The sequence below is a fragment of the Bombina bombina genome, chromosome 1 (genome assembly GCF_027579735.1).
Source record: "Bombina bombina isolate aBomBom1 chromosome 1, aBomBom1.pri, whole genome shotgun sequence".
Lineage (NCBI taxonomy): Eukaryota > Metazoa > Chordata > Amphibia > Anura > Bombinatoridae > Bombina > Bombina bombina.
The window spans coordinates 259,347,000-259,419,088 of record NC_069499.1 but is presented as its reverse complement, the minus strand read 5'-3'; positions in this window follow the sequence as shown (position 1 = coordinate 259,419,088).

Sequence of the window (72,089 nt, the reverse complement as noted above, 5' to 3'; positions counted from 1 at the left end):
TGCAATTATGAAATTGGCGACAGGGAATTACTGGACATAATTTTGGCACTTAAGAAATGGAGGCATCTTCTCGAGTGTACTAGCATGCCAGTGCTAATTCTTACTGACCACAAGAATTTAACTTATCTATCTGAAGCAAAACGTTTGTCCCCCCGACAGGCCAGATGGGTGCTATTTTTGTCTCGGTTTAATTATGTGGTCTCCTACCTGCCTGGTAGTATGAATGTTAGGGCTGATGCCCTCTCTCAACAATTTTCGCCTCTGTCCAAGGAGGAGTCTGTACCTATTCCTGTTATACCTCCTGACCATATTTGACTTCTCCCTTGGGGGAGGAGATCCTGGCTGCAAAAACCAATGCACCTCCTGAGAAACCTAGAAGTAAGTGTTTTGTTCCTGAGACTCTTCAAACTAAACTTTTGCACACTTATCACTATCCTAAAGCCGCAGGTCACCCAGGCAAGAACCAAATTATTTGGTCTGTCACTTGACAATTCTGGTGGCCAGGTCTTCATTCTGATGTTGCTGCGTATGTTGCCCCCTGCTCAGTTTGTGCACAGAATAAGACTCCTCGACGTCTTCCTGTGGGTCTTCTTCAACCTATTGCTAATGGTGAGCGTCCTTGGACACATCTTTCCATGGACTTCATTGTCAAGCTCCCTGTTTCCAATGACAATATTGTTATCCTTATGGTGGTTGACCGTTTTTCTAAAATGTCACATTGCATTCCCTTGATGAAGCTGCCTACCGCTCAGGAGCTTGCTTCAATGTTTGCCTGGGAGGCCTTCCGTTTACATGGGTTACCCAAGGAGATAGTGTCGGACTGGGGTAGCCAGTTTGTGTCCAGATTTTGGCGTTCCTTTTGTTTGTGCTCAAATGGGGATCCAGCTTTCCTTCTCCTCGGCATATCACCCTCAATCCAATGGGGCTGTGGAAAGGTCTAATCAAGCTCTAGAAGAGTTCCTCCATTGCTATGTCTCAGATCACCACAATAATTGGTCTGAACTGTTACCTTGGGCAGAGTTTGCTCGTAATAGTGCTATTAATGCTTCCTCCAAGATATCCCCGTTCATGGCGAATTATGGGTTTCAACCATCCTTGTTGCCCGATTCATTCATGTCTCATGGTATTCCGGCTTTGGGGGAGCATCTCCGGCAACTCCGTTACACGTGGGTGCCGATTCAGGATTGCCTTCATCGTTCTATGCAGCGCCAAAAGTTCCAGTCCAATCGTAGGCTTCTGCCCGCACCTTCCTACCAGGTTGGTGAGAGAATTTGGCTGTCCTTCCACAACTTGAACCTTCGTGTGCCTTCCAATAAATTGGCTCCCCGTTATTTTGGTCCTTTTCGAATACTCTGACGGGTTATTCCTGTGGCCTACTCTCTTGACCTTCCTCCTGCTATGCGCATCTCCAATGTTTTCCATGTCTCTCTCTTGAAACCATTGATTTGTAATCGGTTTACCACTGTGTTGCCTCGTCCCCGTCCTATCTTTGTTGACAACCTTGAGGAGTATGAGGTCAGCAGCATTATTGACTCTTGTATGTCCATGGGCCGTGTACAGTATTTGGTTCACTGGAGAGGCTACAGTCTGGAGAAGCGTTCTTGGGTTCCCTCCTCTGATGTTCATGCTCCCACCATCCACCATGCCTTCCATGCCCGTTTCCCCAATAAGCCTTTTGTCCTCCCGTGGGGGAGGGGTCGTTGAGGGGAGGGTACTGTCAGGGTTTTTTTCCCTGTTGTGTTTGCCATGTGCTGCTGGCAGCCATTTTACTCACCTCTCTTCCTGACTATGGTGAATTGTGGGGGATGCTGCTCAATTCCTGCACTTCCTTTTATGGCATGACTGGTGTGCATCATCCATGTGAGACAGGATGCAGTCTCAGAATTGTGATGTCATCACTTATTATTTAAAGGACCTCTGTTCAGTATGCTTTGCCTTTGCGTTGTCTCTGACCTGTTTGTGAGAGTTCCTGTGTATTACCTGGCTGCCTGACTTCCTTCCTGGTTCCTGATCCCTGCATTGTTCCTGACTCTGCTGTTTTCCTTGTTCCTGATTCCGGCTCGTCTGACTATTGGCTTTGGCTCCTGACTCGGCTCGTCAGACTACCAGCTCTGGTTTTGATTCCTGGCTTGTTATTTGACTTGTGGACTTTTTATTATTTTTTGCTATTAATAAAGGTGTGATTATTTTTGCACTTCTCGTCTTAGTCTGATTCCTGGCACCCTGACATTACACAAAGGCCATGAATCCTGATGCGATTCGAAATTTCAACATTTGATATTGAATGTTCATAATTTATTGAATATACACATTTAAAGTTTGCATGTGTTTATTTGAACTATTATGAAAATTCCAATTTGAAGCAACATTCGGATTTGTAAGAAACATTTGTTTCAAAAGAAAAATTCAAAATTGAAAGCAACATTCGAAAATTGAAATTTCGTTCCTATCAATTCAATTGTGTAAAACGAATATACAAAGGAATATTCCTTCTAATATTCAAATTTTGAGTTAGCCACATTCACCCATCTATAAGTTTAATTAGTAAATTATTCTAAAGATAATAGAAAAATGTGAATTATGATGTGTACACAGTAATTACTAATACAATTTTTATTAAAATATGTACACAAAAGAGTAATAAAAAATGTTTTATTACACCAAAGCTATATTATTAATAGTTAGAATTATTATTCACAAAATTTGAGCAGGCACCTAGAAAACGATTTGAAAACAAAAACATTACAGACTTAAAAAAAAAAAAAAATCTTTGAGAGATATCATTGGATAGTGTAGGTTGCAATTCAGGGGGTGGTATACAGTTAGGGCAGTCTGAGAGGGTCACACACAACCACCTGCATTCACTAAAACTATAACAGCTCTTTAATTTTCTTTAAATGCTCCACTACTGACATTAATCTGGGTAGTCTGTTTACAATGAATGGAATGAAGAGTGAGTTTGTTTCATGGAAAAACATAGGTATTATCCTTAGTGGGAAAATGAAACAGGTCCTTAACAGACTCAATTAATCTAGGTGAGAATGAAATGAATGCACTAACTAATTTAAAGAATAACAAATATATACTAGCAAAATTCATTAGTATAAATTAGTGTAATATGTATCTATAGTGCACTGAGGAGCCACACTAATACACTTCTTTTTCATAGAGCCCAAGGCCATGCTAATAGGAGTATTAGTATGGTTGATCCCAGAGCCTGCACTAAAGGACCTTCTCCTTTAGCCCAGGTGGGGGGAAACACAAATCTGATGTTCTTTAAAGAGTTCAGAGCCTTGCTAATGAGAGAATTAGGCCCTAGACTCTGTGAAGAAAAGTTAGATTAGCACGGTCCCCCAACTGCGCTAAAGGACCTTTTCTGGGATCTGCCTCTCTAATATTTAATTAGCGTGACCCTGGACCCTGGAAGAGGATTATTGCGACTCCTTAGCAAGCTGTAGGTAAGTGTCCTACAGGTGACACTGTGCCACCTGCAGCAAGATAACATTACACATTTGTTTTATTGAAAACTAATGTAAGCGTTAAAACATATTCAGTATTCTATTTGTTTTAAACGAACTGAACAAATAGTGCAGCACACGAATATTCTAAAAAATGAATTTTTCAGAATATTCATTACAAATGGTTCATGCAGGGGTGTATTATGGCCTAGGCCAACAAGGCCGGTGCCTAGGGCATCACATTTGGGAGGGGCAGCACATCTGCCCTATCCTCTCTCCTTACAGCCAGAATACAGTACAGTGAGCGATAAAGTGCAGGCTTTTAAAGAGAAGACAAGGGACGTGCACTGATTAAGTTCAATCTTCACAGGCAGTGCTCCTTTAAACCGTTGCTGCCGGCATTTTTGCAGTGGAAGCATTCTTGGTGAGAAACTTTCCCTGGGATATGCTTACAAGGTAAGGCTGGAGGAGAAGACCTTGTGCCGATATGCTGCCTCCCCTTTTCAGCTGTGGTGGTTCTGTAAGGGCAGTGCTTATTGCAGGTCTTAGTAACTAACAGACTGGATGCGCCTGTGCACTGCTTAGATCAGCTCGTGATGTCTAATCATAAACTCTCAGCGCTAATGTATGTTAGTGTCAGGGTTTTTTCCCTGTTGTGTTTGCCATGTGCTGCTGGCAGCCATTTTACTCACCTCTCTTCCTGACTATGGTGCATTGTGAGGGATGCTGCTCAATTCCTGCACTTCCTTTTATGGCATGACTGGTGTGCATCATCCATGTGAGACAGGATGCAGTCTCAGAATTGTGATGTCATCACTTATTTAAAGGACCTCTGTTCAGTATGCTTTGCCTTTGCGTTGTCTCTGACCTGTTTGTGAGAGTTCCTGTGTATTACCTGGCTGCCTGACATCCTTCTTGGTTCCTGATCCCTGGCTTGTTCCTGACTTTGCTGTTTTCCTTGTTCCTGATTCCGGCTCGTCTGACTATTCGCTTTGGCTCCTGACTCGGCTTGTCTGACTACCAGCTCTGGTTTGGATTCCTGATTTGTTATTTGACTTGTGGACTTTTTATTATTTTTGCTATTAATAAAGGTGTGATTATTTTTGCACTTCTCGTCTCAGTCTGATTCTTGGCACCCTGACAGTTAGCTACTAATAGCTAGCAGTCTCTCGCATTCATGAACCAACGGAGTAAATAGTAAACGGACACTTAAAAAGTTTCATTTCTTGAATGATGGTAATTACTGTATGTTGTTGCATGTAAAGAAAGGGCAGTGATTGTTTCAAAGTGTATTCTTCTTTCCCTCCCTTCCTCTCTCCCTTCTTTCCCTTTTTCCCTCCCTTCCACCCTCAACTCACTCCCTCCCTTATTTCTTTCCCTCCCTCTCTCCCTTCTTTCTCTCAGCTCCCTCCCTTGCTCCTTTCAATCCTTTCTTTACCTCCCTTCTTTCCCTCCCCCTTTCCTCCTCTCCCTCCCCACTTTTTTCTTCTCTCTTTCTTTCCTTCCCTTCCTTCTTTCCTTTCCCTCCCTTTTTTCCCCTCCCCTTCTTTTCTCTCTTTCCTCTCAGGGAGAAAATGGTATGAGATGCATGCAATTCAACACAGCTGTATGCAAGTGTTTTGCTAGTCCATTTTCTTTTGAATTGTTATGAAAAAACAAAAAAAAGTGTCTAGGGCAGCACAAAATCGGAATTAAGGTAGGAAAAATCGGCCAATAGGATTGAGCTCATATTCTATTGGCTGTTCCAATCAGCCAATAGAATGCAAGCTCAATCCTATTGGCTGATTGGATCAGCTAATAGGATTGAACTTCAATACTATTGGCTGATTGCATCAGCCAATAGGATTTTTCCTACCGTAATTCCGATTGGCTGATAGAATTCTATCAGCCAATCTGAATTCAAGGGACGCCATCTTGGATGACGTCATTTAAAGGAATATTCATTCATCGGGTAATCATCGGTCTGGATGGATGCTCTGCGTCGGATGTCTTCAAGATGGAGCCGCTCCTCGCCGGATGGATGAAGATAGAAGATGCCACCTGGATGAAGACTTCTGCCCATCTGGAGGTCCTCTTCTGCCTGGATCGGATGAAGACTTCTGCCCCTCTGGAGGACCACTTGTGCCCGGCTGGGTGAAGACGTCTCAAGGTAGGGTGATCGTCAAGGGGGTAGGGTTAGGTTTTATTAAGGGGGATTGGGTGGGTTTTAGAGTAGGGTTGGGTGTGTGGGTGGTGGGTTGTAATGTTGGGGGGTATTGTATTTTTTTTACAGGTAATAGAGCTTATTACTTTGGGGCAATGCCCCGCAAAAGGCCCTTTAAAGGACTATTTGTAATTTAGTGGGGGGTTTTTTTTTGGGGGGGGGGGCTTTTTTATTTTATTAGGGGGATTAGATTAGGTGTAATTAGTTTAAAAAACTTGTAATTATTTTATTATTTTCTGTAATTTAGTGTTTGATTTTTTTGTACTTTAGTTAATTTTATTTAATTGTGATCCATTTATTTTAATTTAGGTAATTAATTTAATGATAGTGTAGTGTTAGGTGTAATTGTAACTTAAGTTAGGATTTATTTTACAGGTACTTTTGTATTTATTTTAACTTGGTAGTTATTAAATAGTTAATAACTATTGTACCTAGTTAAAACAAATACAAAGTTGCCTGTAAAATAAAAATAAATCCTAAATTAGCTACAATGTAACTATTAGTTATATTGTAGCTATCTTATGGTTTATTTTATAGGTAAGTATTTAGTTTTAAATAGGAATAATTTAGTTAATGATAGGAATATTTATTTAGATTAATTTAAATTATCTTTAAGTTAGGGGGTGTTAGGGTTAGAGTTAGGTTTAGGGGTTAATACATTTAATGTAGGTGGCGGCGGTGTAGGAGGGTCAGATTAGGGGTTAATACATTTAATGCAGGTGGCGATGGTGTAGGGGGTCATATTAGGGGTTAATAAATTTAATTTAGGTGGCGGCGGTGTAGGGGGGTCAGATTAGGGGTTAATAAATTTAATGTAGGTGACGGTGGTGTAGGGGGGTCAGATTAGGGGTTAATAAATTTAATGTAGGTGGCGGTGGTGTAGGGGGGTCAGATTAGGGGTTAATAAATTTAATGTAGGTGGCGGCGGTGTAAGGGGGTCAGATTAGAGGTTAATAAATTTAATATAGGTGGCGGCGGTGTAGGGGGGTCAGATTAGTGGTTAATAAATTTAATGTAGGTGGCGGCGGGGTCCGGGAGCGGTGGTTTAGGGGTTAATACATATAATGTAGGTGGCGTTGGGCTTCTGGAGTGGCGTTTTAGGGGTTAAACACTTTATTAGAGTTGCGGTGGGCTCCGGGAGCGGCAGTTTAGGGGTTAATAGCTTTATTTAGGTGCGGTGGGCTCCGGGAGCGGCGGTATAGGGGGTAAAACAGTATAGTATAGTGTGTGTGCTTAGTGACAGGGTAGCAAGAAAGCTGTGAATAAGCCGATGAGCAGCTAGATCGATGACTGTTAGTTAACAACAGTCTGCTGCTCATCACACCTTACTTTGTGCGCGGCTTTTTGACAGCTTTCTTGATAATTTTGGCGAACGTATTCAGCTCCATGGCAGCAATGTTAGGCGATCTTAGGTGAGCGTATTGTTGCCGTTGAATGCAAGAAAGTCAACGGCTTGATAACTAGAGGCCATATAATCAATTTGATAAATTTTCAATCAATATTTCTTTCTTATTGCTTATCATCATATTTGTTAACAAATAGGCTGCAAATTCATTATATATACAATCTAATGGGAGAGACAAGTAAAAACTGTAAGGAGATATAAGACACATCTACTAGAGAGAAAGAAGATAAGAAACAGTATATCTTTTCACAAAGGTACTTATATAAGATACTCATGTAAGGTACTTATGTAAAGGTATCAAGGTCCCTCCTCATATTGAGGCCATATGGGCTACTGGACTTAAGAATAAACATCCAGTATATTTCATGTTTATTCAGTTTATTTTCCCTATCCCCTCCTCTTTTCCATAGTGGATGTGATCAATACCCTGTATACTGAGTTTTGATGTATCTGAATTATGAAATTCTTTGAAATATCTGGCTACTGGAGTGTTAGATTCTATATCCTCTATTGATCTTAAATATTGTAAAAATCTATCTTTTAGAGAGCGTTTGGTTTTTCCAGTGTACTGTTTCCAACAAATTTGGCACGTCAATAAATACACTACATGTGTAGTAGAGCAATTAATAAAAAAAATGGATATCATGTTCTTGACCTGTAGTGTTTGATTTAAAATTTGAACCTTCCAAAACATGAGAACATGTTTTGCAAATCGGTCGTCTACATTTAAAGAAACCTGTGTTCTTTTTTAGCCAGGTGCTTTTAGACTTAGATGGCATATCTGAAGGGGTTAAAGAATTAGTTAGGGTTTTACCTCTCCTTGTCACAAAATCACAGCCACTACCCAGTAGTATATAATATAGGAAGTGATTCCTTAATAACATTACATACTTTATAATAAATCAATAACCTGTATGTATATATGTGTATGTATTTGTACATATGTATGTGCACACACACATACATACACATATATAATACATGCATACAAATATATACACACACATATATATATATATACCACTTGGAGCCCTGCCCAGTCAAAAACCTTGTCATATACCATATCCATTTTAAACAATGTTAGCACCATTTTTTGTTTTTAAAAAATAAATAGTTGAAATAGCATTGTTCATTAGTAGTGTAATTTTTATTTTTAAATCTATCTATCTATTTATCATCTATCTATCTATTTATCTATCTATCATCTATTTATAATCTATCTATCTACCTTTCAATCTATCTATCTATCTATCTATCTATCTATCTGTCTGTCTGTCTGTCTGTCTGTCTATCTATCTGTCTATCTGTCTATAATCTATCTATAATCTATCTATATCTATCTATCTATCTATCTATCTATCTATCTATCATCTATTATCTATAATCTATCAATATCTATCTATCTGTCTATCTAAATTCAAAATAAAAAACAATATTATTTACACAAATTGTATTGTTGTTCACTATTTTTAAATATATCTATCCTTTATCTATCTATCTATTTATCTATCATCTATCTATCCATCTTTCTTTCTTTCTTTCTTTCTATCATCTATCTATCATCTATCTTTCTATGTATCTTTCTATCTACCTATCTATCTATAATCAATCTATCTGTCTATAATCTATCTATCTATCTATCTAAAGTCGAAATCACAAACAATATTATTTACACAAATTAGAATGTTCTTAATGAACAAAATTCACAATTGTTGACTTGTGATTTTGGAGGATAATGCATTATATTGAGTATGCAAAGTGACTATGAGGTGGTTTCTTATTGTTTATTTTGATCTTCACCACAAAACTCAGAAGAGGGCATATGGGAAATGCCATTTGCTCACCACAGATTTAAGAGGCTGCCTTAATAAACTTGTAAAGCTGTGTGCATTTAGCAGGTGCTGAGCTACAACAAAAATCATGCAGAATCTGCTTGTGGTACCCAGTGCCTGTAGACCACGTGTCTTGATTCTAAATAAGGGGATTTTGTCTGATTGTGTTTGTGAGAGAGCACTGGGCGTGCAGAGGAGGGGGTGGGAATAATACATAATGATTAAGAGAAGGTGAAATCAAGCATTGCACATACAGAATCTGCTCTATGTTATTTGATGTAAATTGTGAGGATATATTAATAGGCATATATCTGTGTAGCAAAATGCAAGGCTTTATCTAAATTATCTGTCTCTCATCTTGTTTTTTTCTACAGAAGTATTAAGGATATGAGTCCTAGTGCAGGTGGTTTGTTGATTCTATATTGTAAACTTCCCATAATGGATTTTATTTTTGTCATGCTGTGTATAAACTGAGGCAATGGTTAAATTATATTTTGATATTCTGTAGCCCTTTAAACAATTTTAAGAATAATGATTCTTTAATCTAAGAGTTTAAATTATGTCCACCTTGTACAAGAGAGCGATGAAGGTATTGCTGGCAGCCTTATGCATTTAGACAAGAAGTGTGTACAGCTCGCTACTTTAATTTTATTCCTTGGTGAATTTCCTGTGTATCATAAATGAAAGCGCAACTTGATTGTGTAAGTCACTGATCACGGGCCATGGCTGGGGGTGGCTGCCAATGAGTGTCACCTCTCAAGCGTGACAATATCAGGGAAAGCACAAAGTCAAACCATGCTCAGTGCATTTTTGGAAATGCTGTTGCAGCCCCTGGTGGTTGTTTAGAAAAAGAGAATTTGTATTTTCCTAGCAGGCTGATGTTGTGCACCAGGCAACATTGCTAAATATATGCAGAACTAATTTCCTTCCAGATGGCAAATATATAGTAATGATATGACAAAGACGTGCTACTAGTCTTTTAAGTCAAGTTTTATACCGCTGTGTCTCAGCAAAACCTACTCTCAAGTTATGTTAATAAGGAATAGAATTCCTTTCCAATTAATTAGAGTCTGGTGCAAGTGGTCGAATGCCATTACAATACACTAACACAAACAGTATTAAATTTAGCTAATGTGACATAAAGCCTTTTTTCTCAGATTGTGGTAAGTGTTCCCCAGGGGGGACTGGTGCATTAGCAAGGTGTACACCAGCACTATGTAAACAGAAATCACTGTTTCTCCATTCTACCCTGAAGCACCAGTCCCAGATTACATTTTCCTGCAGGGCAAGTCAGCTTCTAACTCACTGTAACTGACTCACCTGTACTCAGGTAAATAAATGTTTGACTCTGGTTACAGGCATTTGAGGACTGGTATTGATAAGCACTTATTTAAAGTTTGTCATAGGGGAAATGTCATGTGACAAATATAAGGCCTCAGCGAAATATCACAAGGAAATTTTGACATGATGAAAATGTGTGTCACAAGGAAATGAGTCTGATAAGCTATAATGTATGTTATGAAGTTAGATGCAGAAATTTGGTAACATGACTATCCCTTCATTATATATTTTTTTGAAGTGGCACACTATAACAAAACTATATTTGTATTTAAAAATGTGATGATGAAATAAATTCTATAACTATATCTGATACCTGTCTGTCACATTTGGGATGTGAACGTTTTTTCCCTATAAATATTTAGGTGTTGGAGCTGGGGTACTTAGGGCATGTATTTATGCCTGTAAGGGTACTTGTTACAAAAAGTTGAGAAACTGATATAAAGGAGTAATAATCAAATGCTTTAATGTGCTGGAGTATTTATTTTTGCACTATTATGTGAACATAATTTATGGCCCAGATACAAGAAGATCGCTATTGCTCGTGCAGGGTGCGATATCAATATTGATGGACCATGCTAAAATTATCACGCATACTGATATTACAAGTACATGGTACAACAGAATAAGCAGGGAAGGTGTAGAGAGGCTGAAATTCCTTTAGCGCGTCCTATACTTTCAATGGATATCGCACCCATGCTAAACATCACTCATATCACAAGTTAAAAGTTGTTATGGATTGCACTAGAGAGCAACCTAGAATAGCGCTAGAAGAATTAGCACAACTTGAGACCTGAAGTAAAGTATTAGGGTTAAAATAAAAGTTTCAAAAAACACAAGTAAAACATATTAAAACAAAGTATTACACTGATATAGACATACATAATATAAAACATAACTTTGAAAAGGGTTAAAAAGGGATATGGTATTTGTCAAGGTGTTTGAAAGGGCTCAAAAGTATAATATACAGTACTGTACAAAAGTCTTAGGCCAGCATTAGATTTGTTGTTTTAGCAATGGTATAAAGACCATAAATAATGATTTATCTCTTTATTAGAATACAACCAGAAAAGACAAGATATTTTTAAAACAGAAAGAAATCAGAAAAAAAAAACAGCTTCTATAGGCTAAAGTGGCAAGTATTTAGTGTAACCTCCCCTTACACTTGAGCAATAGCAGGAATCTAGCTCTCGTAAACCTAAATGGAATGGAACCCTAATTAATGTTATTGCTAACACCTGTATTTGTCCTACTATTTCATGTCAAAATGACTGCTGTGAAAACGATATATTACACCAAGGGGTCGATCCGATAAAAATCGTCGCCCGCAAAAGCCGGCGAGGCCAATATTTGCGCGGGTTTGGTATCCTATATACGGCGTAACCTAGAAGTTACGCGCGTATATTTCTGCCGTCGCCCGTAGTTTTTTGGGCTATAGGCAGGTATACCAAACCCGCGCAGTTTGGTATCCAATATGCAGCGTAAGGACTTACGTGGCGAAAATGGAGAAAACTTACTCCATTTTCACCTCGCCACAAAAAGCAGCCGTAAGAAGCCTTACGCTGACTATTGGAGCCCCGTAACTCCCTAAACTTGCTGCTAAAATAAACCTAACACCTAACGCATGCGCAATGTCTATCTCCCTGTCAACCGCGATCTTCCAAAATAAACCTAACACCTAACGCATGCGCAATGTCTATCTACCTGTCAACCGCGATCCCCCCCCCCCCCGAAATCCCTAATAAAGTTATTAACCCCTAAACCGCCGCTCACGGACCCCGCCGCCATCTACATAAACTAACCCCCTACTGTGAGACCCTAAAACCGCCGCCATCTACCTTATCTATCCCCTAATCTGACCCCTTACACCGCCGCCACCTATATAAAAATTATTAACCCCTAACCTAATCCCCCTATACCGCCGCCAGCTATATTAATATTATTAACCCCTAATGTAAGCCACTTACACCACCACCATCTCTATTAAAATGATTAACCCCTTATTTAATCTACCTACCCCGCCGCCAGCTATATTATCTATATTAACCCTAAGTATATTATAGTTAATATAGGTATTACATTATATATATTAACTATATTAACCCTAATTATATTAGGGTTAATATAGTTAATATAGTTACTATAGTATTTATATTAACTATATTAACTCTATCTAACCCTAACACCCCTAACTAAATTTATATTAAATTAATCGAATTCATTTATAAACTAAAATGTTCCTATTTAAATCTAAATACTTACCTATAACATAAACCCTAAGATAGCTACAATATAATTAATAATTACATTGTAGCTATGTTAGGGTTAATATTTATTTTACAGGTAAATTGTTAATTATTTTAACTAGGTATAATAGCTATTAAATAGTTATTAACGATTTAATATCTACCTAGTTAAAATAATTACCCAATTACCTGTAAAATAAATCCTAACCTAAGTTACAAATACACCTACACTATCAATAAATTAAATAAACTACAAACATCTATCTAAAAATACAATTAAATTAACTAAACTAAATTACAATAAAAAAAAAAAGATTACAAGATTTTTAAGCTAATTACACCTATTCTAAGCCCCCTAATAAAATAATAAACCCCCAAAATAAAAAAAATTCCCTGCCCTATTCTAAATTAAACAAATTTCAAAGCTCTTTACCTTACCAGCCCTTAAAAGGGCCTTTTGTGGGGCATGCCCCAAAGAATTCAGCTCTTTTGCATACAAATACAATACCCCCCCCCCCCCCATTACAACCCACCACCCACATACCCCTATTCTAAAACCACCCAAACCCCCCTTAAAAAAGCCTAACACTACCCCCCTGAAGGGGTTTGGGTGGTTTTAGAATAATTTATTGATAGTGTAGGTGTATTTGTAACTTAGGTTAGGATTTATTTTACAGGTAATTGGGTAATTATTTTAACTAGGTAGATATTAAATAGTTAATAACTATTTAATAGCTATTATACCTAGTTAAAATAATTAACAATTTACCTGTAAAATAAATATTAACCCTAACATAGCTACAATGTAATTATTAATTATATTGTAGCTATCTTAGGGTTTATTTTATAGGTAAGTATTTAGATTTAAATAGGAATATTTTAGTTTATAAATGAATTAGATTAATTTAATATAAATTTAGTTAGGGGTGTTAGGGTTAGATAGAGTTAATATAGTTAATATAAATACTATAGTAACTATATTAACTATATTAACCCTAATATAATTAGGGTTAATATAGTTAATATATATAATGTAATACCTATATTAACTATAATATACTTAGGGTTAACATAGATAATATAGCTGGCGGCGGGGTAGGTAGATTAAATTAGGGGTTAATCATTTTAATAGAGATGGCGGCGGTGTAAGGGGCTTACATTGGGGGTTAATAATTTTAATATAGATGGCGGCGGTGTTAGGGGCTCACTTTAGGGGGTTATAGATATAATATAGCTGGCGGCGGGGTACGGGAGCGGCGGTTTAGGGGTTAATAACTTTAATAGGTTGCGGCGGGGTACGGGAGCGGCGGTTTAGGGGTTAATAGCTTTTTTATTGTTAGGATAGTGAGGGGGGATAGCGGATAGAGGGATAGACGTGTCGGGCTATGTTAGGGAGGCGTGTTAGACTTGTCGGGCTATGTTAGGGAGGCGTGTTAGACAGTGCGGGTGTTTTAGACTTTAGTCAGGTTTTATAGGCGCCGGCAGTTTCTAACGTGCCGCAAGTCACTGGCGACGCCAGAAATTTGTACTTACGCAGATTTCTGGACATCGCTGGTTTGTCAGACTTACGGCACGTTAGCATCTGACGGCGACTTATATGGGATAGCTCGAGTTGCGAGCTAAAACTGCGGTCGACGCCGGTTCCCTCGCTTGCGCCGCAAACTGCGATCTATATCGGATAGCGCCCCAAGTTTCTACAAGTTAGGATACAAAGAGCGCCTACTACAAAGGCAGAGACAACTCTAATATAAGATAAAGTGTATATATAAAATATAAATGAGATATAAATTTACCTAAAAATATAAATGAGGTTAAAATTTATCTAAAAATATTTAAGGAACATTAAGAAACTTTAAAAATGATAACATAGATATAGTGGATCCATTAAAAAATGACAATAACACAATATTAAATGAAAGAACATGCATTAAATAGTCACTGTATGGTTAGTCCTCTGATATAAAAATTCCAAAATGATCCTCTGGCCTCTAGTTATCAAGCTCCGGACGTACCTGCCTTCGCCGGCCACAATACGCTCGCCTAAGCTCGCCTCACATCGCCGCCGCGGACCTGAATACGTTCGCCAAAGTTATCAAAAAAGCTGTCAAAAAGCCGCGCACCAAGTACGGGGCGATGAGCAGCGGACTGTGATAGTTATCACTCATCCGATCTTGCTGCTCTTCGGCTTTTTTACAGCTTTATTAATAAGCTGTCACTAAGCACCCACACTAACTATACTGTTCTACCCCCTATACCGGCGCCCCCCGCAACTAAATAAAGTTATTAACCCCTAAACCGCCGCTCCTAGACCCCGCCGCAACTATAATAAATGTATTAACCAATAAACCTCCGCTCCCGGACCCTGACGCCACCTACATAATACCTATTACCCCTATCCTGCCTCCCCTATACCGCCGCCACCTATAATAAAGTTATTAACCCCTATCCTGCGGATCCCGGACCCCGCCGCAACTAAATAAATTGTTTAACCCCTAAACCACCGCTCCCGGACCCCGCAGCCACCTATATTAAACTTATTAACCCCTAATCTGCCCCCCTACACCATCGCCACCTATAATAAATTTATTAACCCCTATCCTGCCCCCCCCTACACCGCAGCAACCTATAATAAAATTATTAATCCCTAAACATAAGTCTAACACTAACCCTAACACCCCCCTAACTTAAATATTAATTAAATAAATCTAAATAAATATTACTCTTATTAAATTAGTTATTCCTATTTAAAACTAAATACTTACCTATAAAATAAACTCTAATATAGCTACAATATTACTAATAATTATATTGTAGCTATTTTAGGATTTATTTTTATTTTACAGGCAAATTTAAATTTATTTTAACTAGATACAATAGCTATTAAATAGTTATTAACTATTTAATAGCTACCTAGATAAAATAAAGTCAAATTTACCTGTAAAATAAAAACTAACCTAAGTTACAATTACACCTAACACTACACTATAATTAAATAAATTATTCCTATTTAAAACTAGATACTTACCTGTAAAATAAACCCTAAGATAGCTACAATGTAATTAATAATTACATTGTAGCTATTTTAGGATTTATATTTATTTTACCGGCAACTTTGTATTTATTTTAACTAGGTACAATATTTATTAAACAGTTATTAACTATTTAATAACCACCTAGCTTAAAGAAATACAAATTACCTGTAAAATAAATCCTACCTAAGTTACAATTAAACCTAACACTACACTATCATTAAATAAATTTAATTAATTAACTACAAGTAGCTACAATTAAATACAATTAAATAAACTAACTAAAGTACAAAAACAAACAAACACTAAATTACAGAAAATAAAAAAGATTACAAGAATTTTAAACTAATTACACCTAATCTAAGTCCCCTAATAAAATAATAATAAAAAAAAATAATAAAAGTCCCTACCCTATACTACATTACAAAGTAACCAGCTCTTTTACCAGCCCTTAAAAGGGCTTTTTGCGGGGCATGCCACGAAGTAATCAGCTCTTTTGCCTGTAAAAAAAAAATACAACCCCCTCCAACATTAAAATCCACCACCCACATACCCCTACTCTAACCCACCCAAACCCCCCTTAAATAAACCTAACACTACCCCCCTGAAGATCTCCCTACCTTGAGTTGTGTTCACCCAGTCGGGCCAAAGTCATCATCCAAGGGGCGCTGAAGATGTCTCCCATCCGATAGAAGTCTTCATCCAAGGGGAGCTGAAAAGGTCTTCCATCCGATAGAAGTCTTCATCCAAGCGGCGTCTTCAATCTTCATCCATCCAGAATGGAGTGGAGCCATCTTCAAAGCAGCCGACGTGGAGCCATCCTCTTCCACCGACGCCTACTCACCGAATGAATAATCCTTTAAGTGACGTCATCCAAGATGGAGTCCCTCGAATTCCGATTGGCTGTTAGGATTCTATCAGCCAATCGGAATTAAGGTACGAAAAATCTGATTGGCTGAAGAGGACATCCGGACCGGCAGACATCTTCATCCAAGCGGCATCATCTATTTTCATCCATCCGACGAGGAGCGGCTCCATCTTCAAGACCTCCGGCACGGAACATCCTCCTTCCCTGATGACTACCCGATGAATGAAGGTTCCTTTAAGTGACGTCATCCAAGATGGCGTCCCTCGAATTCCGATTGGTTGATAGGATTCTATCAGCCAATTGGAATTAAGGTATGAAAATCAGCCAATCAGATTGAGCTCGCATTCTATTGGCTGTTCCGATCAGCCAATAGAATGCAAGCTCAATCTGATTGGCTGATTGGATCAGGCAATCAGATTTTTCCTACCTTAATTCCGATTGGCTGATAGAATCCTATCAGCCAATCGGAATTCGAGGGACGCCATCTTGGATGACGTCACTTAAAGGAATATTCATTCGGCGAGTAGGCGTCGGTGGAAGAGGATGTCGGCTGCATTGAAGATGGCTCCACTCCGCTCTGGATGGATGAAGATTGAAGACGCCGCCTGGATGAAGACTTCTATCGGATGGAAGACCTCTTCAGCGCCCCTTGGATGAAGACTTCTATCGGATGGAAGACATCTTCAGCGCCCCTTGGATGATGACTTCGGCATGGCTGGCTGAACATGACTCAAGGTAGGGAGATCTACGAGGGGTAGTGTTAGGTTTATTTAAGGGGGGTTTGGGTGGGTTAGAGTAGGGGTATGTGGGTGGTGGGTTTTAATGTTGGGGGGGTTGTATTTTTTTTTACAGGCAAAAGAGCTGATTACTTTGGGGCATGCCCCGCAAAAGCCCTTTTAAGGGCTGTTAAAAAAGCTGGTTACTTTGTAATGTAGTATAGAGTCGGGACTTTTATTATTTTTTTTTTATTATTATTTTATTAGGGGACTTAGATTAGGTGTAATTAGTTTAAAATTCTTGTAATCTTTTTTTATTTTCTGTAAGAGAGTGGATTAAAATCTTAATTGTGTCTTGTGTAAGGAAATTTCTAATTTTAGAGATGTTTTTAAAGTGGAAGCAGCAGGCTTTAGCCAAGGACTGAATGTGAGGAGTGATGGAAAGGTCTGAGTCAAGTGTGACCCCAAGACATCAGGCATGCAGGGTAGGGGTAATGATGGAACTATTAACAGTTATAGAAAATTGGGTGGTGCAGATTTTGGAAGAAGGGTGAAAAATAAGGAGTTTAGTTTTGGAGAGATTTAGCTAAAGGTAGTGAGAGGACATCCAAGATGAGATATGATAAAGACAGTTAGTGACACGGGTTAGTAAGGAAGGAGGTAGTTCTGGTGCAGAGAGGTATATTTGGGTGTCATCGGCATACAAATGATATTGAAACCCGTGGGATTTTATTAAGAAACCTACGACTAGATTTAGAGTTTTGCGGCCAAAGGGGTGCGTTAGCTACGCGTCTTTTTTTTCTAGCGCTGCTTCTAAACGACGCTGGTATTTAGAGTTCTCTGAAGGGCTGCGTTAGGCTCCAAAAAGGGAGCGTAAAGGCATATTTTCCGCCACTTCAACTCTCAATACCAGCGTTGCTTACAGTAGCGGCTATCTGGAAAAACGTGCTCATGCATGATTCCCCCATAGGAAACAATGGGGCAGTTTGGGCTGAAAAAAACCTGCAAAAAAGCAGTGTTCAGCTCCTAAAGCATCCCCATTGTTTCCTATGGGGAAACACTCTCTAAGTCTGCACCTAACACCCTAACATGTACCCCGAGTCTAAACACCCCTAACCTTACACTTACACCCCCGCTACTCAGTCCGACACAGATCGATTCTTACGTCACTCCAGATGTTCTGAATGCAAGTTTGGCACAATCTGACTACTTTTGGAAGTTATCAAATGACTACCAGGTACGCTCTGCACTTTTCCGGCCCAGCATACCTGGAGGCGGCGGATCCCATAGGAATCAATGGGAGTCTGACCATAGCGAAAGCTCATGTTCGCTGCTGCCCGACATTCCATTGATTCCTATGGGAGCTGTCTACACCTAACACCCTAACATGTACCCTGAGTCTAAACACCCCTAATCTGCCCCCCTACACCGCCGCCACCTATATTAAACATGGTAACCCCTAAACCACCTTTCCCGGAGCCCACCGCCACTCTAATAAACTTATGAAACCCCTAATCCGCCACTCCTGGTCCCAGCTGCAACTATAATAATTATATTAACCCCTAAACTGCTGCTCCCGAACCCCGCTGCAACTATAATAATTATATTAACCCCTAAACCGCCACTCCCGGACCCCGCCGCCACCTACATAATACCTATTAACCCCTATCCTGCCCCCCTACACTGCCGCCACCTATAATAAATTTATTAACCCCTATCCTGCCCCCCCTACACCGCCGCAACCTATAATAAAATTATTAACCCCTAAACCTAAGTCTAACACTAACCCTAACACCCCCCTAACTTAAAAATTAATTAAATACATCTAAATAAATATTACTCTTTTTAAATTAGTTATTCCTATTTAAAACTAAATACTTACCTATAAAATAAACCCTAATATAGCTACAATATTACTAATAATTATATTGTAGCTATTTTAGGATTTATTTTTATTTTACAGGCAAATTTAAATTTATTTTAACTAGGTACAATAGCTATTAAATAGTTATTAACTATTTAATAGCTACTAGATAAAATAAAGTCAAATTTACCTGTAAAATAAAAACTAACCTAAGTTACAATTACACCTAACACTACACTATCATTAAATAAATTATTCCTATTTAAAACTAAATACTTACCTGTAAAATAAACCCTAAGATAGCTACAATGTAATTAATAATTACATTGTAGCTATTTTAGGATTTATATTTATTTTATTTATTATTTTAGGAATCAATGGGAGTCTGACCATAGCGAAAGCTCATGTTTGCTGCTGCCCGACATTCCATTGATTCCTATGGGAGCTGTCTACACCTAACACCCTAACATGTACCCCGAGTCTAAACACCCCTAACCTTACACTTATTAACCCCTAATCTGCCACCCCCACTATCGCTGACACCTGCATTACACAATTAACCCCTAATCATCCGCTCCGGATACCACCGCAACCTACATTATCCCTATGAATCCCTAATCTGCTGCCCCTAACATCGCCGACACCTATATTATATTTATTAACCCCTAATCTGCCCCCCCAACTTCGCCGCTACCTTACCTACACTTATTAATCCTTAATCTGCCGACCGGACCTCGCCGCTGCTCTAATAAAGTTAAATATCATTTTAATCTAACGAAATAAATTAAATCTTATAAACTAAAGTATTCCTATTTAAAGCTAAATACTTACCTGTAAAATAAACCCTAAAATAGCTACAATATAACGAATAATTATATTGTAGCTATTTTAGGATTTATATTTATTTTACAGGCAACTTTGTATTTATTTTAACTAGGTACAATAGCTATTAAATAGTTATTAACTGATATTTGTTATATTGTAGCTATATTAGGGTTTATTTTACAGGTAAGTATTTAGCTTTAAATAGGAATACTTTAGTTAATAAGATTTAATTTATTTCGTTAGATTAAAATTATATTTAACTTAGGGGGTGTTAGGGTTAGACTTAGCTTTAAGGGTTAATACATTTATTAGAGTAGCGGCGAGGTCCGGTTGGCAGATTAGGGGTTAATAAGTGTAGGTAGGTAGCGGCGACGTTGGGGGGGCAGATTAGGGGTTAATAAATATTATGTAGGTGTCGGCGATGTTAGGGGCAGCAGATTAGGGGTTCATAGGGATAATGTAGGTGGCGGCAGTGTGCGGTCGGCAGATTAGGGGTTAAAAATATTTATTATAGTGGCGGCGATGTGGGGGGACCTCGGTTTAGGGGTACATAGGTAGTTTATGGGTGTTAGTGTACTTTAGAGCACAGTAGTTAAGAGCTTTATAAACCGGCGTTAGCCCATAAAGCTCTTAACTACTGACTTTTTTCTGCGGCTAGAGTCTTGTCGGTAGAGGGTCTACTGCTCACTTCAGCCAATACTCTAAATACCGGCGTTAGGAAGATCCCATTGAAAAGATAGGATACGCGATTGGCGTAAGGGGATCTGCGGTATGGAAAAGTCTCGGCTTGAAAGTGAGCGTTAGACCCTTACCTACACGACTCTAAATACCAGCGGGCAGCCAAAAGCAGCGTTAGGACCCCTTAACGCTGCTTTTGACGGCTACCGCAGAACTCTACAAGGACAGATCCTTGAGGTACCCCAACAGAAAGTGGAAACGGGGCAGAGGAGAAGGCTACACTAAAAGTATGTTAGATAGATAGGAAGAGAACCACAAGAGCGCTGTGGCACAGATGCCGAAGGATTGGAGGGTTTGGAGCAAAAGAGGGTGGTCAACAGTGGTCATTAAAAAAATCTAATGGTGGCATAAGACTTTTGCACAATACTGTAATATATATATATATATATATATATATATATATATATATAATGTAATTATTCAGTGCTAGGAGGATATGGAGGGTCTATTGTTCTTATTTCATATATACATTCACATCCATTTACAGGAATATGTTTATAAGAAAATAACTGGTTAGGTATTTAATAGTCCCACACAAACTTAAACTGTATAGTCTATGGAGCTATAATTATTCATATAGTCCACTGTACTGGTTCCTGTGTGCCACAAAGCCTGGCAGCCGGTCTGTTAAAGCGCAGTCCCCCATAGAGTGAGGTCCCTCCTGAGTGTCTGAAAGGGTATAGAAGTAGACAGGCGCACAGAGGCACTCCTAGTGTAATACGTTTTATATATGTGTACACATAAAGTAGGTGAAAAATCCACACTCACTTGGTTTTACCTCACAATATGAGGTATTTAAACAGCACTTGTGTTAGTAGATATGATTGGTTGCGAAACGCTTTAGGATCTGCCCCCCGCCACACGTCACAACATTCAGCGTATTCACACGGAGCAAAGTAAGGAAACGTCTGCTACACACTGTCAAATGGTGTAGCAGTTAGTTATTATCCTTGGATGCTCCATAGCTATACTTTACCAACACTGTAAGAGTGAATTAGCCAGCAAAGAACAGGATTAAAAACGATCCTGTAACCAAGTCTGACTACGACTCTTTTCTAATGGAATTTTGTGTTTCTGACTAACGTTTTGAAGTCTGTTGTATTGTTATTTGTGTACACATAAGTAAACATTAAATACCTTGGTTTTAATATATACTATTGTTGTTATTATATTTTTTTAAACTGTAATAACGGTTAGAACAGCTGCATTTGCCCCTTTAACACCTTATAATTCAGGGCAAGCTCCATATCATTGAGGGGCCCTCTTCTTCAGGGATCCTAAGGAAACTGGGTTATCCAAGAGGTGCGGGAGGACATCTGACCGAGGAGAAAACAAGGAGTCTATATCTACTAACACAAGTGCTGTTTAAATACCTCATATCGTGAGGTAAAACCAATCGAGTGTGGATTTTTCACCTACTTTATGTGTACACATATATAAAACGTATTACACTAGGAGTGCCTCTGTGCTCCTGTCTACTTCTTTACCCTAATATATATATATATATAATTATACCAGCACCACTATATATAAAGGCAGTACCGTTTGAACGCAGCATTTTAACATAAAAATCCACTGCAAACAGTGCAAGATAGTGGTAATATAATATATATAGAAGAAAAGAGAAAAAGACCACTATTTATCCAGCAACAGGTATTTTACTGCAATTAAATGACTCGAACAAGGTCAATTCAGCAGAACATGATATAATAACCTGATAGTATGATAAACAAAATGTCTAACAAAGTCAGATTCACAGTTTATGGCAGTAAAGACGATATACACACTCCAATTGAAAAATGCTGTTTCCAATCTTATTTCACACTCCGTTCCAATGTATCATTTCAAAACTGGAAACATTCAGCTAGATTATGAGTTTTGCGTTGCGGCTTGTCGCGTCGGTATTACTATACCGCATGCATTTTAGCCTGTAACGCAACGTCAATCCCGCACTCAAAAAAATTACGTTGTTGTGTGGGATTTCCATAGCGCTGGTATTACAGGTTTTTGCGGTGAGGCTAAAATGCTTGCGTTGCAGCCTATACCGACAGGATCCATACCGCCATCTGAGAGCAGTAGTTATGGAATTTTCGAACAAGAATGTTTCACAAAACTCATAACTAAACTGTTACAAAGTAAACTAACACCCTTAAACTACCTATTAACCCCTAAACCGAGGCTCTCCTGCATCGCAAACAATATTTAAAACATATTAACCCCTAATCTGCCACCCACATTGCGGCTATTAAATAAACCTATTAACCCCTAATCTCCTGCCCATCCACATCGCCAACACTATTTAAATATATTAACCCTTAAACCGCCGCTCCCCAACATCGCCGCCACTATAATAAAGTTATTAACCCCTATTCCACCGCTCCCCGAGATCACCGCCACTAAATAAAGTAATTAACCCCTAAACCTCCGGCCTCCCACATCTCCGCCACTAAATAAACCTATTAACTCCTAAACCGCCAGCCCCCCACATTGCAAAACACTAAATTAAACTATTAACCCCTAAACCTAACACCCCCTAACTTTAAATTAAAATTACAATATAACTATTTTTAAATAAATAAAAACTTACCTGTGAAATAAAAAAACTAAGATTAAACTATAAATTAAACTAACATTACTCTTCTAATAATATAAAAAAACTACCAATTAAAATATCTAAATTACAATTTTTAAAAAAACCTAACATTATGGAAAAAATAAAAAAATCTAAATTATAACTAAAAAAAAAAATCCTATGAAAAATTAAAAAATGCTAAGGTTTACCAAAAATAATAAACACTAAAATCACAAAAAATAAAAAACACTACGATTGCAAAAAAATAAACAGAATTATCAAAAATAAAAACAATTACACCTAATCTAATAGCCCTATAAAAATAAAAAAATCCCCCCAAAATAAAAACACCCCCTAGCCTACAATAAACTACCAATAGCCTTTAAAAGGGCCTTTTGTAGGGCATTGCCCTAAATAAATCAGCTCTTTTACCTGTAAAAAAAATAGAAAGTCCTCCCAACAGTAAAACCCACCACCCAACCAACCCCCTAAAATAAAAACCTAACTCTAAAAAAAAACTAAGCTACCCATTGCCCCTAAATAGGCATTTGTATGGGTATTGCCCTTAAAGGACCAGTCAACACAATAGATTTGCATAATCAATAAATGCAAGATAACAAGACAATGCAATAGCACTTAGTCTGAACTTCAAATGAGTAGTAGATTTTTTTTCTAACAATTTTAAAAGTTATGTCTTTTTCCACTCCCCCTGTACCATGTGACAGCCATCAACCATTCACAAATGCATACACATACCATGTGACAGCCATCAGCCATTCACAAATGCATACACACTTATTCTTGCTCATGCTCAGTAGTAGCTGGTGACTCAAAAAGTTTAAATATAATAATAATGTGCACATTTTGGTAATGGAAGTAAATTGGAAAGTTGTTGGCATGCTCTATCTGAATAATGAAAGTTTAATTTTGATTGAGTGTCCCTTTAAAAGGTCATTCAGCTCTTTTGCATTGCCCTTAAAAGGGCATTTAGCTCTTTTTCAAAGCCCAGACCCTAATCTAAAAAAAAACACCCAAGAAAAAAACTATCACTAACCCCAGAAGAGCTACTCACAGTTTCTGAAGTTCAGACATCTAGGCCGCGAGAAGTCTTCATCCAGGCGGAGAAGTCTTCATCCAGGTGGAGGATTTTTCATCCATTATGGGGGCATCTTCTATCTTCATCCCGGCGGCACAGAGCAGAGCTATCTTGGATCCCATCCTGTGCGGAGCATCCTCTTCATATGGTCGCCACCGTACACTGAAGTTGAATGCAAGGTAGCCATTTCAAAAAGGTGTCCCTTGCATTCTTATTGGCTAATTTGATTCTTCAAATTCAAATCAGCCAATAGGATGATAGCTACTAAAATCCTATTGGCTGATTTCAACAACCAATAGGATTTCAGTAGCTCTCATCCTACTGGCTGTTTTGAACAGCCAATAGGAATTAAGAAGCTCTCATCCTATTGACTGATTTGAATTTGAAGAATCAAATCAGCCAATACCTGCAGCCGCCGCACCCATCATCTTTCAGAGATATTTCCTCTGTCTGCTTCAGAGGCCCCTGGCCCCAGGACTCCGCTCTCTTGGGGACTGGTACCCCATGGGGAGGGTAAGATGTGGAACAATTGCCGGAGGTGAGCTCCATAGGGAACCTGTAGTTTCCGAGTCCAACTTAGTAGACCACCCTTTGGCTGGCTGGCCCCATGGAACTGCCGGCTGGCCACAGCAGCTCGGATTCCCAGTCCCCATTTAACTCAGGTCACTTCAGTGGCCCCTAGTCCTTTTTTGGGGGTTTTTATACCTCTCAGGGAGGACTAGAAGTGGGGTGATTTCCAGGGGTGAGCCCTCTTGGGAACCAGGGGTTTTGGACCTCCCCTCAATACCCATTTCCCAGAGGTCTTCCCAGTGTACGCTGGATAGCCCATAACTCCGACCCCCAGTCATGGATCAAGAGGCTTTTAGGACTGAAGCAACTGGGGCCAAGGGCTTTCCAACGACACCCTGAAAGTGCCAAAACTCCCCCGGCTATTAGACATTATGGAGATGCCAGCTTGGCTGGAGGTGCGGGAATGGCAGGAGATTTGGTGTACTGATAAGGCTCTTAGTTGGTGTATAAATGTTGTGTGTTTTCCCAATAAAGTGTACATCTTGTTTCATCTGAATGCTAGTCTGTCTAGTTATTTGGGTGGTAACTGCTATAATCACTCTTCTCTGCTTCATAGCAGCAGGTTCTAGGTGCTGAAAGGATCCTTTGGCAGAGCTACCCAGTCAGGGAAGCCGGAGTCTGTCACATTGGTGGCAGCGGTGGGATGCTTCCATCTACCTGGAACATCCAAACCCCCACCTGAAGACATACTCGAATGGAGCAGTAGGAGAGGCTCCGGAAGAAAGAACTACAGTGCCTGCTGGAGGCCCGAGGGAAAACTGTCGGGAACAAGTCTAAGGCAGTGATCATCAAGGAGCTGATGGAGGGAGGACGATCAGGCTAGTGCACCCACTAGCGAGGCCGGTGGTAGCCAAGAGGAAGAATGGATCAGTGGGGTCTCCTCCCAGGGGATCATGATGTCTGACCTTGAGAGGCATGTCCATTGGTGGCTGGCCCTCTGTTGCTAGGGACGCGACGCTTGCTGCTCATTGCCTAGGGGGGAGTTGGTTCCTGTCTGCGTGCGGCAGTGACATCATCGCCACATGCTCCCTCCCTTCCTGATGCCGGTCTGGATTCCTTCTGTAGGGCAAACCCTGCAGTTATGTAAGTACTTCACTTACATTCACCTGTGCCCAAGTATAGGTGTTAGTTTCTGTTCTCCTGGGTGTTATTGTTGCTATATGCTGACTGTTATATCATTGCTAAACTCTGCCTGTTTACCCCATAACTGCTGGATTAATATACTGCTGATGAACTATGCTTGTCTGACCACTCTGCCTGTTTACCCCTTAACTGCTGGATTGATATACTGCTGCTGAACTCTGCTTGTCTGATCACTCTGCCTATTTACCCCTTAACTGCTGGATTGATATACTGCTGCTGAACTCTGCTTGTCTTACCACTCTGCCTGTTTACACCTTAACTGCTGGATTGATTTACTGCTGCTGAACTCTGCCTGTCTGACTACTTTGCTTGTTTAACCCCTATTGCTCTGGACTGCCTTACTGTTGCCAAACCCTGCCTGCCTGACTATTCTAGTGGTTTACCCCTGGACTGCCTTACTGTTACCAAACCCTACCTGCCTGACCATCCTAGTGGTTTACCTCTGGACTGCCTTGCTGTTGTCGAACCCTGCCTGCCTGACCTTTCTGGTGGTCTATCCCTGATTACCTGCCTGTTACCACTGAGTACTATCCGTGCTGTGGTTTGTGCCGCTTACCTCATCTTGCAAACTTTCTCTGCTCTGGCATATTCCCTATCATTCCGGCTCAACACCAGGATAACAAGACTACTGGCTGAGTTTGGTCTGTTAGTGGAATATCTCACGAGCATAACACTAACCCACCCGAGGAGATTGTTACTCGGGTAGTTGCTGATGCCACCAGGGTCCATCTGATGGAGCTCCAGAAGTCCATGGAGGGAGCATTGCCAGATCCTCTGGACCCATCTCCCCGGCCAAATAAGTTACCTCATGAGGCCTTCAAGGAAAAGGAGGGAGAGGATATTGACCACTATCTTCAGCTGTTTGAAACCCAGTGCAGGTTCCAGGGAGTTGCCACTACAGAGAGGGTTACCATCCTGATCGGGAAGCTATCCGGTAGGGCCCTGGAGGCTTTCTATACTATTCCCTCTGAAGATCAAGTCAACTATGACCAGGTGAAAGAACGTATCCTTGCCCTCTATAGACTCACTGTGGAGGCACACCAACTGACGTTTCGAGAGCTGCAAAGACAAGAGAGTGAACCCTCCGGTTTGCCCAGAACTTGGATTCCTGGGTCATCAGCTGCCGCATAACCACCAGAGACTAAGTTATCTAGCTAATCTTACTGGAACAATTTTACACCTGCACTCCGGCGGAGGTACGGGACTGGGTGAAAGACAACCCACAACAGCGAACCAAACCACCACACTGGCAGATCAGTATGTGGATGCCCGGCGCCAGGCTGCCCCAGGACCCCAGCCAGCAATCCTCTCCACTTCAACCACGGCTCGTCTCCCAGTGGCTCCTCGGCAACCCCAGGCCTGGCTGGCCTCTCTTTATCTGGCCGGGGCCAGCAATCCACGGGGGTACTATGGGTGTAGGCAACCTGGCCACATCCGACGGTACTTTTGGCACAGCCAAGAAACCCCCCAGCACAGCAGCCTAGGAACCCCCCGCCAGCCCAGTGGGTAAACACCCCAGCCAGGACCTATCCAGCCCGGCCAACTATGCTGACTAGGCAGATGAAGAAGTTGGCGTCCTACATGAAGTCAGCCCTGTGACCAAAGATAACCACCAGCACCATTGCTAGGACATCTGGGTCAATGGACAGGCGGCCCAGGGATTAGGGGACACTGGAGCCACAGTCTCCCTGATTCAATCCCATCCGGCCCCCACCTACAGCCGGTTTCTCCCCATTCAAATTAGTGTATGGCCGGAAGATAAGGGGACCCCTACACCTAGTGAGAGTCCATTAGGAGGGGGCTACACAAGAGGAAGGACCAGCCATTGTGGAGTATGTCCTCCAACTCAGGGACCGACTGAAAAACCTCGCTGACAGGGTGCGAGAGAACCTTCAGGTCGCTCAAAGAAAACAGAAACAATGGTATGACTGAAATGCTTGAACTCAGATCTTGACAGTAGGGCAGAAGGTTCTAGCTCTGAAGCCTGTAAAAACAGACAAGCTACAGGCCTCCTGGCAGGAACCCTACCTGGTGGTGGAACAACTGAATGACACCACCTACCTGGTAGCCAAATGTTAAGATGACTGTTCTCTAATGTCCCTGGGTACACCACAGCAGTTATGCACTAAGTGGAGACCCTGGGACAGGCCCCCCTTTGACAGGCAGCCTACAGGGTCCCAGATGCAGTCAGGGACAGTATGCACTGTGAGGTCAGGGGAATGTTGGACCTAGGTTCTGTTGAACCGTCCAATAGTCCCTGGGCCTCCCCGGTGGTGCTGGTACCCAAGAAGTACCGGACTACCCAGTTCTGCATCGACTACCATAACCACAAATGATGCCTACCCTATTCCCCGAGTCGATGACCTATTAGAAAGAATCTCCCACAGCCACTTTCTGACCATCCTCGACCTCTGCAAGGGACCCTGAGTCTGTCCCCAAGCTCACCTTCATCACCCCCTTCGGCCTCTACCAGTTCAAGGTCATGCCGTTTGGGATGAAGATTGCTTCAGCCACCTCTCAAAGGATGGTGGATAACCTTCTGGATGGCCTCCAGGACTATGCCTGCAAATACCTGGAAAACATTGCCATCTATAGCGACAACTCGGAGGACCATTTGGTACACTTAGGTGTCATTCTAGACCGCCTCAGAGCCACCGGGCTGACCTTGAAGCCCGTTAAATGCACCATAGAGCACTCGGAGGTCCAGTACCTGGGCCACCGAGTGGACTGCGGAAAGCAGCGGCCATAGCCAGCTAAGGTTGAGGCAGTGGCAAACTGGCCCGCTCCCAAGACCAGAATCCAAGTCCTGGCTAGGAACTGCAGGGCCCTACCAGAATTTTTTTCCTAATTACAGTGCCCTCGCCAAACCCCTGACTGACCTGACCCATAAATGACTTCCTCGACAGTTCCTGTGTTCCCCAGAATGCGAAACTGCCTTCCAGAGCCTTAAGTCTTAATCTCTGCTCCTGTCCTGGCCGCTCCTAACCCCACCCAATGTTTTTGTGTCCACACAGATGCCTCCATGTTCGGGTTGGGAGCAATGTTAAGCCAGGTGGATGAAGGAGGACAAGACCACCCCGTAGCCTACATCAGTAGGAAGCTGTTCCCCAGAGAGGTAGGCTATGCAGAGGTGGAGAAGGAGTGTCTGGCCCTGGTATGGGCCCTGAAGAAACTGCAGCCCTACCTCTATGGGAGACCTTTCACTGTCCTCACAGATCACAACCCCCTCGTATGGCTTAACACTGTTTCTGGGGACAACGGAAGATTGCTGTGGTGGAGTTTAGCCCTGCAGCACTTTAACTTTGACATTCAGTACAGGCAGGGAAAAAGCAATGGAAAAACTGATAGACTTTCCCGGCAGAAGTGGCATAAGCTCCTCGGACAGCCCCAGACCATTCCGTTTGTGGATCTAGCCAGATCTGCCGAACTGGGAGGTGGGAGCTGTCACGGATACCGGGCTGCAACGGTTAAACCCCAACCCAATACTACCTCACCCCTCTTGTTCTTGGCGGTTTTGGGCTCCTCAGAGCTTGTTCACTCTTCTCCGCTACATAGCGGCAGGTTCCATGTGCTGTAAGGATCCTTTGGCGGAGCTACCCAGTTGGGGAAGCCGGAGTCCGTCACATATTTAAATAGAGTTATATTGTAATTTTAATATAGGGGGTGTTAGGTTTAGGGGTTAAAAGTTTAATTTAGTGTTTTGTGATGTGGGGGTGCTGGCGGTTTAGGGGTATTAACTTTATTTTGTGATGGTGATTTTGGGGAGCGGCGGAATAGGGGTTAATAGCTTTTATTAGTGGTGGCAATGTTGGGGGCAGCAGGTTAGGGGGTAATAACTTTATTATAGTGTCGGTGATGTCGGGAGCGGCGTAATAGAGGTTAATTACTTTTATTAGTGGCAGGGATGTCGGCAGGGCAGATTAGGGGTTAATAACTTTATTATAGTGGCGTTGATGTTGGGGGCAGCAGATTAGGGGTGTATAGACTTGGGGTTTATGTTATGGTGTTAGGTTTAAATGTAACTTTCTTTTCTCCATAGAAATCAATGGGGTTGCGTTACGGCGATCGCCATTAGTTTTTTTTTCTAACACTCTCTCCCCATTGAAAGTGTGCACGAGCACATCAAAGCAGCCCTTGGATTTTGTGCGGTGTGTTTTATTATTGTAAGCCTGAATATGTGTACCATCTAGAGAGATTCAATCAGTCCCTTATTGTGCAAAAGGTAAAATATATTGCCATTAATAATTGTAATCCAAATTCCCATAAACAACTATCCCATAGTTATGCTTGAGTGCATACCACTGCAACATAGAGCTGTGAAGTACCATCGGCGGTGAACAGCTGATATCACCACCGATGGTACATCACAGCTCTATGTTGCAGTTGTTGATTGTCTCCACCGAAGGCGTGTTATATACACTAAGTGCCTTCCATTGAATGCTATACTTACCTGAAAAGCTACCAGAAAAGTAATCGGAGTCCCTTCAAGTCCTATAAACTCACACAATCCCCTTAAACGGGTTGTCTTTCGATACTACCCTGGTGGTCATGTGAGTATGGACTATGGGCTGGAACAATTACAGCACCATGTGACTCACAAAGGTATGCACTCAAGCCTAACTATCGGATAGTTGTTTATGGGAATTTGGATTACAACTGTTGATGGCAATATCATCTTACCTTTTGCACAATAAGGGACTGATTGAATCTCTCTGGATAATACACGTATTCAGGCTTACAATCATAAAACACAATTGCCTAGATTACGAGTCTTGCGTTAGCCTTAAAAAGCAGTGTTGAGAGTTCCCAACGCTGCTTTTTAATGCACGCTGGTATTAGGAGTCTGACAGGTACAGGTGTACCGCTCACTTTTCTTCCGCGACTCGAGCTTACCGCAAATCCCCTTACGTCAATTGCGTATCCTATCTTTCCCATGGGATTTGCCTAATGCTGGTATTACGAGTCTTGGAAAAAGTGAGTAGTAGACCCTCTCCTGTCAAGACTTCTACCGCATTTAAAAGTCAGTAGTTAAGAGTTTTATGGGCTAACGCCGGAACATAAAACTCTTAACTAAAGTGCTAAAAAGTACACTAACACCCATACACTACATATTAACCCCTAAACCAAGGCCCCCCCACATCAGAAAAACTTTAATAAATATATTAACCCCTAATCTGCTGATCGGACATCGCCGCCACTTTAATAAATTTATTAACCCCTAAACCGCCACACTCCCGCCTCGCAAACACTAGTTAAATTTTATTAACCCTAATCTGCCATCCCTAACATCGCCAACACCTACTTACATTTATTAACCCCTAATCTTCCACCCCCAACGTCGCTGCTGTAATGTCCTTATATAGCAAACATTAACTCTTGGCACTTTATTTACTGGATGACATAACAAGGTGCTCCTGTAGATTTGCACACAGTGATATGAATAGATACACATATATAGTCCTTTATAATGAATGGCTGCTGCACTCCTTATATTAGCAGTCCTGTACAGTGTGTATGCAGCACTATAGTAATCCAGGGTAACTTATAACTGTATAACTGTATAACTGCAATATAACTTATAATGTGTAACTGTCAGTTCTTACTCTTCCTGACTGGCTGATGCTGTATCCTCTGCAGTGATCTGTAGCTGACATTACACTTATTATTATTATTATTGACACTTGTCAGATTCTGAGGTTCAGTCCTTGTACTTTATTACTGCATCACAAACTGTCACAAGATGGCTTCTCTGAACTGTTCTGATTCTAAGCACAGCCCACTTGATGACATCATCTTTGTATGGAAGCCTCAATGTGCCATCTAACCAAACCAGGAAGTAAGCACAACACTACATCTCCTTTCCTACTTATTATTTTTTTTTATAAACTTAACTGCATAACAACAACTGTAAGATAAATCAGTCTTCTCCAGCATCCTCTTGTATAGTGGAAGTGAAAGCTGTTTCTTGTTTCTTCCGTTGACAAAAGTTTCTCTGATATGTTGCATGTTGTCTCCGACGAGTGTCTCTGAGATTCACTTCAGGAGACCAACGAACAACAGGTGTTCGTTGCCTGGGAGTACGAGCATGACTATTGTGGTCCTGGATAGAATTTCCTGACTCATCATTACAAGGTTCTTCTATTGAGGCTGGTATTTCTGAGTCATCTTCTGTAGTTGAGTTAGAGCATGTGTTTGGATCATGCCAAACTCCACCCCAGATATCAAAGTCATTGTCTGATTGCATTTGTATGTGATGGTCCTCACCAGCCTGTTCTCTCCTCTCTAGCCGTGGTTGTAGTTGGTTCACATGGCGGCGACACACACCTGATTGAGTGGTTATCACATACATCTTTGGGCCCTCAACCTGGGCAACAACACCTGGTGCCCATTTTTCCTCTGTATGGTACACCATATACCAAACCAAGTCTCTTTCTGTATAGGTCCGTGAAGGTTTTCCCACTCTCATTTTATCTTGCATGATGCGGACTGTTTCTGCTACATCTGGTGTGATTAAATCCAGCTTTGTACGGATCTTCCTGCCAAACAATAGTTGAGCTGGGGCAACTCCTGTGGTGGGGTGTTGAGTAACCCTATATTGTTGCAAAAATTGTAAAATGTTTTTAGTATTAACCTGCTTCTCTGCTTTTAGTGCTTTCAGTGCCCTTTTAAAGGTTTGGACAAATCTCTCTGCTTGCCCTTTGGTGGCTGGGTGATATGGTGCCGTCCGATGATGGTGAATTCCATTCGTATGTAAAAAATTCTGGAAGTCTTGTGACACAAACTGGGGACCATTGTCTGTGACCAGTTTTCTTGGCAACCCAAATACTGAAAACAGTCTTTGTAATGCTGATATGACTTCAGTAGTTGTAGTCCTTGTCATTGGAATTACTTCTGGCCACTTAGAGTGTGCATCAATTATGATTAAGTATGAGATTCCTTCAATAGGACCGGCAAAGTCCAAATGTAGTCTCTCCCAAGGAGTAGTAGGCCAGTCCCATGGTTGTACAGCTCCTTGTGGAAGCTGTCCTTAAGGTTGAACACACCGTTTGCATGCCATAATATAGTTATAGTTCTCAATCTCAATGTCCTTATCAATGGCTGGCCACCAAACATGACCCCTAGCCTTCTGTTTCATTCTGACAATGCCTGGGTGTCCTTCATGAAGGAGTTTTAACGTAGCTTGCCGTAGCCCATTAGGAACCAGAACTCTCTCACCCCATAAAATACATCCATTTCTGAGTGTGAGTTCTTTCGCTCGTAGTATGTATGCTCGCTGCACATCACAGCCAGTTCTTGGCCAGCCATCTCTCAAATACTTTGCCAGAAGTTGTAATTCAGTATCACAAGCTGTCTCCTTTGCAATCTGTTTGGCATGTACTATACCTGTAAAACACACACTTGGAAGGCTTTCTTGCACAACTGGTAAGGAATTCATTAGTGGAAGCCTGGACATGGCATCAGCATTGCCATGGGAATCATGGGCCCGGTATTTGATGGAGTAATGATATGCTCCCAAAGTTAGAGCATACCTTTGCAATCTAGCTGCTGTAGTGGTTGAAATTCCTTTCCTTGGATTAAAGATGGTCAGCAGTGGCTTATGGTCAGTTAAAAAATTAAATTGTCTATCATAAATATAGTTATAGAACTTCTTAACAGCCCATACAATGGCCAATGCTTCCTTGTCTTATTGGGAAGAGTTCTTCTCTGCCGTTGTTAGAGAATGGGAAGCAAAGGCTACCAGTCGGTCTGTCCCATCTGGCATTGTGTGTGACAATACAGCCCTTAAACCATAAGGTGAAGCATCACATGCTATCATGAGTCGTTTCTGAAGATCATAGTGCATTAACATGCAGGAACATAGGAGTAGGTTCTTGGATTCCTGGAAGGCTTTATTGCATTCACTGCTCCACAACCAGGGTCGATTTGTCTCAAGAAGCTGATGTAGTGGGTTTAACGTATGGGCTAGCTGGGGAAGAAAACTATGGTAATACTTAAGGAGACCAAGGTATGATTGTAGTTGTGATGCATTCTGTGGTATAGGAGCTTCTTGCAAGGCCTTGACTTTGTCATCAGCAGTGTGTAGACCATGACAATCTATAACATGGCCACAAAATTCTAATTTGTCACGAATGAAAGCACACTTCTCCAAGTTGACCTTCAACCCGTAGGTCATTAGCCACTGCAGTACCCTCTCTACATTGTGTTGATGTTCCTCCTCTGTCCTGCCCGTGATTAACATGTCATCTAAAAGGCATTGGACATAGGGTAGTCCATTTAACAGTTCTTCCATGGTGTGTTGCCAGGTGGCTGGTGCAGGAGCAATGCCAAAGACCATAAGATTATATTGAAATAAACCACGGTGAGTATTGATGGTGAGTAACCTGCGGGAATCTGGATGTACTTCAAGTTGAAGGTAAGCATTTTTTAAATCAATCTTTGTGAAATGTTGTCCCCCAGCTAAGTTAGCAAAAATCTCTTCTGTTCTGGGTAATGGATACTTATCCACTGCTAACTGTTCATTCAACACCATCCTAAAGTCTCCACATATTCGGATCTGTCCATCTTTCTTTCTTACCGGTACAATAGGAGAAGCCCACTCACTACGATGCACTGGGGTTATAATCTTTAACTCTTCTAACCTCCTAAGTTCAGCATCAACTCCTGCCCTTAAAGCGAATGGCACAGTTCGTGCTTTGAAAAACTTTGGCCTTGCTCCAGGTTTTAACTGTAACCGTACACTTTTGTTCTTAACCTTTCCCAGAACATTTTCAAACACTGGGGCATATTTGGTCTTAATGTTCTGAATCCACTGGGCACGATCAACTCCAATATGATGAACTTCACTGTTTTTGAGGCTCTCAGGCATGCCAAGGGCCCGTATCCAGTCCCTTCCATAAAGAGGTGGGCCACCTGATTTTAGTGTATATAGTGTAAGATTGGCAGTTTTACTGTTTGTACACACAGATACAGATGCACACCGCAGTGGTGTCAAGACTTCTCTGGAGTATGTTTGTAGCTTCAAAGGTAGTGGGCTGCAGCAATACTGGAATTTTCAGCTGTTTCCAATCTTTAACTGTCATAACTGAAACTGCAGCCCAAGTATCTAAGTCCATGGTCAAATCTTTTCCTACAATATTAACATGAATGGTAAAAGGCTCAGACCCTGCTGTCATGGTGTATACAGTCAAACTCTGAACAGTCATTTCCTCTTCTGAATCTGATGTGGCTCCCTTATAAGCCATGGGGTAATTTCCCTTCTTATGTGTTTTGCTTGAGACACTCTGCTGAGATCCTCTGCAAGCCTTCTTTAAGTGTCCTATTTTACCACAGCCATGACAACAAGCATTTTTAAATCTGCATTCAGAAGCTACATGATTCTGTGCTCCACATCTGTAACAGTTAATAGGAGATGCTGCTTTTGCTGAATATTTACTGGCTGGTTTAGTCTATATATATATATATATATATATATATATATATATATATATATATATATATATATATATATATATATATATATATATATATATATATATATATATATATATATATATGTGTGTGTATATATATATATATATATATATATATGTGTATATATATATGTGTATATATATATATATATATATATATATAATATATATTATGTTAGATGGGTAATTTGAATCTCACATATTAAGCATATTGAGGGTAACTTTAAATCTTGTATCAAATGTTTATAATGCAGCATTCCACAAGTTTCTTTTTGTATAAGTTGTAACATATGGTTCCAATATATGATCCTCTCTACAAATGGTTATATGGGCATATTCTGTTATGTGCTATAACAACATTCTTATTTCCTGTGGGCCCCTTATGCAGATGTGAAGTTAACTACGTTTTTTATATATTTCCTATGACCTCATGTATGACGTATACATCACTATAAATTCTTTGTGTGTTCTTCAAATAAAGGGGACTTTTGTGAAAACACTCAGTTGCATGTGTGTGTGATTTCAGTGGTCACCCCAGGGCCCTGAAGAAAACGTGTGCCGCACCCTTATCAGCCAGAGCAGAGCTAAGGAACAAAAGAAGTAACCCTACAAACTGGTGTCAGAAGTGGGATGAAACAGGGAACTCTTGGAAGGTAAGCTGAACAAAGAGTCCTTTTTATTCTGACCTTTTTTCTCTTACCACGAGACCCCTTAAGTTTCATTTTACATAGGAATAGATGGGAATATATATGTGAATCTTTGGTAGATTCTATTGTCTAAAAAGAGGAATAATAGATTTCTTTGGTAGAAATCAGGTTAAATTAATTAATAATAATTAAGTCTTTGGTAGGCTAAATAAAAAGGGAATAATAGATTTCTTTGGTAGAAATCAGGTTATATTAAGTCTGGCTGAAGGGTTAAACTACACATTTTCTTGCTGCTTGCTTTTGAAATATTGCTGTAGGCTAACATTGCTTTAAAGTTATAAGATAAATACTGCATTGTTTATATGAATTCTTATGCTGCTTGCTTTTTAAATATGCTGTATGGCAAAATTCTGTTTATTTGTATAAAGTGTTAAGGAAGTAAAATACTGCTTATTGTTTAAAGTATTAAGAAAGTAGACTGTTGCTTATATGTATTTCTGTTTCTAAACGCTACATTTTTTTCTGGTGAAGGGTGACCTTTGACCTAGAGATAATTAATGCCAGAAACTACTTAAAGGATCAGCATGGTGATATTTTTTTTTCTTTCTCTTGTTGTAAACTTAAGCATTAAGCACAATAACTGGTAACGGAGTACGACCATTCTAGTTAATGTGGTTTTTGCAAAAAGATTCAATAATTAATTGCTCTTAAAGGTAAAGGTATTGTATTTTTTTATTTTTATTAATTTTTATTATTATTATTTTATTTTTTTGTGTTGTATTGAATTTTGTTGTAAAAGTTTTTAAAGATAAGTTAGGAGTTGAGAATGGGCAAATCCCAGTCTAAACAATTTCCATCACCTATGCAAGGAGAAAAATGTAAAGATTATGTGGGAAGGGTGTCGCCCGATGGGTTTATGTATATTATTCCTTGGGTTCAGAATATGGCAGAATGGGCTCTGATCCATTCCCCAGAGAGGGGGATAATGATACATTTCATATGAATATGGTAAAAGGGTTGTGTCTAGGTGATGAAGAGGCATTTCCATCGTATAAAGGTGATCCAAGATGGAATATTGATTATATGAAAAAGGGTGGTGAAAATTGGCTGACTGTTGCTCCATACTGGTGATATATTGATATAGATGGGAATAAAAAGAAGGGTAAAAGTGAGAAGCAAAGACAGAAAGCATATTCACCCCCCTGCCCCATATAATGCCCCTCACCTACCTTTGCCATCATATAACAGACTATATCTTAGCCTTCCATCCCCTAGTGACATAGATCTAGAGACTATTGCTATTGCCTCTGCTCAGGTACCCCAGGAATGGACCTTGCCAGGACCTTCTGTAACTCCCCGATACCAGGTCACTAAACCCCCAATTATGCCCAAACCCCCGATTAATGTTGAACCAATAACACCTTCCTACCCCCCTACAATAACCCCACAATATAAAAGAGGGAATGAAGAAGTAGAGGAGGAGGAGGCAGCTGTACCAGAAGCTAGTATGCCATTTCTTACTGTGGGAGACCAATTAATTATTAAACCTTTGTCCCCGGGTGAATTAACCCTTTAAGCACACAGCTTTCTGTTTGCTCAATTGTTTTATGACGGAAAAATTCCGTCATATGTCCTTAAGAGGTTAAGGGAAATTACCAAGGGAGCCCCAAACCCCCGTCAACATCCATCAGCTTGTATTATGTATTTAAAAAGAATGTTACAAGGACAAAACATGACACAGACAGATATAAGAATTATCATTGATGCACTTCTAGACTATGACCCTGAATCAGGTTGGGAGTGGGGTAATGTAAAGAGTATTAGTAAATTGAGTCATGATCCAACAATTAACTATGCCCTAAACACACGTGAGGTACTTGATGAAATGTGGACAGAATTAAGTATAGAAATGCATAGAATATGGAAGGATAAACAAAGTATGTCAATTGCACTAGCGTGCAAACAGAATACAAAGGAAACAGTAGTAGAATTTGTTAAGCGTTTTTATAAATGCTGGAAGGAAGAGGCTGGAATGGAATCAGGAGATGCAATGGGCTCTCTGAAGTTCCAGACTTGCATTAGTAATATGCAACCTCAGCTTTCTTTGTTGGTGAAACAACTTGTCTCTGATTGGCCAGAGTTGACTCCAGCAGAATTCTTGAAAAGAATTCATGAAAAAGAAGGGGCAGGTTGTTTTGACATCAGGAAATTAGAGGGAAAAAACGCTGCTTTTTATCAAAAGCAGAGTTTACAACATTGTGATCCATTCCAGGCCAGGGAAATGGATAATACAGGGAGTAATAGAATGTATGTGAGAAGTAGAGGGAGAACCCCTACCATTTCTAGTAGACACAGGAGCTACATGCTCTGCCTTATGCTCAGATATGTATGATGGCATTACTGGAAAATCTGAACCTTCTTTAGGGATTAATGGAGTTCTGACTCAGACTCGCATCACACCGCCACTTGAAGTTAGGATACCTTGTACTGGCCAAAAACTTTTGCACCCATTTCGTATTATAACTGGGTGTCCCCTTAACCTTTTGGGTCGTGATCTTATGGGTCCCCTTGGTTTGAAAGTAGCTGTCACTAGACAGGGTGGGTTAGACGTGAGTCTAGGGTCCACTAACCTGTGTTTTTTTAATGACATATTGACAGATGTCCCATCCTCTGTATGGGCATCTTCAAAACTTGACGTTGGTTTAGTTCAGTGTACCCCATATAAAGCCAGATTAAAACCTAATACTACTCCAGTGTTTATTAAACAATATCCATTGTCTAGAGAAAAGAAAGAAGGGATAAAACCCATGATAGAGGAATTCCTTAAACAAGGAATCCTCCGTCCAGTAGTTTCTCCCTATAATACCCCCATAAATCCGATCCCAAAGAAAGACAATGAATATAGGTTAGTACAAGACCTAAGGGCAATTAATGAAATAGTAATCACAATTGCCACAATAGTCCCAGATGTTACAACCTTACTCACAGCAATTCCACATGATGCCTGTATATTTACAGTCATTGATTTAGCTAACACATTTTTTCAGTCCGATTGGACCCTGAGACACAGCTACTTATGTTTTTTTATTATGATGGGCGTCAGCTTACCTGGACACGCCTCCCTCAAGGCTATGTGGCCTCACCTGCGGTCTACTCGCTGGTGCTCTAACGTAACTTGCGGTCATGGACTCCCAGCCAAGGTTCCGTCCTCCTTCAGTACGTCGATGACCTACTGTTGTGTAGTCCTAACCAGGAGGCTAATACAGTAGATACAATAAGTCTGTTAAAACACATTGCTGCTGAAGGTCATAAAATAGCAAAACATAAGCTACAAGTAGGAGTGACAAAAGTGGATTACCTTGGTTTTGTGCTTTCCCAAGGCCACCGGTCCATTAGTCCCAAACGAATCCAAGCGATTCAACAGATCCCAAAGCCAGTTACTAGAAAGGACATGCTCACCTTTCTAGATATGATTAATTATTGCAGACAATGGATTCCTGAGTGCTCCCATCATGATTCCATTCTAAGGCAAGCCACAAAAGGGGATAGCCCTGAACATATACAATGGACCACAGACATGACTAAATCCTACATAGCTCTGAAGACTAGCATTATTAGTGCCCCTGCTTTAGGACTACCTGATTATTGTAAACCATTTCACTTGTATGCGAGGGACAATTGTAAAACCATGGCTGCTGTCTGTGCCCAAGAGCATGGTGGAGGCAATATGCGTCCCGTAGCTTTCTTTTCCAAAGTAGTTCCAATACCGGTACAAGGGATGCCGGCGTGTCTCCGAGCATTGGCGGCTTGCGCCATGGCTGTAGAGATGGTTGAAACAATCACATTAGGCCATCCAATAGTACTACACACTAGTCACCAAGTTTTACATCTTGTAAAAAATGTCACTACCCAACACATGACTTCTCAAAGACTTTCTGGTTATGAATGTATATTACTGAATAATACAAATCTGACTATTAAATATAGTAGTGTATCCTCAGGGCCAACTCAAATACTTAGTGCCTTACTTACAGGATCACCAGACTTTCCAACAGATCATGATTGTATAGAGGTAATACACCACATTACCACACCAAGACCTGACTTGATGGATAAACCTTTTGACCATGCTGATAATGTGTTTGTTGATGGTTCTTGTTCCCGACCGAGTGATGGTATTTATAAGACAGGCTATGCCGTTGTGCAACTACCAGACATTGTTCTAGATGCAGGCCCCATTCCTTATCCTTCTGCACAAGCTGCAGAATTAATAGCACTTACAAAAGCATGTAAATTGTTTGAAAATAAATCTGTTAACATTTACACTGACTCTCGCTATGCTTTTGGGGTTGTGCATGATTTTGGTATGATATGGAAACAACGTGGTTTTGTTTCAGCAGATGGCAAGACCATCTCTCATACAGACCTGATTAATTACCTTTTAGAGGCCATACAACTCCCAAAGGACATAGCGATCATACATTGCCATGCACATACATACAAGTCTGACCCTATTTCCTTGGGTAATGCACTTGCAGATAAAATTGCTAAAGAGGCTGCTTATGTTTCTCATACACCCGGATCCACCATCCGTATGTATGCTGTTTTAGCCCCACCTTCATGTCCTACAGACCATATGCTTCTTGAACTCCAGGGACATGCCACTCCTAGTGACATATCTTTCTGGACTACAAATGGGTTAACTTTAGATGAGAATGGTTTGTTTTCTAAAGAGGGGAAGGTGGGCATACCGGAAAGCAGTGCACCACTCTTTATAGCACAAGCCCATGGTGTTGGACACCTAGGTATAAAACCAACAACTAACTTGTTGAAGCAATCTTTCTACATTAGAGGTATAGGTGATCATTGCAAGGCATATATTAATAGATGTGTATATTGCTTACAGACCAATGCAACCATCCCCAATAAAGCCCAGCATGACCACTTACCCCCACCTACAGCCCCATTCACACATCTACAAATTGATTTTACACATATTCCAAAAACTGGCACTAAACAATTATATCTGCTTGTAATAGTTGACCAATTTTCTAAGTGGCCAGAATCTTTTGTTACCCAGAGGGAAGATGCAAAAACAGTCGCTAAAATTTTAGCCACTGAAATAATTCCCAGATTTGGTTGTCCGCTTCAGATTAATTCTGATAGCGGTCCAGCATTCATTAGTAAAATCACACATGAGTTAGTAGAATGGTTACAGATTAATTGGAACTTTCACATTCCCTACCATCCTCAAAGCTCAGGGATTGTAGAAAGAATGAATCGCAATATCAAGGAAAAACTTTTAAAGGCAACAGCAGGTACATGGGTTAAATGGCAAAACTATTTACCTGCGATTTTAGCAGAAATCAGAATGACCCCAAATAGGACAACCAGGTTGTCTCCATTTGAGGTCCTAATGGGTAGACCATTCCCGACTCCATGGGTAAAAGGCCTACTTATCATTAAAAATGGTGATTTAGATTGTATTAAGGAACAATATGTAAAACAATTGATTGATAAATTGAATGGCATCTATGGTGATGTGTCTTCCCGTTTACCTCTTCCCTCACAGGAACCAACCCATCCTTTCAAGCCTGGAGATCTGGTCTGCATTCGCCAGCTGAATAAAGCAAAGAAAGGAGGTTTCCCATTCAGCAAGCGAGTCACTGTGATAGCTGTAACCAGGACTGCCGTACTGACTGACGACAAGGACATCTGGATACACGCTTCACGAGTGAAACTCTGTCCAAAGAGAGGAGAAGTGGGTGACAAGCTATCGGTCACCCCTCACAAAGGAGAAGTGGGTGATAAGGTATCGATCACTCCTCACAAAGACCAGGATGACGATCTCAATCATGGATCCAAGACATTCCTGCAAGATCTTCCTTTTCCTAATGGGGATATTGATCTTTGTGTATATCCCAATAGTATTAATAACGGCATGTTATTACTCACCTGAAGATGCTGAACACTTTACACCTATTTTGTTTACTATTATTAACATTGTTTAACTGTCTTGTACTTTACAAAAGAAAATATCAGGTATGATACAAGATGCAGAAAAAGTTCAACTGCAAAATTTAATTAGAGGTAGACCCAGATAGTTTATATTGTAGGAACATTACAGGTTATGTGATCACGATGTGATCAAAGAGGGGAATGATGGGTATATATATACAGGGAGTGCAGAATTATTAGGCAAATGAGTATTTTGACCATATCATCCTCTTTATGCATGTTGTCTTACTCCAAGCTGTATAGGCTCGAAAGCCTACTACCAATTAAGCATATTAGGTGATGTGCATCTCTGTAATGAGAAGGGGTGTGGTCTAATGACATCAACACCCTATATCAGGTGTGCATAATTATTAGGCAACTTCCTTTCCTTTGGCAAAATGGGTCAAAAGAAGGACTTGACAGGCTCAGAAAAGTCAAAAATAGTGAGATATCTTGCAGAGGGATGCAGCACTCTTAAAATTGCAAAGCTTCTGAAGCGTGATCATCGAACAATCAAGCGTTTCATTCAAAATAGTCAACAGGGTCGCAAGAAGCGTGTGGAAAAACCAAGGCGCAAAATAACTGCCCATGAACTGAGAAAAGTCAAGCGTGCAGCTGCCAAGATGCCACTTGCCACCAGTTTGGCCATATTTCAGAGCTGCAACATCACTGGAGTGCCCAAAAGCACAAGGTGTGCAATACTCAGAGACATGGCCAAGGTAAGAAAGGCTGAAAGACGTCCACCACTGAACAAGACACACAAGCTGAAACGTCAAGACTGGGCCAAGAAATATCTCAAGACTGATTTTTCTAAGGTTTTATGGACTGATGAAATGAGAGTGAGTCTTGATGGGCCAGATGGATGGGCCCGTGGCTGGATTGGTAAAGGGCAGAGAGCTCCAGTCCGACTCAGACGCCAGCAAGGTGGAGGTGGAGTACTGGTTTGGGCTGGTATCATCAAAGATGAGCTTGTGGGGCCTTTTCGGGTTGAGGATGGAGTCAAGCTCAACTCCCAGTCCTACTGCCACTTTCTGGAAGACACCTTCTTCAAGCAGTGGTACAGGAAGAAGTCTGCATTCTTCAAGAAAAACATGATTTTCATGCAGGACAATGCTCCATCACACGCGTCCAAGTACTCCACAGCGTGGCTGGCAAGAAAGGGTATAAAAGAAGAAAATCTAATGACATGGCCTCCTTGTTCACCTGATCTGAACCCCATTGAGAACCTGTGGTCCATCATCAAATATGAGATTTACAAGGAGGGAAAACAGTACACCTCTCTGAACAGTGTCTGGGAGGCTGTGGTTGCTGCTGCACTCAATGTTGATGGTGAACAGATCAAAACACTGACAGAATCCATGGATGGCAGGCTTTTGAGTGTCCTTGCAATGAAAGGTGGCTATATTGGTCACTGATTTGTTTTTGTTTTGTTTTTGAATGTCAGAAATGTATATTTGTGAATGTTGAGATGTTATATTGGTTTCACTGGTAAAAATAAATAATTGAAATGGGTATATATTTATTTTTTGTTAAGTTGCCTAATAATTATGCACAGTAATAGTCACCTGCACACACAGATATCCCCCTAAAATAGCTATAACTAAAAACAAACTAAAAACTACTTCCAAAACTATTCAGCTTTGATATTAATGAGTTTTTTTGGGTTCATTTAGAACATGGTTGTTGTTCAATAATAAAATTAATCCTCAAAAATACAACTTGCCTAATAATTCTGCACTCCCTGTATATGTGTATGTATGTGTATGTGTATATGTATATATATATATATATATATATATATATATATATATATATATATATATATATATATATATATATATATATATATATGTGTGTGTATATATATATATATATATAATATATATTATGTTAGATGGGTAATTTGAATCTCACATATTAAGCATATTGAGGGTAACTTTAAATCTTGTATCAAATGTTTATAATGCAGCATTCCACAAGTTTCTTTTTGTATAAGTTGTAACATATGGTTCCAATATATGATCCTCTCTACAAATGGTTATATGGGCATATTCTGTTATGTGCTATAACAACATTCTTATTTCCTGTGGGCCCCTTATGCAGATGTGAAGTTAACTGCGCTTTTTATATATTTCCCGTGACCTCATGTATGACGTATACATCACTATAAATTCTTTGTGTGTTCTTCAAATAAAGGGGATTTTTTTGTGAAAACACTCAGTTGCATGTGTGTGTGATTTCAGTGGTCACCCCAGGGCCCTGAAGAAAACGTGTGCCGCACCCTTATCAGCCAGAGCATAGCTAAGGAACAAAAGAAGTAACCATACACTTCCTTAGTATGAGAATGTGTCTGCAGTAAACTAGTGTCTCGTGTGGCCAGTTCCAAAACAGAAGCAATCTCTAGTGCTTAATGGAAGGTCAGGCTCTGCTCTGTCAAAAGTTGCCTTTGAATAGATTCTGTACTGATACCCATAACAAACTGATCTCTAAGGGCAATATTCAGATACTCCCCAAAAGCACAGGTGCTGGCCAATTTCTTTAAACTGATTGCAAATGTAGATACAGTCTCTTGTACCCCTTGGCACCTGCTATAAAACTTGAACCGCTCAGCAATCTCTAATGGCCGTGGTTGGAAATGTTGTGTTAAGATCTGTATTATTTCAGACAAAGACTTGGTGGCTGGCTTTTCTGGGTGTAGTAGATCTTTTAGAATCTCATATGTTTTAGCACCAATAGTTGTCAGACAGACAGCAACAGACTTAGTATCTCCAATGTCATTGGCAAGTAAATACTGGTGTAGCCTTTCAGTCCAGAAAACCCTTCTGTGTCAAGTGTCAAATTCTTTCAATGCTCCAAATACAGCCATTATAGCATGAGTTTGTGGAAGTGTACTCGTCGCCAGATGTAATGTCCTTATATAGCAAACATTAACTCTTTATATGAATGATGCACTTGCAACTTCTAAATGTAAACTGGCACTTTATTTACTGTATGACATAACAAGGTGCTCATGTAGATTTGCACACAGTAATATGAATAGATACACATATATAGTCCTTTATAATGAATGGCTGCTGCACTCCTTATATTAGCAGTCCTGTACAGTGTGTATGCAGCACTATAGTAATCCAGGGTAATTTATAACTGTATAACTGTTAACTGTATAACTGCAATATAACTTATAATGTGTAACTGTCAGTTCTTACTCTTCCTGACTGGCTGATGCTGTATCCTCTGCAGTGATCTGTAGCTGACATTACACTTATTATTATTATTGGCACTTGTCAGATTCTGAGGTTCAGTCCTTGTACTTTATAACACCATCACAAACTGTCACAAGATGGCTTCTCTGAACTGTTATGATTCTAAGCACAGCCCACTTATCTTTGTATGGAAGCCTCAATGTGCCATCTAACCAAACCAGGAAGTAAGCACAACACTACAGCTGCTACTATATTAAACATATTAACCCCTAAACATAAATCTAAACCTAACTTTAACACCCCCTAATTTAAAGATAATTTAAAATAATCTAAATAAAATTACTACAATTAAATAAATTAATCCTATTTAAAACTAAATACTTACCTATAAAATAAACCCTAAGCTAGCTACAATATAACTAATAGTTACATTGTATCTAGCTTAGGATTTATATTTATTTTACAGGGAACTTTGTATTTATTTTAACTAGGTACAATAGTTATTAAATAGTTATTAACTATTTAATAACTACCTAGTTAAAATAAATACAAATATACCTGTAAAATAAATCCTAACCTAAGTTACAATTACACCTAACACTACACTATCATTAAATAAATTACCTAAACTACCTACAATTAATTACATTTAAATTAAATAAACTAAATTATGAAAAAAAACTAAATTACAGGGAAAAAAAAGAATTGCAAGAATTTTAAACTAATTACACCTACTCTAATCCCCCTAATAAAATAGAAAAAGCCCCCCAAAATAATAAAATTCCCTACCCTACACTAAATTACAAATAGCCCTTAAAAGGGCCTTTTGCGGGGCATTGCCCCAAAGTAATCAGCTCTTTCACCTGAAAAAAAAAATACAATACCCCCCCAACATTAAAACCCACCACCCACACACCCAACCCTACTCTAAAACCCACTAATCCCCCCTTAAAAAAACCTAACACTACCCCCCGAAGATCTCCCTACCTTGAGCCGTCTTCACCCAGCTGGGCACAAGTGGACCTCCAGAGGGGCAGAAGTCTTTATCCGAGCAGAAGAGGTCCTCCAAGCAGCAGAAGTGTTCATCCAGGTGGCATCTTCTATCTTCATCCATCTGGAGTGGAGTGGATCCATCTTCAATCCAGCCGACGCGGAGCCATCCTCTTCCATCGACGTCCTAATGAAGAATGAAGGTTCCTTTAAATGACGTCATCCAAGATGGCGTCCCTTGATTTCCGATTGGCTAATAGGATTCTATCATCCATTCAGAATTAAGGTAGGAAAAATCCTATTTGCTGATCCAAGTTCACCCTCAGAAGCTACAGAGGTTAACTCACCCTCGGATAGCTGGGAAATAGTAGCTAAATCTGACAAATATTTACATGACTCTAGGAGAACTATGTTTAACCTTTCTCTTGCGTTTGTTAGAGTGAGGTAAGGCACTTAAGGCGGCAGACACCGTCGATTGTAACTGCGCGGTAAAGTCTGCTGGAAAAAAGCCCCCTCCAGATGGAGGATTAGTTGAGCCGCGGGGAACTGCATGTGAAGGGGTATGTAGAAAGATTCCTGAGAAGTAGATGGCTCAGAAGGGCTAATAGCGCTATGAGTATTAGCAGGCTTCTCTCCCTTCTTAGACTTTAGAACAGTGTTTAGGCAAATGGAACAAAATTGAGCAGGCAGGCAAACCACAGCCTCCTCACAATATAAATAGGATTATTAATCAGTTTAGAAGGAGCAGAACCTTCTAATGTAGTATCAGAGTCCTCCATAGATTTTTATACCCACAGAAGGACAATCAAAAAGAAATTATTTTATTTTAAAAAACGGCACCTTAATGCTCCCAATGGCTGGGGCATTCACCACCTCCTAGACCCAGACAGCTAACAGTGAAAACGCTCTCCTCAGGAATGATGTCTGCAGCAGTATCTTAGGAAATGAAAGAGACCACCCCCGGTCACGTGGTACGTAAGACAGAACTTCCCCTGCTATAAAAAAGGGCGCCAAGCTATTATGAGCTGCACAACACTCCAAAAATGAAAGTGAAACCTGTTTGTTCTAAGGCAAATACACACAGCCTATGAGCCTAAAAAAACTCTCACATTAAGCAGTTATAAATCCCCAAACTGTTCAAATAATCTCCCTGAAGGCAATATTAACCCTTGATCCTATAGAGGTATAAAGGAGCCACACTGTGACCCTCTATAGCATTTTAAAATGTATATATAAAAAATGGTCTTACCCTCCAGGATCCATGCTTGGCAACAGGCACAGCCTCTCAAGTGTGACAGTCTTGCAGCAGCACTTCTGACATGGTCTTGAGTGTGTAGCAGCAAGCAGTGAAACTCACCAACACTGATTGCTCAGGAAGGGTTTGCAGAAAAACTTTTCCTGCATCTCCAGATCTTCATCAATACTGTCACTGAGAGGTTGACATCATTACTTAAAACTCCAGTCCTTTCTTGAAGGGAACATACCCATACATGACTATCCAAATCTTCTGCCACTTCTCTGCCACCTCCTATAGTGACGAAAGGCAAAGAATGACTGTGGGATAGGGGAAGTGGGAGGGATATTTCAGCCTTTTGGCTGGGGTGTCTTTGCCTCCTCTTGGTGGCCAGGTTTTGTATTTCAAAACAATAAGGAATGAAGTTTTGGATTCTCCCTGCCTTATGGAAGGAAATATATATTTAAAAATTAAAGAACATTTTCTTATAAGTAAAAACATAGGTATTTGAATTAATACAGTTGTACTAGCGCACCTTCGGGCTTAGCTCTCAAGCAAAAAAATCAAAGCTCTTTTTAACACATCTAAATATAAAAGGAATGTAACAAAACATGCAAAAAGCAATCAAATTAGCCAATATATAAGTACATAAATGGCAAAATAAAATCTAAGAAGGATAATATAGGTACATTTAAATGTGTGAAGGGTAGCATGATTAACTGTGACAGGGAGAAGGCTGAGGTACTTAACCAGTTCTTTTCTTCAGTATACACAAGAGAGGAACCAATGGGAGATACTTTGAAACAAACTCAAAGATACAAGCCCATACCATTAACTGGGTTATCTCTAGAGGATATCAGGAAAAAATTGGATAATATTAAGATGAATTAATTCCCCTTTATAAGTGAAAATATAGATAAAGGGGAATCAGTTGATGTGATATAACTGGATTTTGCAAAGGCGTTTAAAGATAAAATTAAGGGATAAATAACTGGATAAAAGACAGACAGCAAAGAGTAGTAGTAAATGGATCATACTCAGATTGGACAAAGGTAATCAGTGGAGTCATCCAGGGATCAGTACTGGGCCCTGTTGTTTTTAATATTTTTATTAATGACTTGGAGCAAGGATTAAATAGCAACATCTATATTTTTTTAGATGATACAAAGTTGTGTATGTTTACAAGGGGATGTGCAAAAAGTAGAAGAAAAGGCAGGTAAATGGAAAATGAGATTTAATACTGGAAAAATCAAGGTTCTACATTTTGGAAGTAAAAATAAGCAGGCAACCTATTATTTAAATAGGACGAGACTTAGCCAAACAGAAAAGTAAAGGGATTTGGAAGTAGTAATAGATAACAAGCTAAAGATAGGCGCACAATGTAGGGCAGATGCTTCTACGGCTAATTTGATACTAGCATGTATTAACAGATGCATTGATGCAAGGGAGGAAAGCATAATTCTGTAACTATATAAATCCCTGGTAAGACCTCGCCTTGAGTATGAAGTGCAGTTCTGGGGACCGATCTCAAAAAAAAGACATTGCAGACTTAGAAAAATATAAATATCATTGGAGCAGTAGCTAGGCAGTAGCTAGGTCAAATGGAAGAGCTTTGAACTGGAAGTACTGGTCCAGAAAAGCAAACCTCAGGAACTGGAAATGTTCCCTGTGAATTGGAACATGAAGGTATGCATACTTCAGGTCTATTGTGGTCATAAACTGTCCTTCCTGAACCAGAGGAAGGATTGACTATATTGTCTCCATCTTGAATGAGGGAACACTCAGAAACTTGTTTAGGTCCAGAATTGAACGAAAAGTTCACTCCTTCTTTGGAACCATGAAAAGGTTTGAATAAAACCCCAAACCTCTCTCCGCTGTAGGTACCGGGACAATTACTTCTAGAGAGGAGAGAACCCATATGCAACCTAAGAAGGCAGCCCTCTTTTCTGGTCTTGTCAAAAGACTGGAGAGTAGGAATCTGCCCCTGGGCAGATGAGACTTGAATCCTATCCTGTATCCTTGAGATACAACCTCCAGGACCCAAGGATCCTGTACATCCTGGAACTAAGCGTCTGAAAACAGAGACAGTCTGCCCCTACTCGATCCGATCCTGGATCAGGGGCCACCCCTTCATGACGATTTGTTCTCAGCAGGATATTTTAGCCTTTTGGCTGGGGTGTCTTTGCCTCCTCCTGGTGGCCAGGTGTTGTATTTCAAAACAGTAAGGAATGAAGTTGTGGACTCTCCCTGCCTTATGGAAGGAAATATATATTTAAAAATTAAAGAACATTTTCTTCTAAGTGAAAAACATAGGCTTTTAAATTAATACAGTTGTATTAGCGCAACTTCGGGCTTAGCTCTCAAGCAAAAAAAATTAAAGCTCTTTTTAACACATCTTAATATAAAAGGAATGTAACAAAACACGCAAAAAGCAATCAAATTAGCCAATTTTTAAGTACATAAATGGCAAAAAAAATTAAGAAGGATAATATAGGTACATTTAAATGTGTGAAGGGTAGCATGATTAACTGTGACAGGGAGAAGCCTGAGGAACCAATGGGAGATACTTTGAAACAAACTAGAACATACAAGCCCATACCATTAACGGACTTCAGAAACTGTGAGTAGATCTTCTGGGGTCAGTGTTAGGTGTTTTTTTTTTAATTTTTTGGGTGTGTTTATTTTTTAGATTAGGGATTTGTCTTTTGGAAAAGGGCTGAATGCCCTTTTAAGAGCAGTGAAAAATAGCTGAATGCCCTTTTAAGGGCAATGCCCATACAAATGTCCCTTTAGGGGCAATGGGTATCTTAGGTATTTTTTAGAGTTAGGTTTTTTATTTTGGGGGGGTTTGTTGGGTGGGGGGTTTAACTGTTGGGGGGACTTTGTATTTTTTTACAGGTAAAAGTGCTGTTTAACTTAGGGCAATGCCCTACAAAAGGCCCTTTTAAAGGCTTTTTTTTTTTATAGGGCTATTAAATTAGGTGTAATTGTTTTTATTTTTGATAATATCGTTTATTATTTTTTGTAAGCTTAGAGTTTTTTATTTTTCGTAATTTAGTGTTTATTATTTTTTGTAAATTTAGATTTTTTTTATTTTTTTCGTAGTTTTAGGTTTTTAAAATTTGTAATTTAGATGTTTTTAATTGGTAGTATTTTTTATTTTATTAGAATAGTAATGCTGGGTTAATTTATAGATTAATGTAAGGTTTATTTTTATTTCACAGGTAAATTTTTATTTATTTTAAGAAAGTTATATTGTAACTTTAATTTTAAGTTAGGGGGGTGTTAGGTTTAGGGGTTAATAGTTTAATTTGCTGTTTTGCGATGTGGGGGGCTGGTGGTTTAGGGGTTTATAGTTGTATTTAGTAGCGGCGAAGTGGGAAGCCGGAGGTTTACACTTTTAATCTAGCCGTTAGTTAGTATTCAACAGTGCCAAAATGAATGTACTCCACTTGTAATCTAGCCCTATGTGTTTAAACAACAGTTTTTTTTCGGCTCCTAATCTGTGTTTTTCAAATTCCTATAGACCACAAACCAAGCAACAACACATTTCCATATTGGGAAAGTTCATATTGGATCAACCATATGATAAATATACTGCATCAGTTTCAGTGATCACAACTCCCCAGACTAGAGTTTTACATTATATTTCGGCAGAGAAACTGACAAATTAAATTCAACAAACAAAGGGCTCATTTCTATTGAGCGGCAATTGGGTTTTTCCCAAATTTAAAAAAAAAAAAACTGCTGTTCGTAACCATTATGTTTATTGACAGCTTCTGATGGTACGTTTTTCATTATTACTGGCATTATGTGTCCAAAAGAAAATAATAAGAGGCGAAAGCGCAATTTTTACACCCGGTTTCCATTGAACACACAAAACACTATCAGAAGTTGTTGATAAGGTCTCAAACATTACGGCATGCTCCACTAGGTGTAAAAGAGGAAAAATATGCTTTTTGAGGCCTCTTTTCTATTGAAATATTAAAGTTTTCAAACAATACAAGTTTTTACCTTATAAATATATTGTTATATGCAAGGTTGGAAAAATATCACTATGATTTACTAGTCAGGTACTAAAAGCTACTAGTCCAGAGGGAAAAAAGCTACTAGTCCACTCAAATTTAAAGATAGGAAAAAGTCAAATTTCTAAGTTGTCCGCTGCAATTTCTAAGTTGTCCAGGACCACTGGAAATTTCAGGCCCTGGTTATATGTAATATTGCTTGCTGGCCCAGGTATAGGACTAGTTGGAGTTACGTTCCTATTTAAATATCAATATGTATTTACATAAAAATATATAATCAATCACATATTTCCAAAATTCCACCTAGGACTGTGCCTGGGGCAGCACTAAATATTACATATATCAATAAATTTAAAATTTAATAAAACTCTTTTTTTTTTTTAATTAAGAATATCCGATTTTATTAAATTTTTGTATGGATTCAATGTATCTTTGCTTTTGTTTCTCTCTAGAGATGATCACACATAGAAGCACAGATGTTAAACTTGAATTTTATAGTGTAAGGTTGGGTTAACACAACTTACAGTTACAACTACACTAAAAGACTGACTGCTCCATGAAAACCTGGTACTAAAATGGAGCTGTAAACTACATTTAGCTGTCAGCAGCTTCTGAAGCTCACAGCTCCATTTTTAACGACTCTATGGAAATTAGCCCAACACATTTTAATAAAGTACAAAATTGGCCTTTTTGGCAAACTTGCCAGTATTCCAAGACAATTTGGAATATTTCAATTATGCTGTGCTTGTCTGATGCACTCCGAAATGATCACATTTTAAATGTATATATCAATATATGGTCTTGGGTTATTTAAACTATATTAATTACTATTGTATAGTCCCTTGATAGTGGGCAGGACAGATTTACATATGTGTATGTATTTAATACAGAGATACCTGATACCATGCACAGCTAATGTGATCTGTAGGAAATGCAAGAAAACCAAAATAACAATGTGACATCTATATATGACATTTAGCATTCAAGTTCTTAAAATGTTTGTTTTTCTGTCATATTTATAAGGTGGTTAAAATGGGTTTTCAGGTGGTCCATAAAAAGTAAAAAAATACTGAATACTACTACTGAATTGCCTAAACACAAAGGGCTAGATTACAAGTAGAAGTAGAGAGCTAAATAAATTATATCTGTTGTTTTTTCCATTTCTGAAGAAGGGGTTACTCCCCAAAAACGTTAACATTGAATAAACTCAGAATTTTCACAATGGCGAGTGCTCCCTATGGACATTGATTTTTTATATTTATATTTGGGTGGCACCCTAGACTTACTACCATTTGGGACAGAGAGTGCTGGCTTGTTTATTCTGTGTGTGTGTGTGTATATATATATATATATGTAAATATCTATACCTATTTTGCACTCTATTTTTGCATTTACCTTTCTGTAACACCCACATAGGTACAACTGTGACAATCACATAACAAACTGCCCAGCATATACAAACTAATCTGTAAATAGATTAAGGGCAAGTTTATGTTAGGGGCCTGTTATTTTACACTCATGTAAACAATAATTCCCTGATTGAGTACTTAAAGTTCTTGGTTAAAATGTTTAACTAAACTATTTTTAACTCAACTCATACTTACGTAGTGCACCCTATACTTTAATAAGAAGTGGATAATAGCACACTCAATACGCTGATATTGCAAGTCGCCAGTTAAGCTTGCAATAAGAAATTCCTCTTTCTCTTTTAACGCTTTTGAAAGCAAGGTATTAACTGCTGCATGTAAAAGCAAAGAAATTAACCGAAAATTACACTTTTTGAGCAGAATGTTGGCTTTGCTTTAGCACAGGTCTCATAGAAATCTATTATATGAAGTAAATGATGCTCCTGCGCTACCCATCACGAACAGCGAAAATGTACTATGCTACCTCGCATAATAAATCTTAAACATGGACTTGCAAAATGCAAATGGTACGATTTCCAATTTTAGTTTTTGGAAGTAAGACGGTGCTGTAAAATTACACTAAAGTATGCAGAGAGTATTGGAAGACCAGTTAGTGTTTCTCTGTTCGAGGACGTATTAGTTCAGGGTAAATTTTATTTATAGTGAAGGAAATCTAAAGTTCATCTCCCAGGTCACTTTAGAAGATTTTTAAAAAAATAATAATTTAATTCTCCATCTATGTGCAGATGATTATTCTGTTTCTTTCACATTGTGCCAATCCTCTATAGAAGTTTCGAATTGCCCAGCAAGGAAAAGACATTCACCATTTTATTTTCTATTATTAGTATTATTTTTCATAACTTGAATTCAACCAAACCAAGAAATTACTGTGAAACAGCAGAAAGTTTAATTATGAAGAGATGACGGAAACAGAATGGACCCATGGACAGCTGTATTTATAAGTAACTTGTGCTCATGTTTTTCCATTTCCACAAGGATCTCTGTATGTTGTAGATGAGCAGATTTTACTCTGTAACACTTTATGCTTCAGCGTGTTCATTTTCAGTAAACCACTGCTTTAATTATCCAACAAATACCATAGAAAAGATTCACAATAAAATGGTTTATTTGCTTTTGCAGCCCTGTTTATTTTCCTTTGTGAGAAGAGAGGGATAATTACACAGCTCTATGTCCTTCCCTTTTTGAAAAGGACAATGGGGCCAGAGACAGCAGAGCAGGCGATATAACAGATGTGACGGACAGATGGGTGGACTATAAAATCAAGTATATTATTAGCAGCTTTTCTATCGCTTGAATGTCAGCCAACAGCACAAATACTTGCCAAACCAGACCTGTTAAGCGCCCCCCAGGGAGTCAGGAATATGATTGTATGATGTTGCAGACACCCCCGTGCATGAATCAGCTGGCTGTGTACATCTGTAGCATCCCCTGGGAAGCAAACCAAGTAAACCGGGGGTGTGAGGAATATTGCATACATTATAACCACAATAGGGTGCAAACTAATTGTGATAGTAAATGGCTTCAAATATATGTAAGCCTCATGTAATTTTCAAGGCAATTAGGATGGAAAACATTTATTTATATTACAGTTTTGTTTCCTTTTGAAATTAGTAATACATTTGGACAGAACTTGTTTCAGGTTTGTGCTTTGCTAGTTTCCACCCTACAACATACAAAGAGGATGCACAAGGCGGTAGTTTTTGCTCAAAAAGTTTAAATCTATTTTACATATTCAAAATAACTATCAGGGGCCAGTTATACATTGAAGCTAGTAATCATTTTTAGAGACTGATAGTTATGACTGTGTCAAGAAAAGATTACAACTTGTAGCTGTTCACAAAGGTATAGTGGACTTCTAGCCCTGATTAAATTCAATGTAAACCATCAAACAACCAGTGTAATGACACCAGGGCTTACAAGAGTAGGGGACCCAATCTGTAGTGTCGCTCACTGTCTATAAAAGCAGTTGGGAAGGTACAGGATTTGGGAATGTGTTTATCTGCTTCCTCAATGTTATACATTTTGTTTAAAACCATGAAGAAAAGTATATAAACTAACAAAAGGATTTGACATACTTGTAAATAAAATAGTTTATAGCACTTATATGACACATATGATGGTCGCGTATGTAAACAATTATTTTATACCACTGGTCCATTGAGTTGCTAAACACTACCAAGTTGCTGAATCATAGGTGAAAATGGGGTAGGCTTACACTTTCCTGACCAAGGGCAAGATTATAAGTGGTGCGCTAAGCAGTATCGCTGGATGGCGCTAACATTAGCGCCCGACTTTGATATTACAAGCCCATGGTAAAATGCATTAACCATAGAAGGGTTAGTGTGTCCAACTTTGCTTACTGCCTATATTTTCAAAGGATATTGCAACCGTGCTAACTAGCACTGGTATTACAAGTTGAAAGTTATAGTTTGCACTTGAGCGAATGCCAAAACAGAGCTAGAATATTTAGCGCGACTTCAGACCTGAAGTAAACTGTACAAAACACACCCAGAACACATTAAAATATTATTATTATTATTATAGTAATAAAGTATTATTACTAAGTGATTGGGAGGCAATATTCACTGTTAATAGAAGTAATGAGGCATAACTTATGCTCCAGTTCCATAGGAGGGCAGATGCCAGATCGTTACGGACGGTGTGTGTCACCCGACTCACCATGTGTAATGATCATCTACTGGTGCTGGCATGAGGTGTGGGAGGGAATCCGGGAGGCGGGTGGTAGGCTAGCAGCGGAGGGAGAGGGAGGACCCTACTCACAGAATAAAAAAAATAAAGGGTAAGGGAGGGAAGGGGCGCTATGCTACAGAAATAAGTTGGGGTCGGGGTGTGGTGGGGCCATAACTAATGATTGCAGTAGGGGGAGGTGGGGGACCACTAGACTACAGAAACTGTAAAAAAGATGGCTATACTAGTTAGAGGGGGCACAGTTAGAGAATTGTTTGGGAGGGATCAGGGAGGTAGGAGGGTAAGGGGAATCCTAAACTGCAGAAAAATAAAAATAAAATAAATATTTGATTAAAAAAAAAAAAGCCTTACATTTCATTTTGTCAGACTGTCTGCCAGTACCTATGATTGGGATGACCAGTTGGGGGTGAGGGAAGAAAGAAAGCTGTTTGGGGGGGATTAGGTAGGGATCAGGGGGTGGGAAGTGTCAGGTGTGAGGGTAATCTCTACACTAAAGCTAACATTAACCTTACAAGATTAACCCCTTCATTGCAGGGGATAATAGCAGTGTGGTGTGCAACTGCAATTAACGGCCTTTTAATTACCAAAAACCAATGGCAAAGCCATATATGTCTGCTATTTCTGAACAAAGGGGATCCCAGAGAAGCTTTTAAAATTATTTGTGACATGATTGCACAAACAGTATGTAAATAATTTCAGTGAGAAACCCAAAGTTTGTGAAAAAGTTAAAAAAAAAATTCATTTGATCGCATTTGGTGGTGAAATGGGGGCATGGAATATACCAAAATGGACCAAGATCAATACCTTGGGTTGTCTACTCAAATATATATATATTCATGCAATCCCCCAATTCCAAACTTCCCCCGAATAAAAATAAACAATACTACCTTTAAAAAACAAAAAACGGTAAAACACTACATACCTTAAAGGGATATACTTACTATTATGTGTTTGATCATTTTATTGTTGCACTATTTATTGTATATAACTATGTTTAAACTATTTAAAGGTTGTAAACACATAGTTAAAGTCAGCCCCAGGGCAAATTCACAAAGCTGAGCACATCTGTTGAGCCAATGGCAAGAGGCATATGTGTAAAGTGGTGGCCAGTTGAACTTTGCTGCTCCTGAGCCTACCTAGGAATGCTTTCTATAAAGGATACCAATAGAACAACATACATTTGATAATAGAAGTAAAATTGAAAGTTTTTTTTTATTGAAGCATCAATTAGGGCATACAACAATGTACATTACATTCATGGTTAAGTAAAAGACTAAGTAACAGTCTACAGAACCATAAGATATTAATAAGCATTTTGGGGAAGCAACATCTGTATTTATATATTTAAAATACTAAGAGAACTTCTAAATTTTATAAGAAAAGAAGGAAACCACACCAATCAAGTTAAAGTGAAACAATAATATGACAATACTATGGGGCCGATTTATAAAGGGCCGAATGGCCCATGATGCCTCTGTTTAGGCTCGCCGGAAACAGCAGTTATGAAGCAGTGGTCTTAAAACCGCTGCTCCTTAACTGGTCCGCTGCCTCTGAGACTGCGGTCTGCAATCCGCCCAATCCTATACAATCGGGTTGATTGACACCCCCTGCTAGAGGCAGATTGGCCGCAAATCTGCAGGGGGCAGCATTTCACAAGCAGTTCACCAGAACTGCTTATGCAATGTTAAATGCCGGCAACGTATGCTGTCGGCATTCAGCGCTGTCTGTCGGACATGATATGCTACAGCGTATCATGTCGGACAGACAATGATAAATCGGCCCCTATGACTTATCTAACTAGGCTAGAAAAAAAAATCAGAACAATCAGAACGAGAAAAACGTAACAATGAGGTGCCCACATAGAGACTTGGAGATGATGAAATTAGTCCTTCCCTACCCTCTGAGAAGGGTCATTAGAAAATGTTAGAGTGTAAGGTTGAATCAGGGAGATGGGAATCAGTGAGAGGCAGGTAGAGATCAGGTAAGGAAGGCACATGGCACAGAGAATTAGAAAACGTATAATGTAATGTAATCACACAACTGTGGTGAACTGGATATGGTACTATATAAAATGTATTAATTATAAGTGATATCAAATTAGGGAACTGCCGCTGTAAGTGGTCTAGACGCTGAGATATGGGCTTTTAAATCTCTCTCCCAGCCACAGCTTTATTAACAATGAAATCCCTGCAGCTGAAGAGATTTCCTTGTTCCCTGTAACATCACCCTCTTTGCATGTGGTGATTTCAGGAAGTGTTCTGGCTAGAGCAAGTAATGGAGAAGACTGTAGTGCGGAAACTGATTGGAAGGAGGACCCCTCAGGAGTATAATACTTTGAGATCTTCAGCACTCAAATGTATAAATTAGTAACTTGCTAAATAGCCTAAATGATTTTTTTTAAAAAGATTTCTGTCAGGGTGCCAGGAATCAGCCTCAGATGTGAAGTGCAAAAGTAATCACACCTTTATTAATAACAAAAAATAATAAATAGTCCACAAGTCAAATAACAAGCCAGGAGTCAAAGCCAGAGCTGGTAGTCAGACGAGCCGAGTCAGGAGCCAAAGGTAATTGTCAGACGAGCCGAGTCAGGAGACAAAGCGAGTAGTCAGACGAGCCGGAAACAGGAACAAGGAGAACAGCAGAGTCAGGATCAAGCCAGGGATCAGGAACCAGGAGGGACGTCAGACAGCCAGGTAATACACAGGAACTGAAACTCACAAATAGGTCTGAGACAATGCAAGGGCAAAGCATACTGAACAGAGGCCCTTTAAATAATAAGTGATGACATCACAATTCTGAGACTGTAACCTGTCTCACACGGATGATGTACACCAGTCTGGCCATAAGAGGGCGTGCAGGAAATGAGCAGCATCACACACTCTGCACCAGACTCAGCAAGCAAGGTGAGTAAAAGGGCTGCCAGCAGCACATGGCAAACAAAGCAGGGAAAACACCCTGACACTTTCATTCAAGATAAATCAGTAAACAACTGTGTTACAAGTAAACTTTTATAGGCTTGAAGTGTGTTAGTCTAATGTTTCTCATCATTAAAGATAACCCATTCCAAGATTGCTCAGACCTAAATTTTAAAATGCACAGAGAGTACATCTTGGGCATAGATGTAAACAATGATACTTGAGATTGGTCATTCTTAGAGGTGTTAAACAACTTTGAGAATAGTTCCTTTAGGAAATTGTGAGGTGAGGCTACAGGAACAGACAGCTTTAGTTATTTGTAGTTTTTAAAAGAACAATAACATATAACTGTAAAATTAAAGTGATAGTTGAAAATGTTCTTAACATATTGAGCTACTACTCCTTAACCTGTATTCTTTTAGGTGGTGGATTGAAATCATCTTGATACAATATGATCGGGATGATTGACATGATTGTGTTTGGCACCCTGTTTCATACCTCCAAACGTGTGGCTGGGTATCAGGGAAGGCTGATGGGGGCCGGTTGCCGTTTTATGGGACAAGTTGTGATGGGTAGGGGTGGGAGAGTAGGTGGTAAGAGTAAGTGGGATTGTGAGTGTGTCTGGGCAGTTGGTGTGAGTGTCTGGGTACTCTGTGGGTGGGGCTAAGGGAAATTCTGCAAATAGGGGCAAAGGCAGTCTCAAAGGAGCAGTGGGACAGAGCTCAAAATCTCTCTCAAATAGGGACAGTTTGAAGGTCTGCTGTTTTTCAGACTATGGTCTGTAATATCTATAAAAAGGATTTACTGATGGAAAAAGCAACCAAAATGATTTCCTATTAATAATCTACCCATAATCTTAACACATTATGCTCTTTTGTTCTGGTATTGCACATTTATTAAATCTTCCTTCCACAGCTTCATAAAATTCTTAGTAAAGTTGAAGTTTTTTTTTATCATATCAGATCTACCCTCTCTGTTCTTCCCTTTAATACATATTAAGGTTGTGACAATATTCCTCTATAAAACCAAATGACTGATGTGATACAAATCAGATCAATCATGTTTTTCTATTTAGCAGATATATTTCACTCCAAAAAGCAAACTCGTTCCTCACACAGTGCTAAAACATTTTGAAAGGAGACCAAAATATTTCCCATGAACTGGCAGCAGAGAATTGATTGAAAACAAACAGTGGAAATCTGAAGACAACATAAATTTTGTTTCAGGGGCACATTTTGCTTGCAGCTCCAAGATTAAAAATTACTGTTTGCTTGACCTGCACAGAATACTATATAGCAAAGAAAACAATGCAGGGCTACTAAGACTGAACACTTAGAGAAGTTACCCAGTAGCAACTACAAATACATGATTACTCAGTATATAATTCCCAACATTACACTCATCAGACCTTTCATGCAAGAATTTTGCCTTCATTGAAAGAGCTGACTTTAAAATTAATAAAGCAAACTGGGTTATAAAACGCAAAGGGCTAGATTACAAGTGGTGCACTATTTAGCGCTCCTGTCAAGTTTAAACACCGCAAGAAGTAATCTTTTTGCGCACGTTGGTTAGTGTGAGTATTACAAGTTGAAAGTAAAACTCGACGCGCACTTACTTCAGGACCTTGGATATCGTGACCATGCTTTTTCTCCCCATAGACTTCAATGGAGAGCACAGATTACGTGCTAACCCAACAGGAGTTATTAATATATTACATTCTAATGTTCTTCACATACAGGAAAATTTTATTTTTATTTTAAATAAATATATATATATATATATATATATATATATATATATATATATATATATATATACTGTATATATCTATATATACCTAGATGTATTGATTTTTTTCTAATTTGAGTGCTCCATTAAAGTCTAAGGGGAGGAGAAGTTAATGCAGTCACGATATCCAAAGTCCACAAGTTTGCATGCGTCAGTTTACTTTTAACTTGTATTAGTTTACTTCTGGTGGTGTGTGTGTGCGCAAAAGCGCTTAACGTGTGCCACTTGTAATCTGGCCCATAGTGCGCTAACATAGCTAGAGCGCAATCCATTGCACTTCCATTTTCATTTTCATATTACAAATTGAGAGTAAAACGTTAGCAATTAAGTGAAAGCCTAGGGCGTGCTAACATCTGGATGTCATATAGTGCGGCTTCGCTAAATCACATTTGGCTAGATTACAAGTGTTGCGGTACGGCTTTTTTTTTTTTAAATCAAAGTTTTTTTATTGAGGTGTTACAACAGAGTAAAATACATAAGCATAATAGATATTTTGTGACATTACAACATACATGCAATACATCATTTATCTATGTGAGATATAAATAACGTCACAAATTCAGCTCTCCCCAAATGCATGCGGTACGGCTTTTAACGCTGAAATGGCCATTCCAGCGTAATGGCCAGGAACGCATATTACGAGTTGTGTCAGTATAGCTATACCGCAATCATTTTAGCCTGTAACGCAACGTCCATTCCACACTCAAAAAAATTACGTTTTTGAGTGGGATTTTCATAGCGCTGGTATTACAGGTTGTGCGGTCCGGCTAAAATGCTTGCATTACAGCCTATACCGACACAATCCCTACCACCATCTGAGAGCAGTAGTTATGTATTTTGTGAAACAAAAATGTTTCACAAAACTCATAACTAAACTGTTACAAAGTACACTAACACCCATAAACTACCTATTAACCCATAAACCACTGACCTTCTGCATCACAAACACTATATTAAACCTATTAACCCCTAATCTGCCGCCCAACCACATTGCAACTATTAAATAAACCTATTAACCCCTAATCTGCCGCCTATACACATCGCCAACACTATAATAAAGCTATTAACCCCTAATCCGCGGCTCCCCAACATCGCCAACACTATAATAAAGTTATTAACCTCCGGCCTCCTGCATCGCCGCCACTAAATAAACCTATTAACCCCTAAACCTCCGGCTTCCCACATCACCGCCACTAAATAAATCTATTAACTTCTAAACCTCTGGCCACCAACCTCTGGCCACCAACATTGCCGCTACTAATTAAATCTATTAAACCCTAAACCGCCAGCCCCCCACATCACAAAACACTAAATTAAACTATTAAACCCTAAACCTAACACCCCCCTAACATAAAATTAAAATTACAATATAACTATCTTAAAATAAATAAAAACTTACCTGTGAAATAAAAATAAACCTAACATCAAACTATAAATTAACCTAACATTACTGAAGAATTTGAAGAAGCAAATCAGCCAATAGGAGTGCAAGGTACGCCATTTTGAAACAGCTACCTTACATCCAACTTCAGTGTATGGCAGTTACTTATGAAGAGGACGCTCCAAGCAGGATGGGATCGGCTTCCAGGATAGTTCCACTCTGCGCCGCCGGCAGGGCTGGCCTTTGGGCAAGGCGGACGAGGTGGTCGCCTTTGCCCCCGCGGTCAGGGGGCCCCACCGCACCAGTTATAACCAAAAAAAGAACTTTTTTTTAAATTATATATTACACGGCACAGTTGACAGGCATTTTGGCATGATCTGAATGATTGGAGGATATAAACTTTTATTCTCCAATCATTCAGTAGCTGGACGGTGGCGACTGGTGCTGAGAGGGTCAGGGGAGGAGGCAGAGCATCGGAGGGCGGAGTTTGGCTGTTAGTCAGAGAGAGTCAGACCCAGTCCAGTTAGTGAGCAGCAGTCTGTCGCAAAGAGCCCAGTCGTCAGCAGAGCAGTGCGGAGTGGGAGTCGAAGTTCAAGTTGAGTCCAAGTTGAACTAGGAAGTTGTCACTGTCAGTAAGTGGTGAGTCACTTGACTTCTTCTGCTGTCGGAGTGTGTCAGTCTGTGGGAGAGGGAGTGGGACCAGGAGGAGCGGAGGACAGAGGGGATGAGTAGAGTAGTCAGGGGCTGGCCTGGGTGGGCTTTTTTTTTTTACAAGTGGAAATGAGCAAAGCAAAGGTGGATCAAATTTGGCACAACATGGCTGTCACTAATCATAAATAATATAAATCCATATTGATAAGTTATGCAGCGGTGGCTGAATCTGGGCTGCAGATGCTGAATTCAGTTCATTGTGAGAGCTATGTTTATTAAAGCTGCTGGGCTCCTGTTGCTTCCCCTCTTGTGTTTATTTTAATTCATGTGCTTGGTAGAATCTGAGTCTTCAGTAATTAGGCAGTCTGGTGTCTTCTGCCCTTTCAACCTTCCCCTGCTATAGAATATGATGCTTTGAGATCAAAGGTCAGATAAGTGTGCTCCCTAATAACATGTAGTAAATCATTGACTGTACTGCTCTTTTTAGGAAATTTAAAAAAAAAATTGAATTATGGTTTAATTCCTTCTTAACCCCTGGAAGTGGGGAATTTCTGATTTTTGCACTTAAAGATAGGTTAGGTATTAAAAACAAAAAACAAAACATTTTGGATCCAGATTAAAAAAATACAGTTGCATTAACTGTGAATACAATTGCTGGTTAAATCCATCAAACTAAAAAAATCTGCACCAAATGTGTGTATTTTTATTATTATTTTTTAAACTGTCTAAAACTATTTATTATTAAAAAAAATATTATTATTCTGGCATAAAATAAAATATGAGGAAACAAAAAAATAATATGGCTCCATTTTTATTAAAAAGCCATATGCCCAGGTTAAATTTCAGATCATGCTATCGTTTTTCAGTCCACCTAATATCACCTATAACCACATAAGACTACCATTTGTCAAAATTGTATTTCAGATCACACACACACACACACATATATATATGTATATATATATATATATATATATATATATATATATATATATATATATATATATTTATTTGTGTGTGTATAAAATATTGTTACATGCATATGTATCTCAGAACATAGGAAAATGCACTCTCAAGCTTTAAATATCAGTTTTTCTTCTTAAGATGGGGAAAACCGAAAATTTCAATCTAAGTAAACCTGATAGTTAAAGTGTGCATTTTCCTATGTTCTGAGATGTATGGTTAACTTTAAATGCATCAGTGTGCTTGTTATTCATGGACTTCTTAACGAAAGTACTTGGTGCAATAAGGTATCATGCTATAAATATACATAGCAGTGTGCTGTACAAGTTGTACAATTGTATATTATTGTGTTCATTTGTATGCTGCCCTTAAAGCCTCTAAAATACTGACTTGTGTATAGAGAAGTCACTGCCTTCGATAATATCAAGCACTTATAAATAATATAAGCATTTCATTTGGGCACGTCTATATTGCTGAAAAATTAAACTGTGTGTTAAATAAACTGTTAGTCATTATAAAGAGGCAATATTATTTAATGATGCATTTTATATATATTACCTTTTTCATTTAGTGTTTTTTGTTATTATTGTTAGCATGTCCTGTAGCAGGTTGAGTGTATCTGTGATTCTGTGAGCAGGCTAAACTAAAGGGATTATTTTTACCTAATGTTTAATATCCCTTTAAAGCAAAGTAATTGTTTTTCTTTAATTGTGATGCTAGTGGTAATCTTAATAAGGACATTGGAGAAAAAACATTTTTCTTTCTCAGAATATGCACTTTGTGTGCGCTGTGTAAATTATTTCTTGTGACCTGTTTTCCAATTGTGTTTGTGCTAATTTTATAAGGCTAAATAGAGATAACATTTGGGTAGTATTCATACAGGGAGTGCAGAATTATTAGGCAAGTTGTATTTTTGAGGATTAATTTTATTATTGAACAACAACCGTGTTCTCAATGAACCCAAAAAACTCATTAATATCAAAGCTGAATAGTTTTGGAAGTAGTTTTTAGTTTGTTTTTAGTTATAGCTATTTTAGGGGGATATCTGTGTGTGCAGGTGACTATTACTGTGCATAATTATGCAACTTAACAAAAAACAAATATATACCCATTTCAATTATTTATTTTTACCAGTGAAACCAATATAACATCTCAACATTCACAAATATACATTTCTGACATTCAAAAACAAAACAAAAACAAATCAGTGACCAATATAGCCACCTTTCTTTGCAAGGACACTCAAAAGCCTGCCATCCATGGATTCTGTCAGTGTTTTGATCTGTTCACCATCAACATTGCGTGCAGCAGCAACCACAGCCTCCCAGACACTGTTCAGAGAGGTGTACTGTTTTCCCTCCTTGTAAATCTCACATTTGATGATGGACCACAGGTTTTCAATGGGGTTCAGATCAGGTGAACAAGGAGGCCATGTCATTAGATTTTCTTATTTTATACCCTTTCTTGCCAGCCACGCTGTGGAGTACTTGGACGCGTGTGATGGAGCATTGTCCTGCATGAAAATCATGTTTTTCTTGAAGGATGCAGACTTCTTCCTGTACCACTGCTTGAAGAAGGTGTCTTCCAGAAACTGGCAGTAGGACTGGGAGTTGAGCATGACTCCATCCTCAACCCGAAAAGGCCCCACAAGCTCATCTTTGATGATACCAGCCCAAACCAGTACTCCACCTCCACCTTGCTGGCGTCTTAGTCGGACTGGAGCTCTCTGCCCTTTACCAATCCAGCCACGGGCCCATCCATCTGGCCCATCAAGACTCACTCTCATTTCATCAGTCCATAAAACCATAGAAAAACCATAGAAAAATCAGTCTTGAGATATTTCTTGGCCCAGTCTTGACGTTTCAGCTTGTGTGTCTTGTTCAGTGGTGGTCGTCTTTCAGCCTTTCTTACCTTGGCCATGTCTCTGAGTATTGCACACCTTGTGCTTTTGGGCACTCCAGCGATGTTGCAGCTCTGAAATATGGCCAAACTGGTGGCAAGTGGCATCTTGGCAGCTGCACGCTTGACTTTTCTCAGTTAATGGGCAGTTATTTTGCGCCTTGGTTTTTCCACACGCTTCTTGCGACCCTGTTGACTATTTTGAATGAAACGCTTGATTGTTCGATGATCACGCTTCAGAATTTTCAGAGTGCTGCATCCCTCTGCAAGATATCTCACTATTTTTGACTTTTCTGAGCCTGTCAAGTCCTTCTTTTGACCCATTTTGCCAAAGGAAAGGAAGTTGCCTAATAATTATGCACACCTGATATAGGGTGTTGATGTCATTAGACCACACCCCTTCTCATTACAGAGATGCACATCACCTAATATGCTTAATTGGTAGTAGGCTTTCGAGCCTATACAGCTTGGAGTAAGACAACATGCATAAAGAGGATTATGTGGTCAAAATACCCATTTAACTAATAATTCTGCACTCCCTGTAGTAATGGACATGTCAAGTTCTGTGTTAGAAATGGACATCTAAAAACTATAATAAAATGTAATGTGTGGTAAAGGTATCAGAAAAGGTACATATTAACATACACTAAATTTAAAATACCAAAATGTTTAAAGTCTTCCTTATGAAAATCAGACCTGGCACTTAGAGGAAAAGGTAGAGGACCAATGGTGGGGTCACCCTAAAAACTGCTCAGAAATGATATAGGAGAAATAAAAAAACATGTTCAATGTGAGCCAGTGAATAGTAATCAAAAAGTATTTCAGTTCTAAAACCTAAGATTGAAGATGGATTGTTCCACCAGTAGTCCTGATCTAGACATAAAAAGTTGAGAAGGGAAGCAAAGGTAGTAAAAAAAAAAAAAAATACTGAAGCACTTACGTATAATTCAAGAAATCGTATTATTGTTGAACTTACATAGCACACCACAACAGCAAACACTGACACATACATACTTACACACAGGTACACACACATACATGCATACACACAGGTACACACACATACATGCATACACACAGGTACACACACATTCATACTTACACACAGGTACACAGACATACATGCATACACACACACATACATACTTACACACAGGTACACACACATACATGCATACACACAGGTACACACACATACATGCATACACACAGGTACACACACATTCATACTTACACACAGGTACACACACATACATGCATACACACAGGTACACACACATACATACTTACACACAGGTACACACACATACATGCATACACACAGGTACACACACATACATGCATACACACAGGTACACACACATTCATACTTACACACAGGTACACACATATACATACTTACACACAGGTACACAGACATACATGAATGCACACAGGTACACACACATACATACTTACACACAGGTACACACACATACATGCATTAACACAGGTACACACACATACATACTTACACACAGGTACACACACATACATGCATACACACAGGTACACACACATACATACTTACACTCAGGTACACACACATATATGCATACACACAGGTACACACACATTCATACTTACACACAGGTACACACACATACATGCATACACACAGGTACACACACATACATGCATGCACACAGGTACACACACATTCATACTTACACACAGGTACACACACATACATACTTACACACAGGTACACAGACATACATGCATGCCCACAGGTACACACACATACATACTTACACACAGGTACACACACATACATACTTACACACAGGCACACACACATACATGCATACACACAGGTACACACATACATACTTACACACAGGTACACACACATACATGCATACACACAGGTACACACACATACATACTTACACACAGGTACACACACATACATGCATACACACAGGTACACACACATACATACTTACACACAGGTACACACACATACATGCATACACACAGGTACACACACATACATACTTACACACAGGTACACACACATACATGCATACACACAGGTACACACACATACATACTTACACACAGGTACACACACATACATACTTACACACAGGTACACACACATACATGCATACACACAGGTACACACACATACATACTTACACACAGGTACACAGACATACATGCATACACACAGGTACACACACATACATGCATACACACAGGTACACACACATACATGCATACACACAGGTACACACACATACATACTTACACACAGGTACACACACATACATGCATACACACAGGTACACACACATACATACTTACACACAGGTACACACACATACATGCATACACACAGGTACACACACATATGCATTCACACAGGTACACACACATACATGCATACACACAGGTACACACACATACATACTTACACACAGGTACACACACATACATGCATACACACACATACATACTTACACACAGGTACACACACATACATGCATACACACAGGTACACACACATACATACTTACACACAGGTACACACACATACATGCATACACACAGGTACACACACATACATACTTACACACAGGTACACACACATACATGCATACACACAGGTACACACACACACATACATGCATACACACACACAGGTACACACACATACATACTTACACACAGGCACACACACACATACATGCATACACACAGGTACACACACATACATGCATACATACATGCATACACACACATACATGCATACACACAGGTACACACACATACATGCATTCACACAGGTACACACACATACATACTTACACACAGGCACACACACACATGCATACACACAGGTACACACACATACATACTTACACACAGGTACACACACATACATGCATACACACAGGTACACACACATACATGCATACACACAGGTACACACACATACATACTTACACACAGGTACACACATACATGCATACACACAGGTACACACACATACATGCATACATACACACACATACATGCATACACACAGGTACACACACATACATGCATACACACAGGTACACACACATATATACTTACACACAGGTACACACACATACATACTTACACACAGGAACACACACATACATAGTTACACACAGGTACACACACATACATGCATACACACAGGTACACACACATGCATACACACAGGTACACACACATACATGCATACACACAGGTACACACACATACATACATGCATACACACACATACATGCATACACACAGGTACACACACATGCATGCATACACACAGGTACACACATATACATACTTACACACAGGTACACACACACATACATGCATACACACAGGTACACACACATACATGCATACACACAGGTACACATACATACTTACACACAGGTACACACACATACATACTTACACACAGGCACACACACACACACATGCATACACACAGGTACACACACATTCATGCATACACACAGGCACACACACATACATGCATACATACATGCATACACACACATATATGCATACACACAGGTACACACACATACATGCATACACACAGGTACACACACATACATACTTACACACAGGCACACACACATACATGCATACACACAGGTACACACACATACATACTTACACACAGGTACACACACATACATGCATACACACAGTTACACACACATACATACTTACACACAGGTACACACATACATGCATACACACAGGTACACACACATACATGAATACACACACATACATGCATACACACAGGTACACACACATACATGCATACACACAGGTACACACACATACATACTTACACACAGGTACACACACATACATACTTACACACAGGAACACACACATACAAAATTACACACAGGTACACACACATACTTGCATACAGACAGGTACACACACACATGCATACACACAGGTACACACACATACATGCATACACACAGGTACACACACATACATACATGCATACACACACATACATGCATACACACAGGTACACACACATACATGCATACACACAGGTACAAACATATACATACTTACACACAGGTACACACACACACACATACATGCATACACACAGGTACACACACATACATGCATACACACAGGTACACACACATACATACTTACACACAGGTACACACACATACATGCATACACACAGGTACACACACATACATGCATACACACAGGTACACACACATACATACTTACACACAGGTACACACACATACATGCATACACACAGGTACACACACATACATGCATACACACAGGTACACACACATACATACTTACACACAGGTACACACACATACATGCATACAGACAGGTACACACACACATGCATACACACAGGTACACACACATACATGCATACACACAGGTACACACACATACATACATGCATACACACACATACATGCATACACACAGGTACACACACATACATGCATACACACAGGTACACACATATACATACTTACACACAGGTACACACACACATACATGCATACACACAGGTACACACACATACATGCATACACACAGGTACACACACATACATACTTACACACAGGTACACACACATACATGCATACACACAGGTACACACACATACATGCATACACACAGGTACACACACATACATACTTACACACAGGTACACACACATACATACTTACACACAGGTACACACACATACATGCATACACACAGGTACACACACATACATACTTACACACAGGTACACACATATACATAATTACACACAGGTACACACACATACATGCATACACACAGGTACACACACATGCATACACACAGGTACACACACATACATGCATACACACAGGTACACACACATACATACTTACACACAGGTACACACACATACATGCATACACACACATACACACACACACATACTTACACACAGGTACACACACATACATGCATACACACAGGTACACACACATACATGCATACACACAGGTACACACACATACATGCATACAGAAAGTGCAGGGCAAATAGCCCGGAGCGTAGCTAAGGGTTAAGGCCTGTAGGAGTGAGTGCTGCTGTGTGTGTGTGTATTAGTTACAATGTTGCATTATGTTGGGAGGGGTCTACTAACCTTATAAGAAGGATGTACAGGAATTCCACTTCCTCTTTGTTCCTGTGGACTCCCAGAAGAATTTTCAGCTTAGCAGTTTGCAGCATTTTCCAATGGAAGGCAAATCTGGAGAATGGGAAGAAATGGAGTTAGAGGACGTGGAGTGGGTCGCACCATCCCCATCTGGAACTCTCACGGTGGGTCTGGGCCATGGGTCTGGGCTGTGTCTGCCTGTTTCTCCCTTAGGGGGGGGTAGCCCATTGTTGTTCCATTCTCCTGCACGGGAGAATTTAGAGGGGGAGGGTGGCCCCGGTATAGCCTATCCGTTGTGTGAGACAGACTGTAGGCCCTCAGGGGAGATTGGGCCTGGGGGGCGAGTAGGATCGCCCGGCGGGTCGGTTTTCGAGCCTAGGGGGTCCCAGGGGAGCTCCGGGTTCGGCTCCGGAGGTCCCGGTTCTGTAACTGGGGGTTCCGGTGTCGGCCTTAGACAGGGGCCTGTAGTGGCAGGGCCCAGCGAGGCCTTAGCAAGTGCGGGCACCTCGGGGGTGAGCGTCGTTGGCGCGGGTAGTGGGAGCAGTGCGGCCTCACCTGCGGCAGTGGTCCTCTCCGGGGAATCGGTGGCGGCGGCGGTGGCTCTCCTCCAGTCCTTGGCGTCGGTCCTCGCGGGTACGTCGTCGGGTCCGGCGGTACTTCAGGCCCCGGCTTTGGCCTACGGCGAGGCACAGGCCTCCGGTCCATCGTCCCTCGTGGCTTCTAAAATGGCCACCGCGTCGACTTCCGGCGGCGTTGCGCGCTCCCGCGTCACTTCCGGTGACGTCATTTCCGCTCGCGGCAGTCGCAATCTGGACAGCGAGCAGAGCGGATCGTTCCCGCTCTTGGGGGCAAGAACGATGGGGCCCAGGAGGCCGGGGGGGCGCATGATAGGCCGGATAGAGGGGCAGAGGTGCTGAATCATGGGGCAACTGTGAGCGTGGCACCGGGGCAGCAGGGGCCTCCGGAGGGCGCTCCGGGGGCGTCACAACAGGGTGTGCACACTAGAGCCGCAGCTGGACACAGTAATAAGGGGGGGGATGCCGACAGGGCACCCGCCTCGCGCTCGCGGCCTACGTTAGGAGGGGGAAAAGCTAAGGCGGCCCCCGCACGCGCCGCGGCCCAAAGTAAAGGAAAGGCCCCCGCGGCTAAGACCGCGAATAAGGGGGCCATCCTGGCACACAGCGCAAGGGGCGAGGCCGCAATAGCGGAGCCTCAGGGGCAAGGCCTGCAGGGTATCATGACGCCCAGCAGGACTTCACCAGCACGATCTGAGCAAATAGCCACAAGGGGGGCTGTCAAAAGGGGGCATGCTAGCATTAGCGTTGGCACTGGGGAAGGCTTAGAGAGCCCCGGGAGGGGACAGGCGAGACAGGCTAGGGGATCGAAGTCTCAGGGTCGGAGTAGGACCGTGAGATTTCAAGAGGATTCGACTAGCGGGTTAGCCACCAGTACGGATGATGATGTGAGTGTGGCATGCGGTGTGAGTGACAGTGACCGGGAGGGCTATTTAGAATTTGAGGAAAGGGGGGATAGGGAAGAGATGGCTGGCCCTTCCCGAGGTACTCCCCTCTTGGCTTCTATTTTGCAGGTACCCAGGACTTCCTCATCTAGCAGGGATATGGCGACTCAGAGTTCCGGAGCTCTC